General features: G+C 44.9%; 4 protein-coding genes and 1 long non-coding RNA gene across 6 annotated transcripts; 4 read left to right on the forward strand and 1 right to left on the reverse strand.

Moving 5' to 3' along the window:
• The first annotated feature begins 646 nt into the window (after positions 1-646).
• LOC136489621 (putative disease resistance protein RGA3) lies at positions 647-6,759 on the forward strand. Its single transcript, XM_066486200.1, has 4 exons — positions 647-1,702; positions 4,763-5,308; positions 5,507-6,643; positions 6,736-6,759. Exons 1-4 carry the CDS (start codon positions 647-649, stop codon positions 6,757-6,759), a joined length of 2,763 nt encoding a protein of 920 aa, XP_066342297.1.
• Positions 6,760-8,947: 2,188 nt separating this feature from the next.
• LOC136487226 (uncharacterized) lies at positions 8,948-14,002 on the reverse strand. 2 transcript variants are annotated; one of them, XR_010767177.1, is made up of 3 exons: positions 12,331-14,002; positions 11,225-11,625; positions 8,948-9,332 (listed from the first exon to the last, which is right to left on the reverse strand). It is a non-coding gene; the product is annotated as an uncharacterized lncRNA (long non-coding RNA). The 2 variants fall into 2 exon arrangements; XR_010767176.1 differs by having other exon boundaries at positions 11,080-11,625.
• Positions 14,003-22,361: 8,359 nt separating this feature from the next.
• On the forward strand, positions 22,362-25,130 carry LOC136485699 (disease resistance protein RGA2-like). The gene is made up of 2 exons (XM_066482537.1): positions 22,362-24,689; positions 24,831-25,130. The coding sequence occupies exon 1, from the start codon at positions 23,031-23,033 to the stop codon at positions 23,937-23,939; it is 909 nt and encodes a 302-aa protein (XP_066338634.1). The 5' UTR covers positions 22,362-23,030; the 3' UTR covers positions 23,940-24,689; positions 24,831-25,130.
• Positions 25,131-40,653: 15,523 nt separating this feature from the next.
• LOC136489622 (putative disease resistance protein RGA1) lies at positions 40,654-46,848 on the forward strand. The gene is made up of 4 exons (XM_066486201.1): positions 40,654-40,855; positions 41,771-42,867; positions 46,037-46,788; positions 46,845-46,848. The coding sequence occupies exons 2-4, from the start codon at positions 41,788-41,790 to the stop codon at positions 46,846-46,848; spliced, it is 1,836 nt and encodes a 611-aa protein (XP_066342298.1). The 5' UTR covers positions 40,654-40,855; positions 41,771-41,787.
• A 21,310-nt stretch (positions 46,849-68,158) lies between these two features.
• Positions 68,159-69,520, forward strand: LOC136485701 (S-type anion channel SLAH3-like). Its single transcript, XM_066482538.1, has one exon. It carries the CDS (start codon positions 68,159-68,161, stop codon positions 69,278-69,280), a length of 1,122 nt encoding a protein of 373 aa, XP_066338635.1. The 3' UTR covers positions 69,281-69,520.
• Positions 69,521-72,089: the final 2,569 nt, after the last annotated feature.

The following is a 72,089-nucleotide window of genomic DNA, read 5'->3' on the forward strand; positions in this document are numbered from 1 at the left end:
TCTATTGATGGAGAGTGAGAAGGGTGGTTTTAGATTGCAAAGGAGATGGAGAGTGCTTTAGAGAGTCTACAGGAGTCTGGCTTTTTGTTTTGTTTTCTAAATTTTATGATAAAGCGGTGTGTAGAGATCCTCTTGGAGAAGTTTGTTTCTCTAGCTAGCTATACATGCATGCATGTTCTATTCACTTTAATGCAGGATCATGCCTGTAAAATGTATCTGTAGCGAATCTACATGTTAACTGAAAGTTCTATCCTTCTAAGAAAAGGAAAAAAGAATGAGCGAAATAGGTAGCTTGAGCGAGGCTAGTTCTTTTCCAGCGTTAGTTTTAAACTCCCCGCTGCTCGCCTTTTGGTGTAAGTATAAGCATACTAACGTCTTGATCTTTGAACTCCCAGCTGCTCGCCCTTTTGGTGTAAGTAAGCATACTAAATGTCTAGTATCCCCTGGCAAATCCTAATTCACTTTAAAACAATAGATCTAGATTGAAAAAAAAGAATTATCATGATCCAAACTATATGAGGGTCTAGTATAAGGTGATTTAGTACAAGTGGCACAAAAGAATAAATGATCCAGTGGTTGTTCTGATGAAACAAGTGTAAGATTCTGATGTACTTGTATATGTATAGGACGGACGTCTGGGGGAGCCATGGCCGCAATCTTGGATGCTATGGGACCCTACGTGATGCAGCTGATAGCTGACATGGCAACAGAAGAGGTGAAGATGTTGCTGGGCATATCTGGCGATATTGAGAAGCTAGAGAACAACATGGAAAGTATCAAATGCTTCCTTGCTGACGCTGAGAGGAAGCGCATCACTGAATTGAGGGTGCAAAGATGGGTTCTGAAGCTCAAGAACGCCATGTATGACGCCACTGACATCCTAGACCTATGTCAAATCGAAGCTGACAAGCAGAGGGAGTCGAAAGGTAGCAGCACGATTGAAAAGGCTCCAGGTTGCTGCCGGGCATTGCTCTCCTGCCTACGGAATCCTGTGTTCGCACACAAGATTGGCAGCCGCATCAAGGAGCTCAACCAGAGGCTGGACAACATATATGAAGAGTCTCACAAGTTCAACTTCATCAATCTAGGATCCCACCCAGAACAGAGGATGTCCACTGGAGAGAAGGTGACATCTGAGTTTGTTGAGTCAGCTATTGTTGGTGAGAAAATTGAGAGGGAGACAAGGGAGCTTGCTCAAATGCTAACCATCAATGGACACCACGACATCAAAGTGGTGGCCATTGTGGGCACAGGTGGCATGGGCAAAACCACCTTGGCCCAGAAGATCTTCAATGAGACCACCGTCCAAGAGCACTTCAAAGTGAAGATATGGCTAAGCATCACCCAACACTTTGATGAGGTTGAGCATCTCAGGACAGCAATTGAGCATGCTGGGGGAGTCCATGGTGGGGTGCAAGACAAGACCCTCCTCTCACGGAGGCTCACCAACACCTTGTCCATGGGTAGGTTTCTCCTGGTCCTGGATGATGTGTGGAGTAATGTAGCATGGAGCAATGTGCTTAGTGTTCCAATCAGAAATGCAAGTAAAAATCAACAGGGCAATTGGGTGCTAATCACTACAAGATTAGAAGACCTAGCTCTACGGACCGGAGCCTCCTTCTACCAACATCATGTCAGCCCACTCAACGAAGATGATGCTTGGTCATTGCTCAACAAACAGTTGCCGCCAACACCTGGTCAAGTTAGTGAACACATATACCATTTATTTTGTAGTTTACTGCATATTATTCCCTTAACTCTATCTATTCAGGGCCTAATTTGACATAGTAGGTTTAGAAAATACGGTATTACAAACTAGTTACAATATACAACTCCTAGTAAAGCCATAAATACGCATCCAAATTATCGAGCTTTGTTGTTGAATCTAAAGTGACTCATGAATATGCATCTAAATTATCCACACTAATCCATTACGTGTCCACCTATACAGGTTTGAACCTTCGAGACATAAGTCTTAGAAGTATGTGGAAATGTTTATACCTATATCTAATCAAATTGCTTGTCTTTGTGCCCTTTGTCTCTCTTTTATTCTTTATACATAATAATCATATACATACTCTGTTACCTCTACCGAAGTGTGATAATTTGACCAAGTAATCTATATGTTTTTCATCAATATTCACTATTTCTTCCTTTTTGTATCACAAAACTGTGTGTCCGCAATGGTTATAGTCCATGATGAGCTACGATGTCATGGACTGCATCTTTTATCCTATTATTAGTCATTGTAATTTTCTATGGATATATCTTAAGTTGAAACTCTAGTTGTATATTCACCTATTAAGAAAAAAATAGCAGATATTAGGGAATGACCCCCATTACATGGAAGGAGCCACCTTGCAACAAGACATAAAAGCTTAAGAGATCCTAAAGACAACATCCACAGTGATAACCTAAACAACACATATTTGAGAATGATTTCCAAGTTAAATCCCACAAAAGTGTCAGAAAGTTTTGACAATGGCTCATTGGAAACATGGTGAACATTGTGTAACACACCAGCCCGTTAGAAGCATGTAGTTGTGTTGTTGGCCCATGCGTCCCATTTGCCAAATGAGGAGTTATAGTTGGTGCGTTTAGTACCACTTTGGAAGCTTAGGAGCGTGAGGGCCCGTGAGGGCTAGCTTATAATCCTTTTCATTCCAATTGTAGCACCTCTAGGTTAATCTTTTTATTATACAAAGTGAAAGTGCAAGAGATGTGTTATGCAGACCCGTTCCACGTAAGGATCTGGGCTGTAAGCAGATTTAGGACATATGGTGTTATAGGTAGTATTCAGAGCATCAACTCTTTTGGCATGTGACCAGGGAGGGGTGTACCAAGGGGTGGGTCTAGACATCTGCTGTGTGTGGTGAGCTGCCGAGGACATCAGCCCTTCATGGGATGAATGTAACACCTCAGCCTGTTAGATGCCTGTTGTTGGCCCATGTGGCACATGAGCAATTACAATTGGTGGGTTTATTACCACCTTATATATTTATTAGGGTGAGGGCTTGTCATTTGAAAAATAGCATCTTTGGATTAATCCTTTTACACAAATTGAGGACTGAAGTGCAAGAGAGGTGCTATGTGTATGCATGCCTGTTGCACTTAAGGAACTGGGTCGAATAGGCAAATTCTGGACGCAGAGTATTACACACTGTCATCGGATAATGGCACCAAAAACTTCCTAGTGATGCCCTTGAAACTGTATTAATTATTGCTTCCGTCATTCAAAAATAATTCTCATTTTTTGTTTTATTTAAAAACTTGTCCGGACAAATGACACATCTTTTTTCAAAACTCTTAGGCATTCTTTCATAGCAACGCATGGGCCTTCTTTCATATATTAAAGACCAAAAGGTTTCTTTATCTTTCATCAATCACAATTGCCCGATGGGATCCAACAGACTCAATCTATTCCATTTGTGTACAAGTTAGAGTAGGATGTCTAAGCATGATGCAGAGTCTATTTCCAAAACAAATTGGAATACAAGTGTTACCATGGTCCACCACATTTACCTATGTCCGTACAAGTTAAGTGTTTAGGCATGGTGCATAGCCCGATTCCAAAATGAAATGGAACAGATAACATGATTGTTGAGAGTTTCCTCCTTACACATATGAGTAAAAATATAGCATGTGTCAAGGCACAATATAGAGTTTGATTTTAGATGAATTGAAACACACGAAGTGATTACTAAATAGATATCCAGCACTACATGAGTAATCTAACTACATGACAAAGTTCCCATTGCAACGCACAAGTATGATTGCTAGTAATAACCTAAAGAAAACCCCTAATATGCATCAAAATTATCCATCTCTATCATCATGAAAATAACAAAAATAACACCTAAATATGCATCTAAATTACCCATATTTTTCATTAGTAAAAATAATCTAGGTAGCATAAACATCTGCATCTAAATTATCGACTTGTACGACTATAAAAAGGTAATAAATGTACCTCTAAATTTACATCAATATTATTTTTTTTAGTATTAAACATAATCTAAGGTCACTTATAAGTCTCCAATAAATTGCTCATCTCTCCCATCTACATGTAAGATTGGCCACTGAATCATAATTTTATTTTGGCAATTTATGCATATTTAAGGCATGCTTGATTGGCTCTCGAAATTTTCCATCCAAATATTCAGTTGTGAAAAGTTGCACAAAAATATTTGTCATCGATTTGTCAACCTAAATGTGCGATGTAGGCAAATTTAGGTAGCTAACTGAATGGAAACAAAAAATTTAGCGTCCATCAACAAATCGGCCAATGCATTGGGCAGAACTGCCATGGACAGCTCCCAATGTGAGGTGGGCCCACAAATTCCAAACTGAACCTTTCTACTCCCTCTGATCCATAAATAATGCAATTCTCACTTCCCAAGAAGCCAAGTAATTTAAATTTTGACCAAAATTATATAAGAAACTACTAACATTTATGATACAAAGTAAGTGCCATTAAATTATTACAGAATATATTTTCATAGTAAATTTGTAGGGAGACATAAATGCTAATATTATTTTTTAAAATTTTGTCACTGGAGCTATTTCGGCTAGCGCGAATCCCATAATTGCTCTTTTTGTGACAGGGAGTATTTATCATTTTAGCTTCTTCCGTCCGCGCAGGCGGGGCAGCATATACAAAAGATTATATAGTATAACAAATCGGCTAATTGCTTACCATTATTTTACAAATTAAATATTGTAAATATGTTTTATGAGTGGAAATGGTTGTTTGTGCTGGTAGGTACATGGAACAGATCACCTGAAAGTTGTTGGGATGAAAATTATCCGTAAGTGTGGAGGTTTACCACTTGCTATCAAAGTGATGGGAGGACTGCTAAGTACGAAGCCCCGAAGCGAGGGTGATTGGGAGGCTGTTTTGAAGCATCATGCATGGTCAGTAGCTGGATTGCCTAAGGAACTGGACAACGCGATCTACTTGAGCTATGAGGATTTGTCTCCCCAGCTGAAGCAGTGCTTCCTATACTGCTCACTTTTCCCTAAAGGTACAACTATTTGGCAACGTAATGTTGTTCCGATGTGGATTAGTGAGGGATTTATCCATCCACCAGACAGAAGCAGTAGTTCATATGATGATTGGCTAGAAGAAATAGCAGATGGGTATTACCAGGAGCTAATCACGAGGAATCTTATTGAACCAGAATCAGCTCTCACTGCATACTCATGCACCATGCATGACGTGGTGCGATCTTTTGCAGAGTTTATGTCTAAAGAAGAATCATTGGTGGTCCAGGACCAGCAAGATGATGGTGGTACCAAGATCAGCCATGTACGTCACTTGTCTATAGGATCAACCAAGTCAGCACTAGAATGGGATATTCTACAGAAGCACAAATCAGTAAGAACATTAATTATAAATAAAAGAATTAATGTTCAGCCTACTGACTCATTTGGGAGATTGTCTACCCTAAGAGTGCTTTTTATAAGGGGTACTGATTGTGATAGATTGGTTGACTCTATATGTCAGCTGAGGCACCTGAGATACCTCCACTTAGAGGATACAAATATATGTAGGCTACCTGGAGACATTCATAGGATGAAGTTCTTGCAGCACATTGTGGTTTATAGATGTCCACAGCTAGACCATCTTCCTAGCAGCATTACACAGCTTCTGCATCTAAGAACTCTTAGCATGTATGGTTCCCATGACAATGTTTTAATACCCAAGGGGTTTGGTCAGTTAAAAAATCTAAGAATACTTGTTGGGTTCCGAGTACATTCGGACAAGAATGGGGGCACGGGCTGGTGCAGCTTGGAAGAGATAGGGCCTCTGTCCCAGCTTAGGGATCTTACTTTACATGGTCTAGAAAATGTGTCTGCTAGCTCGTCCGCTGGAATGGCCATGATTAGTAGCAAGGAGCACCTTGATTACTTGGTACTACATTGGAGTAGCACCGGATTCATGGGATTGAGGGATGAAACCAACAAGCAGCAGCAGCAGCGAGTAGTGGAGGAGGTAATTGAGGTGCTCAGCCCTCCATCCAGCATACGGCATCTAAGCATTATGGGATACTTTGGTAGCCGGCTACCAAATTGGATGATGGTTCCAGCTACATGTGGCTTTAAGAGCCTGAGGATTTTAAGGATGGACAAACTTCATTATTGCACCCAACTCCCTGACGGTCTGTGCCAGCTCCCTAGTTTGGAGACTCTGCTCATTACTGACGCACCTGCCATCAAGAGTGTTGGGCCTGAGTTCCAGTCACCCTCCTCCCTGGCAGTGGGTGGAGGTATAGACGTCACTGCTAGTTCAGTTGTAGCTTTTCCAAACCTGGCAACTCTTATTCTGGCTTTCTTGTGTGAATGGGAGGAATGGGTCTGGGAGGAGCAGGGCGAGGATGTGACTGTAGATGCTGTGGCCATGCCTGCACTCAAGGGTCTCGAAATTGGTAACTGCAAGCTGAGCTGTCTTCCACCTGGGCTCGCCAGTAGCAGGAGGCATGCTCTAAGAGAACTGCACCTGATCAAGATGAGCAACCTGACATATATAGAGAACTTCCCTTCAGTTGTGGAACTTAGAGTATTCGACTGCCCCAAGCTGAGAAGGATCAGCAATCTCTCTAAGCTGCACAAAATCGAGATCTTATACTGCCCAAATGTGGAGGTGCTAGGAGGAGTCTCGTCACTTGACAGCATGGAGATGGAGGACGGCACCATGGAGACAGTTCCGGAATATCTGACAACAGTAACACCAAGATATCTCAAATTGACTTGCAATAAGGAGTTGTATGAGTCCTTGTTAACAGGAAGCTCATCTGAGTACGACAAGATCAGCCATATCAAGTCACGGACCATTCGTGCTGAAGATGAAGACTAATTGCTGCACGACCATACCAGAAATAAATCACGTACTAATATTTTCAGGTAACAAGTGTTCCACATTACTTTTGGTTCACAGTGCAGTGCACCGCACCTACATGTGCAGTCGTAGTACTTACTACGTAGTAGTACCGCTTAATACGCACTCAATTTTGAAGTATCATTATCCATTGATCCTGTATGTAACTAATATATATGCAGGGATCCTTATGGCGGAGCCGCATCCTGCTAGCTTGCAGCGGCCAGTACTCTGTTTTGCTCAATTGCTCTGCTTGATGCTGCCGGTGGGTCACACCCAGACTGTGTACAGAGGCCTACGAACGACATACTGAGGAATCATTGTAACCGGAGGCGCTCTTGTATTACTTGGGCCTCTATATTTCATCTACTATGTATGTTTTTTATTGAAGTAATGGACCTATGTATATTTGTACAAGTAATGGACCTGAGGTGCAGGATTTGTAATAAACAGGGAGCAGACATAGGAGCACCATAATGGTATGCTGATCCCTGCCAGATCATCATGGTGATTATGATGTGCTCTGCTTTCTGACGCAGACAGGGCAAATGTCCAGAACGAGCCTTCCTTGTGAGCTGTGGATAACAGATGAACCCAGCATGGTGGCTTTGGTGGTCAAATCGACACTATTTGTCCGTCATTCTTTTTGTCTTAAATCCGTCATTCTAACATTGTGAAGCAAAATCGTCTAAAAAAAACTTGTGAAGCAAAATGACCAAAAAAAATAAAAGCCACCCTGTATTGCCCGACAGACCAATTCACAATTCCACTTGTAGAACAAGATATCCGTAAGTAGCATGTACATAATCTTTCTGGAAAAGAAAATAGTAGCATGTACATAATTCCTACGTGTGTATGTACACAAGGAATGGAATGGAATCCAACAAAACATGCCAGCTTAGAGCATCGGCAGTGTCTATGTTCACTACGTAAAAATTGTTTTTTAGGGGCGGCTCATAACCCTTTGTAGAGGCGGTTTTGTCAACCGCTCCTACGAAGGGGTGGCTACAAATCGCTGATTTGTAGAGGCCGTTTTTGGCTGGTGGTATCAGTCACCCCTACAAATCGATTTGTAGGGGCGGCTGGATATTGAGCCGCCCTTACAAATCAATTTTCAGAAATCACAAAAAAGGGGCAAAAAAATAGCAATTTTCTTTTATCCGAGGAGGTCCCCACCGGCAGCCATACACACCCACTCTATCGTTGCAGCATTTTTTTCACAATTTTTGCACACTTTGCGTCGGCCGGGTTTCAAACCCGCAACCTCTCGCTCGCACATAAACTCGTCCACCACTGCACCTCACGATCACTTGTGTCTATATTCTAGTTTGGTTCCCCACATATTATACAAAACTGAGCATAAATTAATTATTTGAGGCCCTAAACTAATTCAAATGAAAAAGTTGTCAATTACAAAGTTTTAAAACTTTTCGGGATCTACAACTTTCATTTTGGTAGTTTCTCCATCCGAGGTCACTTATAAAATTTGAATTTCAAATTTGAGAAATTCGAATGTAGTTTTCCATGACAAGATGATTTCAAATGAGATAGTTATCAACTACAAAGTTTCATAACTTTTCAAGATCTACAACTTTCATTTTTAATGTTTGTCCATCCGAGGTCTTTTAAAAAATTCAAATTTCAAATTTTTGAAAATTCAAACATAGTTTTCCTTGACAAGATAATTTCAAATCAAAAAGTTGTCAACTATAAAGTTTCATAACTTTTTGAGATCTACAACTTTTATTTTGATTGTTTCTCCATCCGAGGTTGTTTACAAAATTTGAATTTTAGTACTTAATTTTTAATACTCGACGTTTATTTGTATGGGCACTTCAATATTGAGCTGCCCCTACAAATCCGATTTGTAGGGACGGCTGGATATAGAGCCGCCCCTACAAATCGGGTCATTTGTAGGGGCGACTGATAACACCGGCCGCCCCTATAAATCCATTTGTAAGGGCAGCTCATTTGACAACCATTTGTAGGGGCGGCTCAATATAGAGCCGCCCCTACAAAGAAAGCAAGGTGTTGCTACAAATCGTTTTTGTAGTAGTGGTTGAAGCCGGTTCTATGCATTTAATGCAAGTATAAGATCCGGTACGTCCCAATGTGGGGTGGTTTCGATGGAGGAGCTGGTCCAAGATATAGAACCCGCCCCCTTTGCAATAAAAAAATATATCACTCTGACACATGACACAGCTCCAACGGTTCCAACTGCCATGAGCTGATGAGCATTCAGATTTCAACGGTCAAGTGAAATGCAGCGTCACTTGACCATTGCCTTAAAAAAACAGTGTTCCTTGTTGCTTGCTACAGCACAGCGCTTCTTCAAAAGGAGCCCCAGCCCCAGCAGCCTGCTTCCTTCCTCCCAACAATCCCCCCTGCCTCCTGGTTCCAGCGGCCTCCTCCTTTGCTCCCATCAATCTTTCCCTGCCTCCTTGTTCCCAACAGCCTACACAAAAATAGAGAAGCAAAATCAAAACAACTCAATACTCATATTTCTTAGTTCATATGGAGCCCTCAGAGGGAAGTTTTGGTAGGTTGCTCGCCACTGATCCGAGAAATCCAACAGCAGATAACACATGCTTCCAGCACATGCCAAATTTCGCACCCAACACTTTCAACCAGACTCAGTTCCCCACCCCACCACCACCATTCAACCACTCGCATTATCCCCAACATAGTCAACCTACTCATGCCATGCACAACTTGAATCCCTTTGGTGGTGTAGGCAACCTCCAACAGTATGCCCAGTGTTCACCAAGTTATCAAGGTTTTCAACCACTACCCAACTTTAGCTTCTCAGGTGGAATGTTTGTAGGTGCTGGTGGTGGTGCATCCTCGCATGGCTTAGATTCAACAACCCCGCAATCGCAAATAAGAGAGCTGGAGCAAGATGAAGAAAAGGAAGATTCAAGCGCCAGCAGCCCTGATGAAGGAAGGAGGGCTGTGAGAATTAATTACATTGAGGACGAGAACTTACACCTTGTAAATCTTTGGATTAAGCATTCAGTAGATCCAATTTGTGGTACAGATCAGAGCAGAGAGGCCTACTAGAACAAGATAGCAGAAGCGTTCAATTCAGGCCTGGCTAAAGGTGCAAGAAGAAGGTCAAAGGGATAGCTCAAAAGCCATTGGGGAAGAATTAATGCAGTTGTTACCAAGTTCAATGGGGTCTATGGTCGAATGACCTTTTGTAGTGAGGAATCTGATGACATGCTGATGGACAAAGCATGTGCAACATTCAAAAGAGAAAACAAGAAAAAGCCATTTACGCTTGAATATATCTAGAAGATTCTAAGGAAGGAACCCAAATAGTATAGAAGTATACTGTATATCTGGTATGGATTGTTCAGAGAAGAACAAAAGGACAAAAGTAGATGAATCTGGAGCATACACTTCATCTTCCAACCAAGACACAAACAAGGGGGAGACATTCAAAGAAGTGTGCCTAGAGGGGCAGAAGAAAGCAAAAGCTAGGATGAGAGGAAAAGGAAAGGGAAAGGCCATACCACAATCTCCCCTAGGCTCGCAGCCAGATGAAGACATGGTTATGTTTCACGATGCTATGTTGAAGAGAGCAAGTGCACTAGAGAAAACAGTAGAAGCATCGAAGGAAAAAGGTTAGAATGGAAAAGATATAAAAGTACATGCAAATTTCGGATGAGAAAGCACATATTTTTGCAAATTGTGGAAGCCTTAGAAAATTGGTCCCCGTATTTTCAGTTAAGGAGAGATGCATTCGGTAAGGTTGGTCTTTCACCGCTGCAGAAATGGAGGGCTGCCCTCCGAATGTTAGCATATGGCCGGATCACCTTATGGATGAAGCATTTGGAATTGCTGAAACCATAGCTTTAGAGTGTGTAATCAAGTTTGTTCAAGGTATTAGACACATATATGGGGAGAAATATCTTAGAAGACCTAATGGTGAGGATATCCAACGGTTACTTCAAGTTGGAGAAGCACGAGGGTTTCTAGGGATGTTGGGAAGTCTTGATTCCATGCATTGGCGATGGGGAAATTGCCCAGTTGCATGGAAGGGACAATTTACCCGTGGTGACTATAAGGTACCCACTATCATGCTCCAAGCTGCTACCTCCTATGACCGCTGGATTTGGCATGCCTTTTTTGGCACACCTGGTTCGCACAAAAAAAGAAGAAAAAAACAGACGAAAGTGAAATGGAGGCGGATAGATTACTTGCAACAGCTAAAGCAGAAGCGGCTGGAGGTGGAATCTGACAAGCTCGACTCCAACGGGCCAGATTAAAGTAGATTCTCAAGACAAAATGACGCAGCTATCTACTGCACTTTTTGATATCTCAAGTAACATGCTCTAGTCTTACCAGCTCTTGACAGAGATCCACAGTGCCTGCTTCCTTGGCTTCACAGAGAATCAGAGTTGAGCTACAGATTCCAAAGGAGAGTCATCGTTCCATCATGGCAAGTTGGCAACATGCTCGTCACTAAAACTCAGTAACCTCTAAAACTCAGTAGTACTGGATTACTATGTTACTGTAACATGCTACTGTAATTGCTTGAGATTGCTGACTCCTTTGCCTGAATCATATTAGGCCTGTCTGTCTATCAGTAGTTCAGTAGCACCTGAACCTGAATCTTTGCACACTTGGCAGGCCATCAGATAAAAAAAAATCGACTGTCATCTGAGATACTTTTTTTTTTCTTGCCGACGTCAGATGCATAGTCATAGACAGCATGACGGCATGACACTTTCATTCGTCACCACCTAATCAAAATTAATGCAGGAAACAGTATGTGTTATGGATGTACCGATGTACTACCTCTGCCCTAGAAAGATGTAAATCTAGATTTGGTCAGAGTCAAACTAATCTTAATCTGACTGAGTTTATGTAAAATAGTATCAGTGTTTAACACTCCAAGCAGGTATATTATGAAGATATATTCAATGAAAAATCTCATGAATGCTTACTTAGTAGTATGATAAGCAGTAATATATTTTTATACAAATTTAGTTAAATTTTTTGTCTAATGCTATTTGAGAATTGAATCCATTTTGGAACGGAGGTAGCAGTATATTGTTGTCGAGCCTTGGCTTGAAGGACCGTTAGTAGGATACCATAGTATATATCAAGACGCACATGCTTAAATTAAAATGACCATATCACAACAGACACGTCATTATAATTAAAAGTGATGACTGATCAGATATGGCTTGGAGATATAATTCAGAGAGTGTGGCATATATAAGCCATGTTTCAGCCTTGCCAATAGTACCAGCACATGAAAGTAGTAGATCACGGTAAAATGTGTGCTTGCTCTGCATAGATTCTAAAGATAAAGGTATAATTGAATTTGCATCCAACGGGGGTATATGCTCTTAAGGGCAAATTTTCTGCATTCCCAAGACAAAATGCAGCTGCTATATGCCTATATCCTGCACTTTTTGGCACTGCAAGGAACATACTCATACCAGCTCTGATCTTAACTGATCCACAATTGGGTCAACATACAGTGCTTGCTTTCTTAGCTTCCTTCCATCGCTTCAAACTTCAGCGTTGGGCTTTCTTGCTTCCATGGCTTCAAAGCTCAGAGTTGAGCCACAGACCAGATCCATTCCAATTTCCAATGCAGGCAGAGAAAGGAGTCAACACATCTGCAACATTATCGTACCAACCTTCAAATAGTAACCTCTGCAATTAACAGTAATAGACCTCGACTACTGAATTGTGAATTCAGATATTATCAATAACTGGTGAGGTGAGTTAGTACATAGCTAGGCATGTCTGCATAAGTACCACCTAAATCCTGCACACATGGCATGAGTTCGGATTATGAAGGACAAGAAACGGCGAACAAAGGGGGTGAATGAGAGCCTCAAATTTCTTTCGAAATATTTGGCCGCTGTCCCAAAATCAAACCCCAAAAGCAAACGCAGGCAAGATCGACTTGTTCATGAGCCAGCAGGGGGCTGGGTACCTCCGGTGATGACCACAGAGGACTTCGAAACAATCGAGAACCAACGGAAACGAGCACACGATGGAACGCGAAAAATCAGCACACACTGGACAGGGGTGGACAGTCTGCGGTCTAGGCCCGGACTGTCTGCAGTTCCACTCCCGGACTGTCTGCAGTCCAACCCGGACTGTCTGGCGTTCAAACTCCGAAAAACGACTGAGAAAATAGTTCTGGTCTCGACGTGCGCTGCAGCGGCAGACTGTCCGCACCCTGATGGCAGACTGTCTGCGCCTGAGCTGAGCGACGCTTCCTGGACGAGAACGATGGGGACCGAGCAGTCGCGGGTCTGCTCGCAGCCGGCACTGGGAACGAGAGCCGCAGGCGCCAAGGAGACCGGAGCAGCCTGGGCTGAGCGGATGCTCACTGGAGCCCAACCCTGATACCTCGACGCATCCAACAGAGCACTCGTGCGCAAGGAACAGAAAGGGGCGAGCAAAAGAATGAACAGGAAACTAACAGAACGACCGGAGGAAAACAGGTGCTCGCCTGGAGGATTGATGCACACGACCAGGATGCTAGCACTGGCAGCTCACAGGTGCCCTCACGGAACCACAGCAAGAACCTGACGACGAACAGTAAAGAATGGACAGGAAAGGCGGCAACAAGATATTCAACCAAATCCTACCCAAACCTCAATGATTCGTCCCCAGAATTTGCACATGAGAAATTCGACTTGCTACAAATCTATCCCCAAGAAATCATCGTCTGTCATTAACCCAAACTCTGGGAAAAATTCAGATTGTAGACAAGAACGAGTTTTTCTCCTCAAAACCAAAAACCAGATCGATCTACGAGCTCGTGCCAAATTGATTTGAATCACTGGAGGGATTAGTTCAGCACATGTCCTAGCTCGTCATGGATCAACCAAAAACTCCCCAAAACATCTCAATCCAAAAAGATGAAGCAAGAAAGGGGAGGGAGAAGGACGACGAACATAGAACAGCAAACACAAAAATACACAGCTCAAAGAGATGAACCCCGAAGGGGAACGTGAGGTAAGGGCCTCACTTCCCAGCAAATCTCATGTTCCAAACTCGAATTACACATATGAGTGAATAATCTGTGGACCTCTCTCAAGAACACTAAAGGAGGGGAAATCTAGGGCAAGGAGAAAATGAAATGGGAGAGGTAACAGTGATTGGGGCAGCCTCATCCTATTTAACTGGGTTATTACACAATCCCAGTTTTGCTGTAGATAATTTTGAGTCAAACCACTCAACCCAGGGGCGTTATGGTCTAACCCGAGATAGTCTTCATCCGATGGCCACGGCGCCCTTCATGAGATAGTTTCGCCTCGACGCGAACTCCTCGATGCCACCACGTGTCATCCATTCCTCCTCGGAACCTCCGCCCGGGTATTGAGGTCAAACCCGTGAAACCGTCACCTAGTGGTTTTGAGGCTCAACCCACCAAACCGCTGTGAGTAGCGTACTCCATACGCGTCCCCAACCACTCGACGCGTGTCACCTTCGTCCTCGACCGCCCGGGCTCCAAGTCTTCCAGAGCCTCGCTCGACTTGCACGTCCGCCATCTTGACTCGGTCAACACGGTCACTCCTCCATATACACTTGCGCTTATCGATGTCCCCAGATGTCAGCCACCGCGGCTGGTCACCCGGCCTCCTGGTCCCTCGGTCCAAGCCTCACGTCCGTCCTTCACCGCTCCCGGTCCATCGGCACGGCACGTCCCTACTTGACCTTCACCTTGCCTTCGACCACCGCCTCCGAGCTCCACACCTTGTTGATTTTGCTAGGCTAGATCTGAATAGAGATGATTTTTAGTGAATTTCAAGACTTCAAACAACATATGAGTTCAAAGCATTGATGTATATCTGTTTGTTGTATACTTGATAGATGAGTATTTGTGTTTGTGGATACATGGAAATATAATTGTCTCTGATGTATATTTCTTGTGCCGTTATAATTGGTTGTGATGTCTCTTTGAATTTGAATATTATCAAGTTTAATCACTACTACAGGAAACTTATCCGAGGCGGGCAATCGCTTAACTGAGGCGGGCAAGCGGTCCGTCTCCGTCAAAAGGTCACGGTTAATCCAGCCTTAACGGAGGCGGTTGGATTGTCCGCCTCGGTTAATATGGATTAACCGAGGCGGGTACCATTAACGCCCGTCTCGGTTAATTATTTTCCAAAAATCCCGATTCCGGGCCAAAAAAATAGCAATTTTTTTTAATCCCAGGAGGCCCCCACCTGTCAGCTGCAAGTCGTGTATTTTTTCGCGCACTATGCGGCTATGGGGGTTCGAACCCCTGACCTCGCCCTTGCGCGTAACCTCATCTACCACTCCACCCCATTGACACTTGTGTGAACTATAGATTTTTTTTCTCCTCATATTATACTGAACTAAATTTGAAATAAGTGTTTGAGACCCTTAACGAATTCAAATGAAAAAGTTGTCAACTACAAAGTTTTTTAACTTTTCGAGATCTACAACTTTTATTTTGGTCATTTCTCCATCCGAGGTCATTTGCAAAATTTGAATTTCAAATGTACCAACTTTACACGTAATTATCCTTAGTTAGATGATTTCAAATGAAAATTTTGTCAACTACAGAGTTGTTTAACTTTTTGAGATCTATAACTTTGGTTTAGGCTGATTCTCCATTTAAGGCCATTTGAAAAATTCAAATTTTAAATGTGACAAATTCAAACAGAGTTTTCCTTGTCAAAATGATTTCGAATGAAAAAAAAGCTGTCAACTACAAAGTTCTATAACTTTTCGAGATCTACAACTTTTATTTTGATCATTTCTCCATCCAAGGTCTTTTAAAAATTTCAAATTTTAGTACTTAATTTATTTTCATCGAGATTTATAGCCCCAGGCTTGGCCCCCACTAGAGAGTTGGCCCTCATTTTGCTGGTCCTGAAAATTTATGTGCCAGCGTAGAACTTGGTCGCGTGTCGCTCGCCTCACGTACCTCTTGGCTCTTGCTCGGTTGCACCCCCATTTAATTTCCCCTGTTACTACTACTTTCCAACTGGATCGCTGACTGATGACCTGGCATACATCGGAACCAAGAAATGAGAAAAGACATACAAACAAATATATATGCATTGGAATCAAGAAAAGAGAGAAAAAAAAAACATATACAAACAAACAATTTGGCACCGTTGGTCAGCAAAATAAAGCTTGTCTAAGGCGTTTTATACTGATGAAGATCAGGCCCGGCCCCTCCCCAGGTATGCATACAGTACTGCCCAAATATGCCAGATGTATCGACGGCGACACCAGTGATCACGCAACGCGACTTCTCCGCTTCCTTTCTTTTGAAACCGGTGCTGGACTTCCTTTCCTTCTGCGCCGCTGTGCGAGCCACGAGGCAGCGAGTCGCCGGCCGGCCGGGCAAATCCGCGACCCTGCACACCACACGCGGCACTCCTGTCCGTGACGTGATCTGCACTGGGCGTCTGGGCGAGCCGGCTTCCAATTCCATCACCATCAGGCTTCAGGCAGGCGGCAGCAATCAGGTAGGCTCTGTCCTATTCGGCTATTCCTATAATCCTATGATCCCTAATTGTGTACGTACGGATTAATAATTGCAGTTACCCTATTTTACGAAACTGCAGTTCATAATTGTTTCTCTAAATTTTAACATAACCATGTCATCAAGAAAGTATGCTTCGGGCAATGATTAAAAAATGTTAGAAGAAAATTTTAAGGTAATTTAATATGTATACAAATTATTTCATATAAATATTGTTTTTGCATATAATTAACTGCTTATTAGTAACATTTCGTATATGTGTATAACTAGCAATCAGTGAGTAGTACTAATAGTAGTATTATCATATTCATATAAAAAGGCTTAAAATTTTAGTTTGGTTCTAGGTAAAAAAAAATACTCTGGACCGGCCCTGACGAAGACACGTACAGACTGGAGTAATGTGTAGCTGGTAGGTTACATGGACGGATAGGGATAAGCACCTCAAAAACTTGTCATGAAGTGATGACTGATGAAGACATATCGACCAACTGACCGGGCAGGCATGCACCGGAATTATTGAGCCAGCAGCCCCGATGGACAAAAGTCTCCGACGGCGTGCCTAGTACAATCAGGAACAATGGATCGGAGAGCTGCTGCCATTACTCATAATATAATGGAATAAATAGAAGGAAAATCTGGTGATTGAAGGAGGCTCCACGTTCATGGAACTATCCAACTAAATATCAAAATGTGTGCTTGAATGTATAGGAGTACTTTGTTAACTAGGACTGCAGAGCAAGGCTAATAATATAGCCGGCTTGCTGGGTTCTTTATAGTCTTCTCTTAGCCCACTCATATAATAGTTAGCTCTTCACTATTAATACATGGTCCACTTATCTCTCTCATAAAGTTTTTTTTGTTCTTGTGCGTAAGCCGGCTGTAAGCTTACAGCTCGCTTCTCCTCTCTCCTCTCTCCTCTCCCCTCTCCTCCACCCCAGCATCTAGCCAGCTTACAACATGCTATTATACTTGCTCTCAGCCGTGCTTTCCGCGGCCTCTAATCTTATATAAGACATAAGTATTAGAGTTCATATTATAACTATAACTAATAAAAATATGAATATTAATTAGCATGCTTTTTCGTTCTGATCATTTTCAAACTCAACATGTGTATAGATACTATGTGATATCTCTTCAATTGTGATAAACCTATCAATTATTGATCTATATGTTTTGTCTTCCATATACATAGTTCTTCCCCTCAACATGACACCTCAGTGTATCTTCAATATCTATTTAGTTAAAACTTTCATTTTAGTTATAGTGGAACTACTTGTTGCATCCTATGTCTAGATTTTAATTTTCAAATTTTAAATTTAATTATTACTAGAGTTTTTTATCATCAAGTTAAGTTCAAACCCAGTTCATCATAACAGCAGAGGTTAGTAATTATTTAGAAAACAATACTGATCCAACACTTATTATTATAAATGGTGATTAAGAGTGTACTTGCTAGATTTTATGTTTTTGGGTTACATATGTTATAAAAAACTATGCCTACATGAGGACCAATATGTTATAAAAAAACTGTCTACACGAGGACTAAGCGTGACAGGCTTATGATAGGATGGAGAAGATAGATGACAGGACACAAAACCTATTCTAAGAAACCTACTTGCTAGATTTTCTTCAATTATTGATTTCACATAGTCCTTTCATGTATATCTATGAAACCTACCAGCGGTGGTCGAGATCTATATCTATGCGAGCCCCTGGGTTCACAGTTCACACACACGATGGCTGCTAGGTAGCGCGCTAGGTACCACCATCACGAACTATACAGACAAGCCCTGTCCTCCTTATCAGACTCTCATCATTCACCACAAAGCTGCTTCGGCTTCACCAAGGGCAGCCCGGCGATCCAATAATCCTTTTATTTCCATGTACCAGAGGGAGAGGAGAGGAGACTACAACCTGGTGGTGGTATACAACTGAGATCCACGGAGAGTAGCAAGGTGCGTGTACATACATCTTCGTTGGATCTATGATGATGCTGAGCTCAATCAATGATGATGCTGAGCTCTATCCATCTCGCTGTATATATTCTCAAAGCCACAACTCGTCCTCTATACGCATGTATGCCTGCGTAGTGTATAGTGCCTACGTACGCAAGTCAGCATTTCTTCCTTTATTAATTTGCCTTCCTCTTTAATCTCTCCTTTTTTTTTCTCTAATATACAAAACGGTTGGTTATCTCTGCATTAGGAGAAAGTTTGTTGTGATACAACGATGCGCCCCATGAAAGGCGGACTGTGGGGGTGGGGGGGGGGGAGTAAAGGATTATAGTGAAGGCTCGTCCCACCGAGGCAAAACAAGAAATGACTACACTATTACTTGCTAATTAACGATCTAAATTGGTAGCCCCAGTTTCGATCCATTGACCCGCAGTGTGCCGAATGGTTGCGAGTAGATGCTGGACTGAGGTTGAAGATCCACGGAAGCACCATTCATTGCGCTCCTTCCAAAGTTCCTTGGCTACCAACGTGAGCAGGGAGGCGACCATGGTGCCGAGAAGGACAAAAACACTGTGACGAAGACCCTATTCCACACGCTGTCCAGTGGAAGGTTTCTGCTAGTGATGGATGACGTGTGGAGCCAGAAAGTGTGGAACGTCGTGCTTAGTGTCCCAGTCAGAAATGCTAGCAAGAAACAACCTGGAAGCAGGGTCCTTGTCACCACAAGATCTGCACACCTACCCCAACAGATGCAAGCCCCCCTGCATCAACACCGTGTCAACCCTCTAGAGAATGATGATGCTTGGTCTTTGCTCAAGAAGCAGCTGCAGCCTGATCAGGTTAGTTGTCTATCCATACTTTATACAACAAGGCTATATACTTGATTTTGATAGAAAGCATATGGATCGGAGTTCCGTTAAATCTAAGCATTCGTGCTAGGAACACCAGCTTATAAAAGGAGACCAGTAAAACTATGATCTAGAAGAAATAATCAAATGTAACAACAAAACACTAGGATCAAGTTAGCTATTATTCACTCCAATGAAAGATTTAGTGCATGGCTAGCTCCGTATGAAGTCTAGCTATTTGAAATTTGATGGTATTTGAAATGTAACATCAATTATAGTGGAAGTTAATAGTGACCAAAATACCCCTGACTATTATAGTGCAACAATTAATAGTTATCTAAAAAATTCATAACTTTTGCATATGAAATCGTATGAACATAAACTTTAAATATAATCAAAATTGTAGAGCTCAATAATATCAATAGCTTTGTAATTGACAAATTCTTTGTTTCAAACTATTTAGGTTGCCAAAACTTCCTTTGAAATAATCAAATTTTGACAAAATCTATAAATATAAATGATCTCAGATATTGACATGGTATATACGAAATTTGTAGTTATCAATAGGATCTAAACTTTGTAGATGATAATTTTTTATCTGAAGTAATATAGATTCACTTCTTAAATTTTGAAATCCAAAATTTAGGAATTTCAAATTACTTCGAACATTGGAACAGACGTTTTAAAATGTTAAATTTCAAATTTAAAAATATAAAATAATAAAATGAATATTCAACATTCTTAATAACTTAAGATATTCTAACTTTGAATTTAGTATTTGGGAATTTGATTTCATACTATAAATAATTTTCAATCCAAATCTTGTGAACAACAAAATTATAGATCTCACTAAGCACTACAATTTTGATATAATGTTCGCGTTCACCCAACTTTATATGCAATTATGAATTTTTGGATAACTATTAAAGGTTTGTATTATAATAGTCAGGTGCATTTGGGTCACTTTTAACTTCTCTCTCCAAAGTAGTCCTTAGAAATATTATTTTAATAGCTACATTATCTAAGAACCAATTACCATCATTGAAAAGTACTTTGTAGCCAAGACAACAGTGAGCAGTATCCCTTAGCAAAGACCACCATTGAAGAGTGCCCTACCGCAAATCTTTACAAAATGGCACACTTTTAATATGTTGGCGAATCTAAGTGTCCCGGTCATATAGAAGGACCATGGTCAAATTACACTTGAGCGGGCGGAGCCTCCTTGAGTGGGCGGAGCTCGCTATAGTGGTCGGCGACGTAGGCCAGGCTCCCAAAGTTGAGGACCTGGCCCGGAGCGAAGGTGCTGGCCGTGATGGAGAACTCGTCGGGGAAGCGGACGCCACCGTCTAGGGCGGCGCCACTTGCTCTGGCGACGAGGCGGGTGGCTCCGGCCACTATAGAGCAGGAATCACACTTGACGTCCTCCCCTACCTAGAGCGCCAGCTGTCACGGGATCAGAACCGCGGCAAGCATTGTTGTTTGTGTTAGTGTCAGAGTACATGTCTCCAGTGTCTTGGGTGGACTCAAGAACACAAGAATCAACAGAAGGGACACAACGGTTTATCCTGGTTCGGGCTCTCGGGTCCCTACATCCAGCAGCTGATGATCCTTATACTCAAGAGCACCCAAAATCTGGGGGTTACAACAGAGTGTAAGAGAGAGAGATTTGTAGGGGATCACTCGGTGCTGATCCTAGCGAAGCCTCACCGCCGGTGGAGCCTTTCCCCTCGCCGAAGAGGAGGAAGACGATCGGAGGAAGGGGAAGGAGATCTCGGTGCCCCTCTCAGGGTGGATTTGCTCTTGATGCATAGCACGAACTGGTTTGCTGAGGAGTCCAACGATCCGTCTCTGGATTGTCTAGAATTGTGTTCTGGAATCGTCCTCTCCCATCTTAGGATCCGACCTCCCCTTACATAACAAGGTAGGTAAGGTACATGATGGTTTGTGAGAGTTTAGCCGATGGTCTACATGCGCTGGAGTCCAGGATGGTCTTGCCGTGGCGTCATGTGGACCATGGCGATGTCGTGGAGCCGAAGAAGCCCTAGGCATCGTCCGGCTACTCTGTTTTGACACGCTGAATGTCAGGCTGTGTCGGCTTGGACCGTTCTTCACCAGGTGCACTGTCTGGAGGCTTCTTGGTGGCGAAGATAGCCGGCTTGGGGGGCTAACGCGCGAGCCCGGAAGCCCTGGAGACCCCGAGGCTAGCGGAGGAGTTTGGCTTCTTGCGTCACGCCCAGTGCGTGACCCTTTCGGAGGAGTGGTTGACAGTGCCGCGCCCGCGGGGCAGTGCCAGGAAGGAGCTAAGGATCAGGTCCATGCTCCCTTCGATCGGGAGCCTGGGGCTCGGGCGAGCCCCCGAGCCCCAAGCAGAGGCGCCGGGCATGCTCGGGTTCGGCCCAATGCCTTAGCCGGAGGGTGCGCGTGAGCGCACCCGATGGGTGTAGCCCCCGAGTGATCCGGGAAGGCTCGGTCGTGGGATCTCTCGGTCGGGAACCCTTGATCCTATGGCTTAACATATCTCTATGTTTGGATTTCGTCAATAAGTAACCTCTAAATATAATGTTTGTCTAAATTATCCACCTATGTCATTACAAACCATAATGTAAAGTAGTCCAAAATTTACAACTAAATTACTCAGTCTACCATTTCTTATAAACCAAACTGAAGACCCTAAGTGTGCATATAAATGAATATTTTAATGCATCAAGTGCGTCCTAGTAGATAATGCCCAGATTTCGACTTTCGACTATCCTAGTCGTCCTATAGCTAATAATACCACGTAGCTGCCACACAACAAATTTAAAACGCAAAGAGACCATTTCCTGTAGCTGCCACTACAAAACTTTCTGTAGTATAGTCCTATTTCCCGAATGAGAACATTTAAAGCCCAATTGCAATGCACGTATTCCATATATTAGTCTTATGGGATTTTGCGCCCATTCATGCGGATTCCATTTGAAATCGGCCCGTTCCAAGCATAGTCTTGTGCTTATTTTCGAATAAAGGACGGTGCACTTCCAATACGTTGGCCAACCTACGCTTCATTGTTTTACTGAAGAAGCTTATTTACTTAGAGAAGTACATAAGCAACCTGATAGTTGTTAGAAATAATTAAGAAGCTTTAAATTAAATGTTGGCAGGTAGATGGAATTGATCAACTGAAAACTATTGGGATAGAAATTCTTGAAAATTGTGATGGCTTACCATTTGCAATTAAAGTGATTGGGGGTCTATTGAGCACAAGATACCCAAGTGAGCATGAGTGGAAATCTGTATTGAACAAGCCAGCTTGGTCACTGACCGGACTGCCTCCAGAACTCGACAACCGGCTATACTTGAGCTATGAGGACTTGTCTCCTCAGATAAAGCAATGCTTTCTGTACTGCTCACTATTTCCTAAAGGTGAAGAAATTATTGGAGCTGTAGTAACTCGAATGTGGATTAGTGAAGGATTTATCCAACCTTTGGATGGTAGTAGTATCATTTCACATGAGTATGGGTTCGAAGAGATGGCAACTGAGTACTACCGAGAGTTAATAAAGAGGAACCTTTTACAACCTATAAAAGGATATTTGCTCACTGGATACCGGTGCACCATGCACGATGTGGTCCGCACCTTTGCTGAATACATGGCAAGAGAAGAATCACTAGTGGTGGTGGTTGGCAGAGAACAGGCTCCTACTGGTATGCATGTGTTATGAACGACGTATAAGAATATGAAGTAAAGAATCAAGCCACAGAGGAGACACACGATTTAACGTGGAAAACCCCTCCGATGTGAAGGGAAAAAACCACGGGCACCAACCAGCAACAATCTCACTATCTCAAGAGTTTTGGGTTACACGCCTATGGCGGCTTACAAGAGAATCAAGTCTCCACGCTCCGGCCCAAGCCTCCGGCGACGGGCCTCCGCTTCGCTCCGTCAGAAGCCCGGCCTATATCCTGGAGTGAATTTGGAACAACTCCAACAGCATGTCCGTCGCCTCTCCATAGAACAGACCGTATCAGTACTGGATTGGGGCATTTTGCAAAGGCGAGAGTCACTTAGGACATTAATTATAAATTCTAGAGTAAACTTTCATCTTCCTGGTGACTCGCTGAGTAGTTTCTCTAGCCTGCGGGTACTGTACATATGGTCTGCTGATTCTAATAGATTGGTTCCCTCTCTATCTATGTTGAAGCACTTAAGATACCTTCACTTGGAGGAAACTGATATATCTTGGCTACCAGATGATATCCAGAAGATGAAATTTCTACTGTACATTTCACTTGGTTACTGTAAGAAGCTATGCTATCTTCCTGGAAGCATCATAAAACTTGTGCATCTAAGATCTCTTGACATCCAAGGATCAAATGTTAATATCATTCCTAAGGGGTTCAGTGAGTTAACAAATCTGAGGTCACTTTATGGCTTCCCAGTACACGTGGACATGGATGCAAGCAAGAGCTGGTGCAGTTTGCAAGAGCTGGAGCCTCTCTCTCAGCTTAGGGATCTTACATTATATGGCCTAGAGAAGGTGCAGGACAGCCGGATGGCTGAAAAGGCCATGATTAGCAGCAAGTGCCACCTTGGGTGTCTAGAATTGAACTACAGTGTAAGTAGACATACTATAGGGACAGGTGGTGCTGAGGCAGAGCAGCAGCAACAACAGAGTGTGACCGAGGAAGTCTTGGAAAAGCTCTGCCCTCCAACCTGCATACAGAATCTTACTTTGAGAGGGGGATACGTTGGTCGCCGGCTACCAGACTGGATGTGACGCTGGAGAACCTGCCTTGCTGCACCCAGCTCCCTGATGGTCTGTGCTGCCTCCCAAGTTTGGAATTGATGACCAACAAAGATGCGCCAGCCATCAAGCACCGATGCTAGTACATCTGCACCGTTTCGTAAACTGAGACGGCTGTATTTGGATGGGCTACGTGAGTGGGAGGAGTGGGAATGGAACGACTGTGAGGAGCATATGGATGTGGAAACTGCCATAGCCATGCCTTGTCTGGAGAGACTCCAAATCAAAAACTGCAAGCTGAGCTGTCTTCCACCAGGCCTCGCCAGCACCAAGAGGCATACTCTTAGAGAACTATGGCTGTACGAGCTCACCAACCTGACACACGTGGAGAACATCCCTTCAGTTGTGAAACTTGACGTGTTTGACTGCCCTGAGCTGAAGAGGATCAGCGGCCTCTCCAGGTTGCAGAAGATGAGGATCACTTGCTGCCCAAAGCTGGAGGTTCTAGAAAGTGTCCCAGCAGTCGACAGCCTTCGACTGGAGGACGCCACCATGGACACGCTTCCGTAATACCTGCGAGCTGTACACCCAAGGTATCTCGAGATGGGTTGCAACAAGAAGTTATACGAATCCTCCTCATCTCCAGGTAGCTCTGAATGGAAAAAGATCAGCCTTATTCGAAAGTGCAGTATCAATTGATTGAAGATTCAGATACAGATTCGGATGAACATTCAGATCATGCTAAGGACTGACACCTGCATCGAAGACATCTAATGCGTCCAGGTAATTTAATTTGCACCCTTTCACTAGCCGAAAGTGGATTCAGATATTAATTGTTGCTTGTACCTCAATTCGTTGCATAACCACACTAATCTCCATGCATCGATCACTTATACGTACGTCAATTATATGGGTGATTAGCAGGGAGGAGAATCATTCATCCGACCATACACAGGCACAGGCACTGCGGGGCGTCAAATAACATGGTGTTTGAACGAAGTGTTGAAACAGCCTCCTCCTCTAACGAGAAGGCATCCACAGTTGTTAACAGTCAATTGTCTTAGAATATAGATCTGTGTCCTCTGTTCATCTTCTCCCTCTTCAAGTCACGTTTGTATATTTATTGTCTCCTAAATTTCTGTTGATGGACGAACATTACCTTTTTTCTTGTACACAATTATAAATCATCTTAGGCAACACATGATGCTTCCAGCTACATGGGTCACTAAGAGCAAGAGGCTTTTAAAGATGGACAAACTTTGGCCCCCGTTTGGCAGGGCTCGCTTAGTTCGTATTCTAAAGTAAACTTTATTTATCCCAGTAATCGATATGCCATCAGTTTGGTACTATCTGCTTGCTCTTGCTTTGGCCAAAAATCCAGTTGTATGGGTGAGTGGCGCACTCTACTCAGTTGTGCAGTTTTTGGGCCCGGTTTTCATTCAAAAAACTGAACAGGCACTTGTTTTTGTTTTTTTTTTTGTGTAATAAAAATTGTGGCTAAGCGTTTGCCATCCCTTAGGAAAAAAAGACACACAGGACTCTGTACAGATTGCCATGGGCTGGACGACGCTTGGAATTATAATATGGTGAAGCAGAGTGCTGAATAGAATCCTTGTGCCCAAACTTTGGCACTAGTGTTTTCATATTCTTTTGCTCGCATATTTGTAAATTAATTAAGGTTCCGCCTTGGATTGTTATAATGAACGGACATGTGGTGATGAACGAAACGTTCTGTAACCAAGGTTGTCCTCTGCTTCGTATTCTTTTCATATTCTTTTGCTAGACGTACATTTGGAGGTAGAATTCCTCTTAATGCAACTGGAAGCAATTGCGTCATGAGCACGTGGCAGTCATGGGACTTTAAGTTTAGGAATTTCTTCTCTGGCATATTTATTATACCCTTTATATTCGAGGAGAATCCAGATGGTACCTTGATGCTTACTAGGCATTCAAACATGCTTTCCTTCTCTTCTTTGCTAAGAGTGTAACTGGCAGGACTTAAGTAATGGCGTCCATCATCTGTCTTCTCTGGATGTAGGTTGTCTCGTTCTTTCAAACATCGCAGATCATGTCGTGCTTCAAGTGTGTCCTTAGGCTTCCCATACACACCCATGAAGCCTAGCAGGTTCACACAAAGATTCTTCGTCATGTGCATCACGTCGATCGCGCTACGGACCTCTAGGACTTGCCAATAGGGTAGCTCCCAAAATATGGACTTCTTCTTCCACATGGATGCGTGACCGTCGGCGTCGTTCGGAACAGGTTCGCTGCTATGTGCCTTTCCAAATACTACTTTCACGTCCTTGACCATATTGAGTACATCCTCATCAGTTAGGTTGCCCGGCTTGGACTGGTGGTCTGCCTTACCTTTAAAATTCTTGCCTTTCTTTCTTAGGGGGTGATTCGTAGGAAGAAATCGACGATGGCCAAGGTACATGACCTTTCAACATTTTTTTAAGAATATACCTTTAATGTCATCGAAACAGTGTGTGCATGCATTATATCCCTTGTTTGATTGTCCTGAAAGATTACTTATAGCATGCCAATCATTGATTGTTACAAACAACAATGCTCGCAGGTCAAAGTGCTCCTGTTTGTGCTCATCCCACACACGTACACCTGGTCTATTCCACAAAAGTAGAAGTTCTTCAACTAGTGGCCTCAGGTACACATCGATGTCGTTGCCAGGTTGCCTTGGACCTTGGATGAGCACTGGCATCATAATAAACTTATGCTTCATGCATAACCAGGGAGGTAGGTTGTAGATACATAGAGTAACAGGCCAAGTGCTATGACTACTGCTCTGCTCCCTGAAAGGATTCATACCATCCGTACTTAAAGCAAACCTTAAGTTTCTTGCGTCATTTGCAAACTCCGGGAATTCTCTATTGATTGCTCTCCACTGGGACCCATCAGCAGGGTGTCTCAATATATTGTCTACCTTACGGTCTTCTTTGTGCCATCGTAATAACTTTGCATGGTCTTTGTTTCTGAACAGACGTTTCAAGCGTGGTATTATAGGAGCATACCACATAATCTTGGCAGGGATTTTCTTCGTGGAACATTCGCCCTCAACATCACCAGGGTCATCTCGCTTGATCTTATACCGCGATGCATGACATACTGGGCATGCATCTAACTTCTCGTACTCCTCGCCACGGTAGAGGATGCAGTCATTAGGACATGCATGTATCTTCTGGATTTCTAATCCCAAAGGGCAGACTACTTGTTTTGCTTCGTACGTAGTGACGGGCAATTCATTATCCTTTGGAAGCATCTTCTTTTGGATTTTTAGTAACTCCCCAAATTCCTTGTCAGATACACCATTCTTTGCCTTCCATTGCAGCAATTCCAGTGTGGTACCCAACTTTTTCTGTTCCGCATCACAAGTTGGGTATAGCAATTTCTTATGATCCTCTAGCATGCGCTCGAACTTGATCTTCTCCTTTTCACTTTCGCATTCTCTTTGTGCGTCACAAATGGCTTGACCAAGATCATCAGCAGGCTCATCTTCTGCCACTACCTCTTCTTCAGTTTCCCCCATTGCAGTATCATTGAAGGCACCATATTCAGCAATAATGTCATCATCGTCCCATTGTTCTTCTTCACCTTCTTCCATTACAACCCCGGTTTCTCCGTGCTTCGTCCAACAAATATAGTTTGGCATGAAACCCGACTTCAACAAGTGTGAATGAAGACTCCTTGAGCTAGCATATTCCTTCAAATTCTTACATATGACACATGGGCAGCACATGAAACCATCGCGTTTGTTTGCCTCGGCCACATGTAAGAAAGAATGCACGCCCTCAATGAACTCTTGGGAGCGGCGATCAGCATTGTACATCCAATGCCGGCTCATCTGCATTACATGACATACATACCATATTAAAACCTAGAACATAATCAGTTAATTATACGACATGCATGCCACCACACAAGGTATTAATTTATGAAAGTCTCGCTACAATATAGAAAATCTCAACTACCACTAAAAAACTAAAGCTAAAATGCACTTCAGCAGCATAAGGATTTCACGACCAATCCCAACTAAAACAGACAGATCATGCGTTTGTTCAACATCTATGGGCTTCTTCTGCAGGATCACTGCCTCATCAGCCGCCGTAGCCGCCTGTGCAAGAGAGTTTTGCACGTGTTCAAGATACTCTTCCTCCCAGTACCAGCCTGAATATCCAGTGCCATCCCACTGAAATTAAAACAAAAAAATTGAACTTTAACCACAATCATCATGAAAATAAGTATAAATTAACCATAATCATCAAATGCGACAAAATAACTCGCATTGCGATCCGGACACTTGTAGAAGATACGGCCCTTGTTGGGACACTCCTTCCTCACCCGGTACTCCATCACAATCTTCTCCTCACTTGCCACATGCAATGAGAGGAAGGTCCGGCCTCAGTCGCTTTGGAACCCGATGAGAGGCCGAGGACCCGGAAGCAATTGCCATCTACTCTATATACTCATTTTTAATATAATATAAATTTCTCATTTTATATACAAATAAAATTAAAAAAACTCTAAAATTCTCTATATCTCCAAACCATGAAGTGTGCTATGCATGCTAGAATTCAAAACTCAATACTAGTTTTGAATAACTACTTTAACCTTCCTTCATCCAAATACGGAAACTTTAAAGTGATTTTGAGCTTAATTGGCTTACAAATAAAAAAAATCTAACATAAAAAACCACATATATCTAGTCCACAAAATGAAATAAGCTACTGATGAAACATAAGAGTATAAAGTTGGTAACCTTCAGAACCGAAGAATCGATGGAGGAATGGAAGAAATCTTGTGATACACCGGTGATGAGGAAGAAGAGAGACCAGCGATGAAGCAAGAACACTGAGCTCAAAGTGGCTCGGGCTCGAGGAGGAACAAGGGCTATATAGGAGGGGACCTTTAGTCCCGGTTGGAGACAGAAACCGGGACTAAAGGTCCCTTCCTAGTCCCGAACAGAGCCTCCAGCTGGGAGTAGACTTTTACTCCCGGTTGGAGGGACCAACCGAGAGTAAAAGTTAACCTTTAGTCCCGGTTGGTAGCTCCAACCGGGACTAAAGGTCCCCTGCAGCAAAAGCCTGCCGCAGTAGCCGTTGGGCAGGGTCCTTTAGTCCCGGTTGGAGCTACAAACCGGGACTAAAGGTATCTCTAGTTCCGGGCGCGAAAAATACCGGGACTAAAGCCAAATTTCGAGGTGGGATCAAAGGTCGTTTCTCTACTAGTGAAAACACTAGTTGTCACGTACTTACGTATATTATAAGCATGTAATTTTTTATGGGGGGTGAACATGTTTGTTGGGCATGTACGCCACATAAAATAATTGGGGGGGGGGGTTCGCGATGTATAAAGCTTGATGATATTTTTTGTCTTAAAAGTGGTCAACATTTTTTATAATACTTAGTTATGTTAAAACTGTACATCGGTCATGTTACATACTCAATTAAAGAATATATGTTACATACATGAAGAATATCAACAGCTAAGCATCAATTTAGCAACGAACTTTAGCGGTCTAAAACATGTTACACGGTAGCGCACATAACGTTTCATATATGTGCATGTAATTTGTTTTCAAATACGTGCATCTAAGTTTTGTAATACGTGCATGCAATTAGTTTGTTCTAGTTAAGTTATGTTATATCCAAAGTTGCAAAAATAAAAAGATTCGCTGTATCTAATAGATCATGTATGTATCAATTAGATCTAAAAAAAGATCTTTATATCTAAACCTTTCCTTCCTTCACATATTACCTGGTAGAAAGTAATAGATGATTCTAACCATCCGATCTAATTAGATGACCGGCTCACAGATACTTGAGGGTACCACAGCAAAGCCCTTTGTTGAAGCCCATGTGCCACGCAACCTGTTTATTAGGCAACAATCTCAGTCCCTAGCGAGATCAAAAATCCAAAATACAAAATCTGGCTACCTGTTTAGGCATGCTACTTATTGTCTTTGAGAATCCTAGTTTTGCCTCATTTTTCATGTCAAAATTAATCTTGACATGCTTAGTGCTATACTTACATCCATCCTGTAACACCGTACATTCTAAAAAGGACAACTTAAGAGAATACACAAATGATGCATGTACTCATAAATTAAACCCAATTAAGGAGTTTGTCCTCATCAAATTATGGCTTCCCAACTTTATCAAATCTGAGCATGGATAACATACAGAATGCCTTATATTTCAGTATAAGTTTACAACAAATCCGCACAATAACCATATATTTAACTCAATTTTGCAGAATAATTTATCCTTTATTGCACGAACATTTATTATGGTCTTGGAATTTATTTGATTTAAGGTTAGGTCAATCTCAGTTAAATCCAAAAAAAAATCTAGCTCATTATCACCGTATTGAGTTGTGTTAGGACGTACCAGCTTGCTTGCAAGTTTGGTCAAACATGAGATACTTCTTGCAAAGTGAGAAAGACATTTTTGTTTAATGGACGGAGTATCTAGAATGCAAGGAAGAAGTGGAACAGCGTAGGAACAGTCTGCAATGCTAAGTCACCCTCTGGTCGCTTTGATGTGTGAGCCTTTGCGCATGGACACCCCTGCACCACTCTTCAGTATGCAAGCCTGATTTTCCCATATTTTGACCGCATGAAAAATCAATGGATGAGATATAATGGAGGCATGCTGGGTCAAGGCTCGCGCCATGGTTGGTGCCCAATCCACATCGATCCAAAATGCTGGTGGAGATGATCGATGAAGACATGGTACTGGTATACATCACTACTAGCGAAAACATTTTTAGGGGAATATATATTGGATTTACAACTCAACACTTCCACATCCTTACCACTGCACCACCAAATCACTTCTGAGTATTGAATATTCTGTAAGCTTGTATTGAATATTTTGACTACTAAATGAACTCAAATAAAAAAAAAATCAATTACAAAGTTTTAAATCTTGTCAGGTGCTACAACTTTAGTGGTTATGTCTCCTTCCGAGATTGTTTGGAAAATTTAAATTTTAAAATATGTAAATTTAAAATAAATATTTGAGATATTAAATAACTTCAAATAAAAAACTTATTAACAAAAAATATATATGAGGTCGATTACTACAATATTAGTATTAACTATGTAAACATTTAAGGTCATTTAGGAATTCTAAATTTTGAATGTCAAAATTTATGAACCTACAACACATATTTGGGACTATAAAGGATTTTAAATCAAAATCTTTTCAACTACAGAGTTATAGACTGAATTGAGAACTACGACTTTGGTATAGACCATGTCAACATCTGAGGTTGTTTGTTTTAATTTTAATTTGCAAAATCTATGAAGTTAACACAACATTTTGGCACTCTAAACATTTTTAAATAAAAAACTTTTTAACTACAAAGTTGTCAATCGTGCCGAGAGCTACAATTGTGATATAAAGTTTGTCTACATCCTAAAATTATAGATTTAAATTTTGATGCAACTACGGACAAATTAAAACTTTTTTTGCAACTTTGTTATATCAACGAAGAACTAATTTTATTAATTCAAGATTACTGAATCGAGTTAAGAAAAAAAGTTGAATTATCTTGAGAAGTGTGGGAGACCACCAGTGGCTATATTATCCATGTCCTTTAAGTCTACTTTCGAGCAGCGAACTGATCATAGATCAGTTGGTTGGATAACTTGTGGTGGAACCTGCCCATCCGGGTTTAAGTCATCGACTTAGCACGGGTGCTCGTATTTTCTTGGATTTATTGCAGGATTTAACGGCGCTATGCTTTTATTAGTAGGCGATATCCGCGTCGACGGCGAGGTGCCTGTGATGACTTTGTGAATTTGAAGATCTGCCGGCTCAAACCTTCGAAGTTGCTCATAGGGGTAGGGTTTGCGCCGTGATGTGAGCGTCTATGTTGTACTATGTATTTTTTTTAAAAAAAGACTACTTTCGAGCCTCTATGGCGGGTGGAACAAACAAACAAACAAACATTGGATGTTATCGTGGACGGTAGTGGTTACGACTGGCACAAGACACCGACTGATGGCAAAGTCTCCATTGGCGTGCCACCAATCAACCTGCCTGTACTTGCTAGCTGATGCCAATCATTAGACAAGAGAAGAGGCTAGGCAAGCAAGACCTCTTGTTAATTCGTCAATCACCCCCATCGGCTCAAGCAAAGTGAATCCAAGCAGCTAGCCGCCCGGTCCTCCACGAGCCGGCTGTTCCATAGTGTATTTTTGGTTGTTCAAGTATAGCGTCAATGTGATGTTCCATGCCCATGATGTATGCTATCCATCACTGAAGTATTGGATGACATGTTGTCAAGATGTGATGAGAGTCAAATAGTGGAATCACTATTTGTGCTCGGAGTACACTCTCCACATTATTCATGGGGAGTTGTATTCACTACTATAGAAAATTTGTTTCACCCCCGGTTCAAAGGCCACTAGAGTCCTGTGGGGTGAAAAAACAGCGGTGACAAATATTGTGGTTATCATCACCAAATCATACACCGAACTGGAGGTGAAAGCATTTTTCACCGCTAGTTTTTCACCCACTACGCATGCACTTACGAATTAGCGGTGATAAAAAGTCACTACGTCAGATATCGTTTTTAGGGGCGGCTAATAAGCATTTGTAGGGGCGGTTCGGCCAGCCGCCCCTACCATACCATCTCTACAAATCATGTATTTGTAGGGGCGGTTCCCAGACCGCCCCTACAAATCGATTTGTAGGGGCGGCTGGTGTTATCAGCCGCCCCTACAAATCAATTTGTAGAGGCGGTTGGTACTGTAGCCGCCCCTACAAATCGATTTGTAGGGGTGGCTACAGTACCAACCGCCCCTACAAATTATTTTTCTGTAAAAAAAAATTTAAATTTACAATTCAAATTCGACCAGAACATATATTTTTCATGCACAATAACAGATGTATCTGTTTTGAATCTGAGCATGTAAATTTACAATAACAGAACATATATTTCCAGTCTAACTAGAATCTGAGCATGTAAATTTGAAGTCTGGTATCTGTTTTGAAGCTAACTGACCTGAGCTTCTGGTAGTTACAGTTCATACTTTGATTCATATATGCCTACCAACTTCTAAACAATAACAGATGTAACGAAATTTATAGCTAGAAATGGAGGACTTGGGTGTTCACCTCCATCACCAAATGGCATGAGGACTCCTTGCCTGTGGCAAGGCAAGCAAGGGCTACCACTGCAGCTGCCACAGTCGAGGGTCAGAATGAGAGCTGCTTATGGTTCTGAAGTGAGAGGAAGGCCAGGTAGTTTGCCAGGTCCGCTACCCTGTCATCAGCATTTGCGCATTGAGCTTAACAGAAACAAGGAAAAGGAATAGGAAAAGAAAAAATGATCTGGAGAACAAAGGACATGCTCAAGTGCAATTTCAGCTAAATATACTTCTCTGACATGTCTTCCAAATGTGAATTGTAGTAATACATATCAAATCAAATATAAAAAAAATATCCCCAATCAAGAAAAGACAATCTCGGGCCACTACTATCAAGAAAAGAATATAACTTACCTCTAATCCAGATTCTTTCACCTTTCTTTTGGTGTAGTTCAGTTGCTCCTCGGATAATGTAATTCCTGTGCACTTGCAACCTGTTTTCTTCACCAACCATATTGCTAAAGTGCCCCAACCACAACCAATGTCAAGAACATGATGCCCTGACTCCACCTTAGCCTTCAGTTAAATGGATTCATTGCAACAACAAAGACATCATATATATAAGGTCATGTTGATTTTTATATGCAAGCTATTAAGTAATTAATAAGGTAATGCATATATTGTGGTTGTCTCACGATCAGGTGAGATTTATGATCTAAGAGAGTTCAAACAAAGCACAATTAATGCATATTATGATTTTCTTACCTTATTAATGAGACTGTCAAGCTTACGTAGCTGGGCTGCATCTAAGCTCTTGTCCTCAGCCTACCATTAGAACCAATATATCCAGGTCATTAAGCAATCTCAAGAGGAGTATTACTCACAAGAGTATATATACTACATCATGAGATTTTGCAAACCTTGAAAATACCGCAAGAATACGTCATTGTTGGATCCAGATAAAGAGCAAAGAAATCATTACTCTGCACAAAAATATTTCACATTGAAATAAATCTGTCACTACTTAGTCAGTTCAACAATGGAAGTGAATGATTTCCAGCATATGGATGGAGGGAGAATAGTTGTAAACTTCGAGCAGTTAGTTATCATATTTATTCTTAAAAATACAAAGAAAGCTCACTAACCAGATCGTAGTGTTCAGATATATTTTTACGAGCTTTGGATACACTATTCTTCCGCCAGGCATGACGCAGAAAATATTTTGCAAATGCAACTCCACTAATTCCAAGCAATTTGTATAACCACTGCAGGGCACATTTGAACAAGTTCAGCAATAGCATATTCATATACGATCCTTCATATTGATGAAACAGTTCAGATGTTTTCTTAGAATTAAGATGAGATACCTTGTCCTTTTAGTGCTGTATAACCTCTTGCGTTCACATCTATTAGCCATTATAATCTGTACCAATATGGCTCATAGATTTAGTCAGAAAACAGAAACAGAGTAGCCAATCAAGTATTTGGGCATCCCGATACATTACAGAACTTTAAGAAATGCCGACTGGAGAATGGTAGAGGAACGTTTTGAGAAAAGACTCAGCAGTTGGAAGAGCAAACATCTATGTGGTCTATTCTATGTTAGCCAAAGGATCATGGTGGTTTAGGAATAGCTGATTTAAATCTTAAGAACATCGCTTTGCTGAGTAAATGGCTCTTCAAGCTCCTAACAACAGATGGTACTTGGCAACAATTGCTATGAAACAAATATCTAGGTTCTAAACCTGTAGTGCAAGTGGAACGTAAACAAGGTGATTCTCATTTTTGGGCTAGCTTGCTGAAGGTGAAATATGATTTCCTCCGCTTTGGATCTATATCACAACTTCCTCTGTCATTACATGATAACAGACACTACTCCATCCATTTCCCTACAGCTTGAGTATGCCCATCTTCTAGCTAATTAAAGTTTAGCAAGCCCATCTTCTACAGTTTAGCATGCCCATCTTCTCCCATCTACAGCTTCTTACCTAGGAATTTTTAATCGTGGTTAGGATTCGAGATACTACAAGATGAGTTTCTGTGTTCCCTGAACAATCTTTTTTTTAGGGAATATAGGACTGTTAGAAACTTGAGAGCAATCTATAATGGGTGCATCTATTCCAACTATCACACTATATAAAATAAGTTTCAAATAATTGTACAACTCAGGTATAATACCAAGAACATAAGGACGCCCTAGCCTCACTCAGGTATAAGACCAAGAACATAAGGACAACTCCAAGCGCAGCGATGATGAACAAGGGCACCAGGATCAACCACACTGGCCCTGCCCAGATTTGCTACAATCTGTAAAACAACTCAAGAGACACAAGCACAATCCAAATGGAAACACAAGGTACACAGTACTGTAACTGCAATCCCAAACGAAAAATGTATACCTTGTGCCATTTCATCGAACATGTTGAGGGCATCATCCATAGAAGCGTCTACACTACCATAATATCTCACTGGCTATATCATCCACCCAAAGTTCTTCAAATTAACCGGGAAAAGGAAGGGCAAGTAAGAAAAGGAGAGGCACATACATCTGATCAGTACCATAATTAGCTGCTTGTTGACGGACCTCCTCCAGATCCGTGAGCAGCTGCCGCACGATGGCGCTATACGTGAGGGCGAACAACTCCAGATCGCCGCGTTTCCCCTCCCCTACTTCCGCAGCTGTGAAACCCGAGCAAGCAGATCAGAAAGCGAATGGAACGCAATCGAATCGAAGGATAAGGATAAGGAGAGGGATTGTGTGAGCTCACAACGGACTCCTGGATGATCCTCCTGGCCACGTGGAGGACGGATGGGGAGATGAAGACCTCCAGAACCCTAACTTCGGCCCCGCCGCAGCCTTGGGCGCTGCCTCAGCCTCCACCTCCTCCATGGCGTCCTCTGGCCTCAGCTGCATCGTCGGCGGCACCTAGACAAGAAGCGGTCGCAGCCTCTCCACCGCGTGGGAGAGGAGCCGCAGACCGAGAGCGCTGGCGCCCACACCACACGGTGTCGGACGGGGACTCAATGGGGGTGACGGTGGCGGAGACGTGGAGGCGCGGCTTCCCAGCGGCGTCGGGGAGGCATCAGGAGGTGGCCCGGGGGCAGGGGCGGCGGGGAGGGGCAGCGTGGGGGAGAGACGGATCGAGGGGCTCGGAGGAGAGGGAGAGAGAGGGAGTCGAGACGGAGAGAGGGAGTCTAAGACGGAGGCAGTAGATATTTTGGATGGGCAGGGCATTTGTAGGGACGGCTCAATCACCAGCCGCCCCTACAAATAGAAACTCCGGGGGCGGTAGGTGAGTGAGCCGCCCCTACAAATCAGACTCATTTGTAGGGACGGGTTGTATCACCAGCCGCCCCTACTGTTCTATTTGTAGGGGCGGCTGGTGTGTGGGCTCCCGAGCACGCCACTGTAGGGGCGGCTCCATCACCAGCCGCCCCTACAAAAAATTCATCCCGTTGCTAAAAATCGTTTTTTACGTAGTGAGTTTCACCGCCGGTTTGAAGGTAGATGGTCTCTCCAAGAGAAAGAGATTAGAAACATATGGGTTGATATGTGCCGGGTCGTCACACGCAAGATTATTCGCTTTGAAGGGAATTGTTTTGATGATACCTTTGAGTTAGCACAGCCATAGTACAGAGACCTTGTTGATTTTGCTAGGCTAGATCCGAATAAAGATGATTTTTAGTGAATTTCAAGACTTCATACAACATATGAGTTCAAAGCATTGATGTATATCTGTTTGTTGTATACTTGATAGATGAGTATGTGTGTTTGTGGATACATGGAAATATAATTGTCTGTGATGTATATTTCTTGTGCCATTATAATTGGTTGTGATGTCTCTTTGAATTTGAATATGATCAAGTTTAATCACTACTATAGGAAACTTAACCGAGGCGGGCAATCGCTTAACCGAGGCGGGCAAGCCGTCCGCCACCGTCAAAAGGTCACGGTTAATCCGGCCTTAACGGAGGCGGTTGGATTGCCCGACTCGGTTAAACCATATTAACCAAGGCGGGCACCATTAACGCCCGCCTCGGTTAATCATTCTCCAAATATCCCGATCCCGGGCCAAAAAAATAGCAATTTTTTTTAATCCCAGGAGGACCCCACCAGACAGCCACATGCCGCAAGTCCTGCATTTTTTCACGTGAAAATCACGTGCTACGTGGCTGTGGGGGTTCCAACCCCTGACATCGCCCTCGCATGTAACCTCATTTAACACTCCACCCCATTGTCACTTAATAAAATGATTTCGAATGAAAAAAGTCGTCAAGTACAAAGTTCTATAACTTTTCGAGATCTACAACTTTTATTTTGATCATTTAGCCATCCAAAGTCGTTTGAAAATTTCAAATATGAGTACTTAATTTATTTTCATCCGAGATTTATAGCCCCAGGCTTAACCGAGGCGGGCACTATAAGGCAACCGCCTCGGTTAATCGTATGTTAACCGAAGCGGTTGCATTGCACCAAACACCTCGGTTAATCGATTAACCGAGGCGGGCCACCTAAGGCAACCGCCTCGGTTAATAGGCGGTTACTTTGAACCAACCAACTCGGTTAATATAGGGCAACTGCCTCGGTTAATTGGCATTAACCGAGACGGTTCGGTTATGTTGCCCGCCTCGGTTAAGCATTAATCGAGGCGGTTGCTGGGCGGGCTGCCCGGCCACGATTAACCGAGGTGGGCAACCGGCCCAACCGCCTCGGAGCCTATTTTGGAAACGCCTTGTAAAAGTTTTTTAGTAGTGAATAGTAATATGGCGCGGAGCATTTGAATTCTTCAAAAAAATTTATATTGGCAGTATATGTTAATAACCTGCCTCTGAAAATTAGTTAATATAAGCGGTTCTGTTACATAAACCGCCTGTGTAAAAATGTTTACACAGGCGGTTAGCTTAAGCGACATAGGCTTGACGCCAATGTACATCCATTTACACAAACGGTTGTCTTAAGACTACCGTCAATGTAAATGGATTTACACATGTGGTTCTCAAACTGATGCTAGTGGACCGTCTCCATTTTCACTGACCTTTCACATAGGCGGTTCCAGGAAATGCCAGTGAAAATCGAAATAGTGCAGCAAAAAATACAACATGTCACCATAACAAAACAACGACGGCTACAATATTGAACACTCATCTGAAAAAAATTATTTTTGTTCAGCCATTGAAATATAGGATCAGGATGTGTGTAAAAGTAAAATTGGAGTACACCTGCTTGGCCCCCACTAGAGAGTTGGCCCTCATTTTGCTGGTCCTGGAAATTTATGTGCCAGCGTAGAACTTGGTCGCGTGTCGCTCGCCTCACGTACCTCTTGGCTCTTGCTCGGTTGCACCCCCATTTAATTTCCCCTGTTACTACTACTTTCCAACTGGATCGCTGACTGATGACCTGGCATACATCGGAACCAAGAAATGAGAAAAGACATACAAACAAATATATATGCATTGGAATCAAGAAAAGAGAGAAAAAAAACATATACAAACAAACAATTTGGCACCGTTGGTCAGCAAAATAAAGCTTGTCTAAGACGTTTTATACTGATGAAGATCAGGCCCGGCCCCTCCCCAGGTATGCATACAGTACTGCCCAAATACGCCAGATGTATCGACGGCGACACCGGTGATCACGCAACGCGACTTCTCCCGCTTCCTTTCTTTTGAAACCGGTGCTGGACTTCCTTTCCTTCTGCGCCGCTGCGCGAGCCACGAGGCAGCGAGTCGCTGGCCGGCCGGGCACATCCGCGACCCTGCGCACCACACGCGGCACTCCTGTCCGTGACGTGATCTGCACTGGGCGTCTGGGCGAGCCGGCTTCCAATTCCATCACCATCAGGCTTCAGGCAGGCGGCAGCAATCAGGTAGGCTCTGTCCTATTCGGCTATTCCTATAATCCTATGATCCCTAATTGTGTACGTACGGATTAATAATTGCAGTTACCCTATTTTACGAAACTGCAGTTCATAATTGTTTCTCTAAATTTTAATATAACCATGTCATCCAGAAAGTATGCTTCCGGCAATGATTAAAAAATGTTAGAAGAAAATTTTAAGGTAATTTAATATATATACAAATTATTTCATATAAATATTGTATTTGCATACAATTAACTGCTTATTAGTAACATTTCGTATATGTGTATAACTAGCAAGCAGTGAGTAGTACTAATAGTAGTATTATCATATTTATATAAAAAGGCTTAAAATTTTAGTTTCGTTCTAGGTAAAAAAAAAAAGACTCAGGACCGGCCCTGACGAAGACACGTACAGACTGGAGTAATGTGTAGCTGGTAGGTTACATGGACGGATAGGGATAAGCACCTCAAAAACCGGTCATGAAGTGATGACTGATGAAGACATATCGACCAACTGACCAGGCAGGCATGCACCGGAATTATTGAGCCAGCAGCCCCGATGGACAAAAGTCTCCAACGGCGTGCCTAGTACAATCAGAAACAGTGGACCGGAGAGCTGCTCCCATTACTCATAATATAATGGAATAAATAGAAGGAAAATCTGGTGATTGAAGGAGGCTCCACGTTCATGGAACTATCCAACTAAATATCAAAATGTGTGCTTGAATGTATAGGAGTACTTTGTTAACTAGGACTGCAGAGCAAGGCTAATAATACAGCCGGCTTGCTGGGTTCTTTATAGCCTTCTCTTAGCCTACCCATATAATAGTTAGCTCTTCACTATTAATACATGGTCCACTTATCTCTCTCATAAAGTTTTTTTTGTTCTTGTGCCTAAGCCGGCTGTAAACTTACAGCTCGCTTCTCCTCTCTCCTCTCCCCTCTCCTCCACCTCAGCATCTAGCCAACTTACAACATGCTATTATACTTGCTCTCAGCCGTGCTTTCCGTGGCCTCTAATCTTATATAAGACATAAGTATTAGAGTTCATATTATAACTATAACTAATAAAAATATGAATATTAATTAGCATGCTTTTTCGTTCGGATCATTTTCTAACTCAACATGTGTATAGATACTATGTGATATCTCTTCAATTGTGATAAACCTATCAATTATTGATCCATATGTTTTGTCTTCCATATACATAGTTCTTCCCCTCAACATGACACCACAGTGTATCTTCAATATCTATTTAGTTAAAACTTTCATTTTAGTTATAGTGGAACTACTTGTTGCATCCTATGTCTAGATTTTAATTTTCAAATTTTAAATTTAATTATTACTAGAGTTTTTATCATCAAGTTAAGTTCAAACCCAGTTCATCATAACAGCAGAGGTTAGTAATTATTTAGAAAACAATACTGATCCAACACTTATTATTATAAATGGTGATTAAGAGTGTACTTGCAAGATTTTATGTTTTTGGGGTTACATATGTTATAAAAAACTATGCCTACATGAGGATCAATATGTTATAAAAAACCTGTCTACACGAGGACAAAGTGTGACAGGCGTATGATAGGATGGAGAAGATAGATGACCGGACACAAAATCTATTCTAAGAAACCTACTTGCTAGATTTTCTTCAATTACTGATTTCACATAGTCCTTTCATGTATATCTATGAAACCTACCAGCGGTGGTCGAGATCTATATCTATGCGAGCCCCTGGGTTCACAGTTCACACACACGATGGCTGCTAGGTAGCGCGCTAGGTACCACCATCACGAACTATACAGACAACCCCTGTCCTCCTTATCAGACTCTCATCATTCACCACAAAGCTGCTTCGGCTTCACCAAGGGCAGCCCGGCGATCCAATAATCCTTTTATTTCCATGTACCAGAGGGAGAGGAGAGGAGACTACAACCTGGTGCTGGTATACATCTGAGATCCACGGAGAGTAGCAAGGTGCGTGTACATACATCTTCGTTGGATCAGCTCCGATCTAAATTGGTAACCCCAGTTTCGATCCATTGACCCGCAGTGTGCCGAATGGTTGCGAGTAGATGCTGGACCGAGGTTGAAGATCCACGGAAGCACCATTCATTGCGCTCCTTCCAAAGTTCCTAGGCTACCAACGTGAGCAGGGAGTCGGCCCCACGTCTGCCCTCCAGGAACGCAGAGAAAGCAGTTCTCGGCTGCCGAAAGAATTTGGTGTGAATTTCTATAAATTTGGTTAAACATAAGAAAAATCCTACTTCTCAAACTAGTGAAAACAAAGCAGAGCAGAGTAGGGTACGTAAATCGAGAGATGCCACTAGTGAAAAACAATAGCAGCGGATCACCGTGCACACGACACGTGAAATGCTGGATCACCATGTGCGTGCATGTGACCCCAGCAGGCCAGCTTCATTACTTTGTGGTAGTTCCGGCGCTCGGCCTGTGTGTAGATTACTGAATTTTTTTTTCTTTTGTGAATAGATTAGTGAAGACTTAATTAAGCGGGCATGCATGTGATTCCAAATCTTTTAACGGCGTTGTTATATTACATCGATGAACGAGAAATATACAAAGGACCTGTCTCAGTCAGCTTGGTACTCCTCTACTCCATTCTCCCAGCTCTACTCCTATACATGGAGAATCGCTTCCTGCTGGACTTGGATCACCCATTCACGCATTCTCTTTTCCACACTTTCATTCCGCAAAGAGCCCTGCAATAAGAAGTTGAGGTCAGCACTTTCCTTCGCCGAAGTTTTGTCCACCTCCATTCCATGCACCTTCGACGATTTTGCTTATAGTTAATTTTTATACCATGTTATGTGCTCTTTAGGGATAATATTGATGCAAATCTGTGCTTATATATGTATGATCTACTACTAGCAGGTAGATAGGCTTGAGCCATGGCGGCCGCCCTGGATGCTTTAGCACCCTACGTGAAGAAGCTTATCGCGGACATGGCACAAGAAGAGGTGTCCGTGCTGCTTGGCGTCTCCAGCGAGATCACCAAGCTGGAGGACAACATGGAAGGCCTCAAAGCCTTCCTCAATGATGCCGAGAGGAGGCGCATCACCGACACGAGCGTGCAAAGATGGTCGACAAAGCTCAAGAACGCCATGTATGATGCGACTGACATCCTTGACCTGTGCCAGCTCAAGGCTGACAAGCGGAGGGAGTCTAGAGGCGGTGGCAATGTGGAGCATAAGTCGCCCGGCTGTTTCCAGTCATTGCTCTTCTGCCTGTGGAATCCCATGTTCGCACACAAGATAGGCAGCCGCATCAAGGAGCTCAACAAGAGGCTGGAAAGCATCCACAAGGAGGCGGACAAGTACAAGTTCAATATTGGCCTCGGTTCCAACCTGGAGCCAAGGAAGCTAACTGCTGCTGAGTTATCCAGCTATAGGACAAGTTCACAGGTCGACGAGTCAGCCATAGTTGGGGAACAGATAGAGAAGGATACAAGGGAGCTCGTCCAGGTGCTAACCACAGATGATGATAATAATCACAACATCAAAGTCGTGTCTATCATCGGTGCAGGTGGCATGGGAAAGACTACTCTTGCTCAGAAGATCTTCAATGATACAAGCATCCAAGAGCACTTCAAGACGAAGACGATATGGCTAAGCATCACTCAACAGTTTGACGAGGTTGAGCTACTGAGGACAGCAATCAAGCATGCTGGAGGCGACCATGGTGCCGAGAAGGACAAAAACACTGTGACGGAGACCCTATTCCACACGCTGTCCAGTGGAAGGTTTCTGCTGGTGATGGATGACGTGTGGAGCCAGAAAGTGTGGAACGACGTGCTTAGTGTCCCAGTCAGAAATGCTAGCAAGAAACAACCTGGAAGCAGGGTCCTTGTCACCACAAGATCTGCACACCTACCCCAACAGATGCAAGCCCCCCTGCACCAACACCGTGTCAACCCTCTAGAGAATGATGATGCTTGGTCTTTGCTCAAGAAGCAGCTGCAGCCTGATCAGGTTAGTTGTCTATCCATACTTTATACAACAAGGCTATATACTTGATTTTGATAGAAAGCATATGGATCGGAGTTCCGTTAAATCTAAGCATTCGTGCTAGGAACACCAGCTTATGAGAGTAGCAAAAGGAGACCAGTAAAACTATGATCTAGAAGAAATAATCAAATGTAACAAGAAAACACTAGGATCAAGTTAGCTATTATTCACTCCAATGAAATATTTAGTGCATGGCTAGCTCCGTATGAAGTCTAGCTATTTGAAATTTGATGGTATTTGAAATGTAACATCAATTATAGTGGAAGTTAATAGTGACCAAAATACCCCTGACTATTATAGTGCAACAATTAATAGTTATCTAAAAAATTCATAACTTTTGCATATGAAGTCGTATGAACATAAACTTTAAATATAATCAAAATTGTAGAGCTCAATAATATCAATAGCTTTGTAATTGACAAATTCTTTGTTTCAAACTATTTAGGTTGCCAAAACTTCCTTTGAAATAATCAAATTTTGACAAAATCTATAAATATAAATGATATCAGATATTGACATGGTATATACGAAATTTGTAGTTATCAGTAGGATCTAAACTTTGTAGATGATAATTTTTTATCTGAAGTAATATAGAGTCTCTTCTTAAATTTTGAAATCCAAAATTTAGGAATTTCAAATTACTTCAAACATTGGAACAGACGTTTTAAAATGTTAAATTTCAAATTTAAAAATATAAAATAATAAAATGAATATTCAGCATTCTAAATAACTTAAGATATTCTAACTTTGAATTTAGTATTTGGGTATTTGATTTCATACTATAAATAATTTTCAATCCAAAACTTGTGAACAACAAAATTATAGATCTCACTAAGCACTACAATTTTGATATAATGTTCGCCTTCACCCAACTTTATATGCAATTATGAATTTTTGGATAACTATTAAAGGTTTGTATTATAATAGTCAGGTGCATTTGGGTCACTTTTAACTTCTCTCTCCAAAGTAGTCCTTAGAAATATTATTTTAATAGCTACATTATCTAAGAACCAATTACCAGCATTGAAAAGTACTTTGTAGCCAAGACAACAGTGAGCAGTGTCCCTTAGCAAAGACCACCATTGAAGAGTGCCCTACCTCAAATCTTTACAAAATGGCACACTTTTAATATGTTGGCGAATCTAAGTGTCCTGGTCATATAGAAGGACCATGGTCAAATTACACTTGAGCGGGCGGAGCCTCCTTGAGTGGGCGGAGCTCGCTATAGTGGTCGGCGACGTAGGCCAGGCTCCCGAAGTTGAGGACCTGGCCCGGAGCGAAGGTGCTAGCCGTGATGGAGAACTCGCCGGGGAAGTGGACGCCACCGTCTAGGGCTGCACCACTTGCTCTGGCGACGAGGCAGGTGGCTCCGACCACTATAGAGCAGGAATCACACTTGACGTCCTCCCCTACCTAGAGCGCCAGCTGTCACGGAATCAGAACCGCGGCAAGCATTGTTGTTTGTATTAGTGTCAGAGTACATGTCTCCAGTGTCTTGGGTGGACTCAAGAACACAAGAATCAACAGAAGGGACACAACGGTATATCCTGGTTCGGGCTCTCGGGTCCCTACGTCCAGCAGCTGATGATCCTTATACTCAAGAGCACCCAAAATCTGGGGGTTACAACAGAGTGTAAGAGAGAGAGATTTGTAGGGGATCACTCGGTGCTGATCCTAGGGAAGCCTCACCGCCGGTGGAGCCTTTCCCCTCACCGAAGAGGAGGAAGACGATTGGAGGAAGGGGAAGGAGATCTCGGTGCCCCTCTCAGGGTGGATTTGCTCTTGATGCATAGCACGAACTGGTTTGCTGAGGAGTCCAACGATCCGTCTAAGGATTGTCTAGAATTGTGTTCTGGAATCGTCCTCTCCCATCTTAGGATCCGACCTCCCCTTACATAACAAGGTAGGTAGGGTACATGACGGTTTGTGAGAGTTTAGCCTATGGTCTACATGCGCCGGAGTCCAGGATGGTCTTACCGTGGCGTCTTGTGGACCGTGGCGATGTCGTGCAGCCGAAGAAGCCCTAGGCATCGTCCGGCTACTCTGTTCTGACACGCTGAATGTCAGGCTATGTCGGCTTGGACCGGTCTTCACCAGGTGCGCCGTCTGAAGGCTTCTTGGTGGCGAAGATAGCCGGCTTGGGGGGCTGACGCGCGAGCCCGGAAGCCCTGGAGACCCCGAGGCTAGCGGAGGAGTTTGGCTTCTTGCGTCACACCCAGTGCGTGACCCTTTCGGAGGAGCGGTTGACAGTGCTGCGCCCGCGGGGCAGTGCCGGGAAGGAGCTAAGGATCAGGTCCATGCTCCCTTCGATCGGGAGCCTAGGGCTCGGGCGAGCCCCCGAGCCCCAAGCAGAGGCGCCGGGCGGGCTCGGGCTCGGCCCAATGCCTTAGCTGGAGGGTGCGCGTGAGCGCACCCGATGGGTGAAGCCCCCGAGCGATCCGGGAGGGGTCGGTCGTGGGATCTCTCGGTCGGGAACCCTTGATCCTATGGCTTAACATATCTCTATGTTTGGATTTCGTCAATAAGTAACCTCTAAATATAATGTTTGTCTAAATTATCCACCTATGTCATTACAAACCATAATGTAAAGTAGTCCAAAATTTACAACTAAATTACTCAGTCTACCATTTCTTATAAACCAAAACGAAGACCCTAAGTGTGCATATAAACGAATATTTTAATGCATCAAGTGCGTCCTAGTATATAATGCCCTGATTTCGACTTTCGACTATCCTAGTCGTCCTATAGCTAATAATACCACGTAGCTGCCACACAACAAATTTAAAACGCAAAGAGACCATTTAAAGTCTGATTCCTGTAGCTGCCACTACAAAACTTTCTGTAGTATAGTCCTATTTCCCGAATGAGAACATTTAAAGCCCAATTGCAATGCACGGATTCCATATATTAGTCTTATGGGATTTTGCGCCCATTCATGCGGATTCCATTTGAAATCGGCCCTTTCCAAGCATAGTCTTGTGCTTATTTTCGAATAAAGGACGGTACACTTCCAATACGTTGGCCAACCTACGCTTCATTGTTTTACTGAAGAAGCTTATTTACTTAGAGAAGTACATAAGCAACCTGATAGTTGTTAGAAATAATTAAGAAGCTTTAAATTAATTGTTGGCAGGTAGATGGAATTGATCAACTGAAAACTATTGGGATGGAAATTCTTGAAAATTGTGATGGCTTACCACTTGCAATTAAAGTGATTGGAGGTCTCTTGAGCACAAGATACCCAAGTGAGCATGAGTGGAAATCTGTATTGAACAAGCCAGCTTGGTCACTGACCGGACTGCCTCCAGAACTCGACAACCGGCTATACTTGAGCTATGAGGACTTGTCTCCCCAGATAAAGCAATGCTTTCTGTACTGCTCACTATTTCCTAAAGGTGAAGAAATCATTGGAGATGTAGTAACTCAAATGTGGATTAGTGAAGGATTTATCCAACCTTTGGATGGTAGTAGTATCATTTCACATGAGTATGGGTTCGAAGAGATGGCAACTGAGTACTACCGAGAGTTAATAAAGAGGAACCTTTTACAACCTATAAAAGGATATTTGCTCACTGGATACCGGTGCACCATGCACGATGTGGTCCGCACCTTTGCTGAATACATGGCAAGAGAAGAATCACTAGTGGTGGTGGTTGGCAGAGAACAGGCTCCTACTGGTATGCATGTCCGTCGCCTCTCCATAGAACAGACCGTATCAGTACTGGATTGGGGCATTTTGCAAAGGCGAGAGTCACTTAGGACATTAATTATAAATTCTAGAGTAAACTTTCATCTTCCTAGTGATTTGCTAGGTAGTTTCTCTTGTCTGCGGGTACTGTACATATGCTCTGTTGACTCAGATACCTTGGTTCCCTCTATATCTATGTTGAAGCACTTAAGATACCTTCACTTGGAGGAAACTGATATATCTTGGCTACCAGATGATATCCAGAAGATGAAATTTCTACTGTACATTTCACTTGGTTACTGTAAGAAGCTATGCTATCTTCCTGGCAGCATCATAAAACTTGTGCATCTAAGATCTCTTGACATCCAAGGATCAAATGTTAATATCATTCCTAAGGGGTTCAGTGAGTTAACAAATCTGAGGTCACTTTATGGCTTCCCAGTACACGTGGACATGGATGCAAGCAATAGCTGGTGTAGTTTGCAAGAGCTGGAGCCTCTCTCTCAGCTTAGGGATCTTACATTATATGGCCTAGAGAAGGTGCAGGACAGCCGGATGGCTGAAAAGGCCATGATTAGCAGCAAGTGCCACCTTGGGTGTCTAGAATTGAACTACAGTGCAAGTAGACATACTATAGGGACAGGTGGTGCTGAGGCAGAGCAGCAGCAACAACAGAGTGTATTGGCCCCCAATTCCAAGCGTCATCCTCGGTGGCAGCTAGAGGTTCCGATGCTAGTACATCTGCACCGTTTCGTAAACTGAGACGGCTGTATTTGGATGGGCTACGTGAGTGGGAGGAGTGGGAATGGAACGACTGTGAGGAGCATATGGATGTGGAAACTGCCATAGCCATGCCTTGTCTGGAGAGACTCCAAATCAAAAACTGCAAGCTGAGCTGTCTTCCACCAGGCCTCGCCAGCACCAAGAGGCATACTCTTAGAGAACTATGGCTGTACGAGCTCACCAACCTGACACATGTGGAGAACATCCCTTCAGTTGTGAAACTTGACGTGTTTGACTGCCCTGAGCTGAAGAGGATCAGCGGCCTCTCCAGGTTGCAGAAGATGAGGATCACTTGCTGCCCAAAGCTGGAGGTTCTAGAAAGTGTCCCAGCACTCGACAGTCTTCGACTGGAGGACGCCACCATGGACACGCTTCCGGAATACCTGCGAGCTGTACACCCAAGGTATCTCGAGATGGGTTGCAACAAGAAGTTATACGAATCCTCCTCATCTCCAGGTAGCTCTGAATGGAAGAAGATCAGCCTTATTCGAAAGCGCAGTATCAATTGATTGAAGATTCAGATACAGATTCGGATGAACATTCAGATCATGCTAAGGTAATTTAATTTGCACCTGCATCGAAGACATCTAATGCGTCCAGGTAATTTAATTTGCACCCTTTCACTAGCCGAAAGTGGATTCAGATATTAATTGTTGCTTGTACCTCAATTCGTTGCATAACCACACTAATCTCCATGCATCGATCACTTATACGTACGTCAATTATATGGGTGATTAGCAGGGAGGAGAATCATTCATCCGACCATACACAGGCACAGGCACTGCGGGGCGTCAAATATGGTGTTTGAACGAAGTGTTGAAACAGCCTCCTCCTCTAACGAGAAGGCATCCACAGTTGTTAACAGTCAATTGTCTTAGAATATCGATCTGTGTCCTCTGTTCATCTTCTCCCTCTTCAAGTCACGTTTGTATATTTATTGTCTCCTAAATTTCTGTTGATGGACGAACTTTACCTTTTTTCTTGTACACAATTATAAATCATCTTAGGCAACACATGATGCTTCCAGCTACATGGGTCACTAAGAGCATGAGGCTTTTAAAGATGGACAAACTTTGGCCCCCGTTTGGCAGGGCTCGCTTAGTTCGTATTCTAAAGTAAACTTTATTTATCCCGGTAATCGATATGCCATCAGTTTGGTACTATCTGCTTGCTCTTGCTTTGGCCAAAAATCCAGTTGTATGGGTGAGTGGCGCACTCTACTCAGTTGTGCAGTTTTTGGGCCCGGTTTTCATTCAAAAAACTAAACAAGCACTTGTTTTTGTTTTTTTGTGTAATAAAAAATGTGGCTAAGCGTTTGCCATCCCTTAGGAAGAAAAGACACACAGGACTCTGTACAGATTGCCATGGGCTGGACGACGCTTGGAATTATAATATGGTGAAGCAGAGTGCTGAATAGAATCCTTGTGCACAAACTTTGGCACTAGTGTTTTCATATTCTTTTGCTCGCATATTTGTAAATTAATTAAGGTTCCGCCTTGGATTGTTATAATGAACGGTCATGTGGTGATGAACGAAACGTTCTGTAACCTGCACCAACAAGCCCATGGGTGATGAGAGCATGTACAGACCTGGCATGCATGGGAACCATGAAATGAGAAAAGACATACAAACAAATATATATGCATCGGAATCAAGAAAAGAGAAACAAACGTATACAAACAAAGCTTGTCTTAGAAGTTAAATGAACAGTATCCCAAGTTATATAGTACTGATGAGGACATGTATAGACGGTCATTTATTACTGATTGCATTGTCTAATGGGGACGAAAAAGACTGATAGACTACTCTGTACCGGATCATTTGTGGCAGTATATCCGATGAGCAAGGACTGCTGCACCTGATAATGACAACTGTAGCATCTGCTAGTGTACGCACGCCTGCTGCCAATGCGCCTCCATCTAAAGTACACTGCTCTAGCAAATTATTGTGATGAGAAAGAGTATGTTTAGCAGGAAGGGCAATGGTGTCCAGGAGGTTTCACAAGAAGTCAGAAAAGAAGGGTACAGCGCCTATGGAATAGAGAGCTAGAACAGGCCCATAAACCTGGTAAACCTCAAGTATGGTGTGCTAAACAAATAACTAATAAGGGTCAACCATTGGCTAATATTTAAATGGCTTTTCTTTTGCTGTCAGAATTTAGAGCTCCAGCAGATCAAGAAGTCTATTCAAATTTTGATGAATCAGAATATGAGGAGATGGTTGCCAAATTGATAGTGATATAGCAAGCTATATTTGATAAGCCAATTAAGCATCGGCACTTGAAGGCTTTATATGTAAAAGGTTTTATTGATGGGAAGCCGATGAGCAAAATTTTGGTGGATGGAGGTGCTTCTGTTAATCTTATGCCTTATACTACTTTTCGCAAGCTTGGTAAGGGACTAGGAGATTTAATTGGGACTGACATAATTCTTAAGGATTTTGAGGATAATGCATCCAAGACCAGGGGGCAATAAATGTTGAATTGACAATTGGAAGTAAGACTTTGCTCACTACATTCTTTGTCATTGATGGAAAGGGTTTGTACAGTTTACTCCTTGGTCATGATTGGATTCATGCAAATTATTGTGTACCATCGACTATGCATCAACGCTTGATTTAGTGGTATGGAGATGATATTGAGCTAGTTCATGCTGATAATTCTGTGAGTATAGTAATAGCTGATCCAATATACTGGGAACTAAAAGATTTTGAGTATTTTTCTGGCAAGCGATAGGAAGGAGGCTTCATCAAAATCAATGATGAAAATCAACAGCCAATTCAAGCAGTCGGCTCTGAGAGTTTGTTTTAATGGATAATCCAATAGATGGTACAGATGGTAAATTAGGACATGGCTTTACGTATGTAAGTACTAAGTTGGATCCTGAGTATAAGCGAGAGTAGATAGATTTATTAAAGGAATTTAAAGATTATTTTGCTTGGGAATATTGTAAAATGCCTAGTCTAGATCGATCAATTATTGAACATCGGTTGCTAATCAAACCTGGATATCAGCCATTTAAACAAACTCCAAGGAGATTTAACCCAAATGTTCTTGATGATATCAAAAAGGAGACCGAAAGATTACTAGAAGCAAAATTTATCCGACCGTGCCGTTATACAGAGTGGATATCAAGTGTTGTTCCTGTGTATAAGAAAAATGGGAAGCTAAGAGTTTGCATTGATTTAAGAGATCTGAACAAGGCTACACCTATGGATGGTTATCCGATGCCAATAGCCGATATGTTGGTAGATGCAGCAGCCGGGCACAAGGTTATTAGTTTTATGGATGGCAATGTAGGATATAATCAAATTTGTATGGCTGAGGAATACATAGCAAAAATAGCTTTTAGGTGCCCTGGTATAATCGGTTTCTTTGAATGGGTTGTGATGACCTTTGGTTTAAAGAATACTCGTGCAACTTATCAGAGGGCAATGAATTATATTTTTAATAAGTTGATCGGCAGGATTGTTGAAATCTACATTGATGATGTGGTGGTAAAATTCAAAGGGTACAAAGAACATCTAGCTGATTTACGGGAGACTTTAGAGTGTACAAGAAAACATGGTTTAAAGATGAATCCTAATAAGTGTGCCTTTAGAGTATCAGCTGGATAATTTTTGGGTTATATAGTCCACAAGAGAGGAATTGAAATTTGTCAAAAAAGTATGAAAGCAATTGATGAGGCAGTATCCCTCACTACTAAAACAGAGTTATAATCTTTGTTTAGTAAAATTAATTTTATTAGAAGGTTTATTTCAAATTTGTCAGAAAGGGTTCTGCCATTTTCTCCTTTGTTGAAGCTGAAAAATGATCAAGAATTTAAATATGGTGACATACAATAAAAGACGTTTGAGGAAATAAAAGAATATATGAAATATCCACCTATGCTGGTCCCTCCTCAGTAAGGTAAACCTTTTAAGTTGTATCTGTCGGCCGATAACCAAATAATTAGATTGGCCTTAATGCAAGAGTTTGAATAAAAAGAACGAGTTGTTTTCTATTTAAGTAGAAGGCTTTTGGACTAAGTTATGCTTATGCTTATATATCTCTTGCCCTAAGTTGCGACATTACTTGTTATCGGCTGAGTGTATAGTTGTGTCTAAGGCTGATGTGATCAAGCACATGTTATCAATGCCAATATTAAATAGGAGAATGGGAAAGTGGACTCTTGCATTATCAGAATTTGACTTGAGGTACAAATTGGCTAAAGCAGTCAAGGGGCAAGTAATAGCTGATTTTAATACTCAGCATCATAAGCCAAGTATTGGCTATGTAGAACTGATACCTTCGACATTGTTCTTTGATGGATCATCGTGCAAGCAAGGTGGTGGCACTGGTGTTGTTATTGTTTCAACTCGGAGGGCAAGTTTTGAGTTTGCTTTTCCAATTAAACCAATGACTACCAACAATCAAGCAGAATATGAAGCTATTCTTAAGGGACTTCAACTTCTTCATGAAGTAAAGGCTGAGTCAATTGAAATATTTGGAGATTCATAGTTAGTTATTAATCAGTTGATCAGCCTACATGAATGTAAAGATGATATTCTGAGGGATACTATGATGAATGCCAGAGGTTACTCAAGGAGTTTCCCCATATTTCTCTTTAGGATATTCCAAGAGCACAAAATCAAGAGGGTAATCGGTTAGCTCAGAGTGCGTCAGGTTATCGAGTATTTTAAGAGATCTTAAGCAGTGAAACCTGACTAAGGATTGGAGAGTTGAAATAGCCGATTATCTTAAGAATCCATCACAAAAGGTTACCAGGAAACTAAAGCATAATTTGACTAAGTATATTTTGTTAGATGATCAGTTATATTACAAGACAGTGATGCAGTGTTGCCTAAATGCTTAAATCAAGAAAAAACTAAAGTGTTGATGGGTGTAGTACATGAAGGGATATGTAGAGCTCATCAATCGGCTTATAAGATGAAATGTATTATTCGCAGACCTGAATATTTCTAGCCAACAATACTAGAAGATTGTTTTAAATATTGCAAGGGGTGTCAGGATTATCAATGTTTTGGTAATATTCAGAAATCGCCTGCATCGGCTATGAATCCAATAATTAAACCATGGCTATTTTGAGGTTGGTGAATGGATTAATTGGCCAGATTTTTCAACCTTTAAGTAAAGGACAAAAGTTTATATTGGTAGCAATAGATTACTTTACCAAGTGGGTTGAGGCAATTCCTTTGAAGACGGTAACCTTAAAAATATGGTTGATTTTTTTAAGGAACATATTATGTATCGTTTTGAAATTTCTCACACTATTACTACTGATCAGGGGACAATGTTCACATCAGAAGAGTTCAGAGATTTTGCTGCCAGTATGGGAATTAAGTTATTAAATTCTTCTTCTTACGATGCTCAGGCTAATGGCCAGACAGAGACGTCCAATCAAATTATAATTAAATTGATTAAGAAGAAAATTGAGGAGCAACTAAGAAAGTGGTACTTAACACTCAATAAGGCATTATGGGCATACAGGATGGCTTGCCATGGATGGATTAAATCATCTCCTTATGAGTTAGGATATGGACATAATGCAGTTCTTCCTTGAAAAATCCAGATTGGATCAAAACGTGTTACCTTATAGAATGATTTGACAGCCGAAGTCTACAAGAATCCAATGATACATGATTTAGAGGACTTAAGTTGTCATTGGTTACGTGCTCTTGAAAATATTGAAACCAAAAAGTTAAGGGTTGCAAGGCATTATAACAAAAAGGTCAAAAACAAGCAGTTTGGTGAACGAGAATTAGTCTAGAAAGTAAAATTGCCAATTGGGTCCAAGGACAGCAAGTTTGGCAAATGGTCACCTAATTGGGAAGGTCCTTATCGGATTAAATGTTGTGCGCCTAGCAATGCTTATATTTTAGAAATGCTAGAAGAAGAAGAGGAGTTTGACAGAACGATCAATGGAAAGTATCTAAAGAAATATTATCCTAGCATTTGGATTAATACTTGACAGCCGATTTGTTCAGTCATCGGCTCTAATAGCCGTACCAGAAGGGTATCGCCTTTAGTTCAAAAAATTAACCCAAAGGGGTGAAAGCCGATACAATATGTATCGCCTATAGAGCAAAAACAAGCACAAAGACAATGCTCATAACATTATGGCAGTCTCAAAGACGAGTTCATGAAGAAGGCATAACTAATTCATTGTCTTCATCTTTGTCATAAGGCAGCTAAATCAAGATGTTTACATCAAATCCTCTGTAGAATTTCTTAAAGAGATGGCCTACATCAACAATAATTATTATGGCTGATGTAACTTCACCATAATTCATGCACTATCGAGTTCTTCCTTTTTTTCTTTGTAATCTTCAGCAAAGTTGGAAGAAGGAAAGCTCAATTTTCTGAGATCGGGTCTTACAATCTTGTGCATATACAGGTTCAGTCATAGTTGTATCAACCACCAAGGACCTCTAATGCTATGCACTAGTTCATTCTTCAGCAATTGGACAGCTACCTGGTGCATCAGATGATAAGCAGATCATAGCAGGTATTTTCCAAGAGGGATTTCATTGCCAGCTGCTAGATGCTCTGTCAGGTATTTATGATTAAAAGTTGGACCACAAGATGATCCACAAAGGATGAATCTTTCTAGCCACATGTTCAAGAAAGCTACATGTTCTCTTTCGGCAACAGTTGATATGTCTCTAATGTGGTTCAGAATGTAGCTTGCCCATCCTGTGCAGTATGATATTTTGGCTAATTTCTTGGATCCAGCACTTAAGAAATCATAAGGTCGCATTAATCCTATTATTCTAATGTCGGTTAACATATAAACATCGGCCAAAGTGATGGTTATTGGGCCGTGACAAAAAAACGAAAGCATTTAAGGTGTTGGACTAGAAGTAAGATGTAGAAATCAGAAGTGAATCATTACTCTCCATTCTATACAGTGAGTGTCAAGTATTGATTAAAGTCATAAATCTCCCAATCTTTAGCCTTTTCCTCTGATGCCCTACGAAACCAATCATCGCTTCATCTGCTTGGTTGTGGAGGCCATCCATCCCTGCAGACGATTGGGATGGATGGCTTCCACAACCAAGCAGATGAAGCGATGAACAGAATCAAGAACACGTGCATGCAGTTTTGCTCAGCTGTCTCCTTAGCTAGCTGGCTCAATCGGACATTCGGACGGGATCAGCCGGCCTAGATGGGGATATGGTCACCCGGCCCGATCGCACAAGCGTCGGCAGCCGCGGCGCTACCTGGACATCGCTATTGGAGGACTGGGGCATCACCATGGACGGGAAATCACAGCGCAATATGCAGCGACGGAGAAGATCGAGGAGCAACGACATCACCGCCGAGATGAGTGGAGGCGCCGCCGACGAGATGGTGGAGGCACCGCCGCCGCCTCTGGAGGTAGGAAGGCCCGCCGCTGGATGCAGGGGGTGTCCGATGCCAAATTGCCGATTCACCGTTGAGGAAGGGGCGCCGTGGATCCCATGAGAATGACGCGCACCGCCTACCGGGGAAGGATCAGATCGACATGCCGTCGCAGTGTCCGGTGTGGTGGAACGCCTCCAACAGCGAATAAGCAAAGCGTGTTTTTCTGGCCAGATTGGGCGGCGAACCAAGCAGGTGTTCTCATGGCCGGTGGAAGGAAACAAAAAAACCTAGGGGATTAAATCAACGCATGCATGCATTAGTTCGATGGGGACCACCTGAGTCAAAGCCAATTCCTATTTTGTAGCCAACGCACGTGACCTGGCCTCGGACTCGCTCGCGTGTTGCGGTCCGTCTGGCGGGCTCGCGAGTTTTGGTCTGGCTACAGAATAGACTATTTTGCAGCCAGCTACAGTCTAATACTTCTCTCTCTCTCTCTCTATATATATATACCACCTTGTCATGGCCTCCGATCTCCATGGACGGTCTGCATCGTCGTGCTGCATTGTAGGGAGTGAGGAGCTCTTCTCATCCGAGGCTTCGTTCACGGCAAGCAGTGCAAACCTCCAGCTTCTCTCTAGCGTCAGCTTCATTCACCCAAATGGCAGCACCGGAGAGTGATCGCCTTCGCTCGCCGCCGTACTCCATCTTGACAAGCGTGGCGCCATCAAACGAGGCGAAGCTCGATGCGCACGGCCCCGATGCCGGCGAGCCCAGGACCACCCACCCGCAGCCGACGCTGACGGTGAGGAGCGAGGAGCCGCCGTGGCAGCAGCAGCAGCAGGGCACGCTGGCGCGCAGTGACAGCACCGGGGAGGGGGACCGGTGGTTCGACCAGTTCAAGACCTTAGGCGGACGCCTGGAGCGGCAGCTGTCCAGCATCCGCGGGGGTCGCAGCACCCGCACCCGGACCCGGCAGCCTTCGGCGACGACGAGGCCAGCAGGGACTCCGAGGCGGAGACTGTGGGGGTATTAACCCCTATACCCTTACGGCTAAGCTTGGGCTGGCCCGGATCGATGGGTTCAGTCCACCCGAAAGGCGACGTGCGGCCCAGTTAACCTGATCGGAGTCCCGCACAAGGAATCAAGACGGATTTGGCGACCAAGCAGGATCCTGGTCGGTTAGAATAGGAATCCTTATCTGGCCACATATGGCAATTGTAACTGACTAGGATTAGTTTCCAGATCTATAACCCTACCCCCCGGACTATATAAGGCGGGCAGGGGACCCCTCTAAAAAACATCTCTCATTGACATACAGCAATACAAATCAGACGCAGGACGTAGGTATTACGCCTTCTTGGCGGCCGAACCTGGATAAAACCTCGTGTCTGTCTTGTGTCACCGTCTTGTTTGGGGCTTGCGCATCTGTCTGCCGATAATCTACTACCTTGGGCATACCCCTAGGTAGACTGCCGACCATATTTCGTCGACAGTGGCGCGCCAGGTAGGGGGTGTGCGTACTGCTCTCCAAGCAAACAAGATGGTCATCATCTCCGGCTCCATGGCTACGCCCAACGGCCTCACGTTCACCGTCGGCCAGATCACTTGGACCACCGGCCCTGGCGTCTCCATCGCCATGACCACGGAGGAGGCGTGGATTCAACCCGCGCCGACGACTACTTCACCTGCATCGGCTACGGCTCCGACCACGGTGAACACGGCTCCGACCACGGTGAACACGGCTCCGACCACGGTGAACACGGCTCCGACGACGACGAACACGGCTCCGACCACGATGGATCTGGCTCCGACCATGGTACATCTGGCTCCGACCACGCCCACAGCCACGCTGACAACCCGTCATCCGCTTCCCCGCTACAGAGGAAAGCAGATCGACGACACCAACCTGCATGACTCCATCGATCGGGTCGGCATCAAACTCGCTGAAACCCTAGTTCTGGTAAGTATGATTCAAAGCCAACCTAATGAGCAGGTAACAGCTCCCCACAATAGATCTATCCGACCAGCTCGGGCCAGTCGTCCTACACGGTTTGGAACAGATCTTGTGGTCGTATCTACTCCTGAGGGGCGCTCCGCTCGTCGCCAGCCAGCCTTCGCGACGGGTCTCCGACTCTACGAGTACGAAGTCCCGACGGAGAACCACCAGGTCCAGCCCTACGGCCTGCGAAACGCTGCCTCCAGCTACGCGTACAACCTACGACGCTGCTCGGACCTATGTCCTATCCACCGATCTCGGCCAAAGCCGTGCAACATCGTCAACATGGTCCGGATTGAAGATTATCAAGAAGGATCCATCCACACAGTCCGAGAGGGTGACTCCAGCTCCTCATCCGGCGTCGCATCCAACGCATCTGTCCACACCGAGCTTCAGCGTCACGAAGATGAAGGCGTCAAATACAATCTTGATCTACCAGACCATGCCCCGGGTTTCCCCCAATTTCCGTCTTTCCCACCAAGATGAGGGGATTTGATCCATGTTGTCAGCAACGACGAGCCGCCAGCAGTTGGCGAAACAGAACAAGAAAAGACTGCACGCGAAGCACGCAATATTGACCGGTTTAATCGCCGGCAAATCGAAGCTGAAGCAGACCAGGAGGCACGACGCATAAGGCTCCGACCTCGTGACCTCAACAATGCTTTCGACAGGGTGGGGGACAAACAAGTCTTCAAGACCCCAAGCGCCAACGTAGCCGTCGCCATGGCGACAATGCAGCGGTTGCCCAACACTCCCGAGACCCAAGCAGTCCGTGATGACATACAAGCTTATCTGACAGCTGCTATGGCTCAGACCGCAGAGATGAATCAAGCCCGGGCTCCATCCGTTTCTGTCGAATCAAGCCACAGCCGCCAATACTCGAGTCGCTCACAGCCACTCAACCAACGTGGCTCGCGCAATAATGACCCATCAGACAACCGTCAAGGCGGAAACGGTGGTCATGATGGTGGTCGGGACGACAACCGCCGCCGGGAGGATAACCGCCACGACGTTCGAGGCGACAACCGCCGAGATAACCGCGACAATCGCCGTGATAACCACGGTCGCAGGGCTAATCCAGATGGCAATCGAGATCGCCGCGATGGCAATAACGATCTCCGCCATTACCTCGGCGGACGTGATCTGCGTGCTCGCATCAACCAGAGAGCCGACGATCGTGCATCCCATGAAAGCTATCGCCGTATGGAGTATGACACCGCCCACGGTCCCCCGGGTCTGAAGCAGTTCACTCCACACCTGCGCCAAGTCATATGGCCCAAGAATTTCAAGCTCGAGAAGCTTCAGAAGTACGACGGCAAGGAAAACCCCGAATTATGGGTCATGCTCTACGAAACTGCGTGCCGCTCAGCCATGGCTGACGAGCACGTCATGTCTAACTACTTCCCAGTCGCTGTTGGTCATGCAGGTCACCAATGGCTGGTTAGCTTGCCAGCGAACTATTTTGACTCTTGGCAGGAGCTCAGGCAGGCCTTCATCGACAATTTCATCGCTACTTGTGAACAACCCGGCAACAAGTACGATCTGCAGCGGATCCGAGATCGGAAGGATGAACCACTGCGCGAGTACGTTCGGCGTTTCTCGGAGATGCGCATCAAGGTCCCATCAATCTCCGACAATGAAGCAATCGAGGCTTTCGTCACCGGCCTCCGCTTCCATGATGCCCTAAGAGACAAGCTCCTCCGGAAGAGACCCGAATCAGTCACAGCGCTTTTGGCCACCGCTAAGAAATACGCGGACGCTGACGACGCTAAAAAGATAATCGTTGAAGAAGCAGCAAGGGTTCCACGCTCCGACCACCCTCCACACCACGACGATTACCGCAGCAATCGTGGTCGGAACGACAATTTTGACCGCCGCAACCAGCGCAACGACTCCCGCGACCACCGTGATCAACGTAATCAGCAGCGCAACCGCCGTGACGATTACAGAAGCAAGCGCGCTCGGGAAGACGACGGCGAGGTCAATACCGTGAAAAAGGGCAGCGGACGTCGAAACTACGAGGACGACTACACCAAAGCATTGAAGGGACCTTGCCAGCTCCATCCCAAGTCGAACCACACCATGGAGAATTGCCGCGTCCTCAAGACTATCTACACGCGTCAACAGGCTCCGGATACGTCCGACAAGCCTAACGACGCGGGGGAACAGCGCAACAAGGACAACGACGACGACAATGCAGATCCTCGTCATAAATACGTCAAGCCGACTGATCGCGTGCACACCATCATCGGCGGCAAGGTGTCCAGTGAGACCAAACGAGAACGCAAGCTGCTCGCCCGCGCTTGCTTGAACGTGGCAAAGACCGACAACCTTCTCACCGATCCGCGGCTTCCTCCGTGGTCTCACCGTGAAATCTGCTTCAGCAGGAAGGACCAATGGGCCGCCATACCCGAGCCAGGGCGTTTTCCCCTGGTCCTCGATCCTTGTATCAACAAGGTTCAATTCGACAGGGTACTGATCGACGGCGGCAGCTCCATTGATATACTGTTCAAGAACAGCCTGCCCACTCTGAAAATAGCCCAGGCGGACCTGAAGCCGTACGAGGCACAGTTCTGGGGTGTTCTCCCCGGACAGAGCTCCACACCTCTCGGGCAGATCACGCTACCTGTGCAGTTTGGGACTCCGGACCACTTCCGCACCGACTACGTCAACTTCATGGTCATTGATTTCGATGGCACCTACCATGCTATTCTTGGTCGACCGTCGCTCACCAAGTTCATGGCCATACCTCATTACAGGTATCTGGTGCTCAAGATGCCAACTGAGAAAGGAGTTTTAACCCTCAGGGGCAACGTATACGCAGCTTATACCTGCGAAGACGACAGCTTCAAAATAGCAGAGGCCCACGACCTCTCTATTCGCATGGCCGAGACCATGCTCGACGCTAAGAAGACCCCGGCCGACCACTTGGAGATCCCAGAGCTTGAGGCTCCACGCAAGAACATCAGATCCAAGGAGCATAAGACGATCCAGCTGGTCGAGGGCGATCCCAGCAAAACGGCCCTCATCGGGGCTGACCTGGATCCCAAAGAGGAAGACGCGCTCGTCAGGTTCTTGTGGGGCAACGTGGATGTGTTTGCATGGAAACCTTCCGACATGCCCGGTGTACCTCGGGACTTGATTGAGCACTCCTTAAATGTCAACAGCAAAGCCAAACCAATCAAGCAGAAGCTACGACGGTTCGCTCGCGACAAAAAGGAGGCGATTAGGGTAGAAGTTACACGGCTTTTGGCAGCCGGATTTATCAAAGAAGTGTATCATCCGGAATGGTTAGCCAACCCGGTTCTTGTACGCAAAAAGAATAATGAATGGAGAATGTGCATTGATTACACTGATCTCAACAAACACTGCCCTAAGGACCCCTTTGGCTTACCTCGCATAGACGAGGTCGTAGATTCAACCGCCGGTTGCGAGCTGCTTTCCTTTCTCGATTGCTACTCTGGTTATCACCAGATCGCTCTCAAAAAGGACGACCAGATCAAGACATCTTTCATCACGCCTTTTGGCGCCTACTACTACATGACTATGTCGTTCGGGCTCAAAAACGCCGGTGCTACCTACCAACGCGCTATACAGGCCTGCCTCAACGACGAGATAAAAGACGGCCTCATCGAGGCTTACGTCGACGATGTAGTTGTCAAAACCAAGGAAGCACATACCCTTGTTGACAATCTGGAACGCACCTTCGTAGCCCTTAATACGTTCCAATGGAAATTAAACCCAAAGAAGTGCATCTTTGGTGTCCCTTCTGGCATATTGCTCGGCAACGTCATCAGTTACGACGGCATACGCCCTAACCCGGAGAAAGTCAAAGCTGTCTTAGACATGAAGCCCCCAAAAAAGGTGAAGGATGTCCAGAAGCTCACCGACTGCATGGCTGCTCTAAGCCGTTTCATATCAAGATTAGGAGAAAAAGGACTACCGTTCTTCAAACTGCTCAAATCGTCCGAGAAGTTTGAGTGGTCGGAGGAAGCAGACGCTGCCTTCACGCAGCTGAAACAATACCTCACGTCACCTCTGGTACTTACTGCTCCCAGAGAAGACGAAACTCTCCTACTTTACATTGCGGCAACCGATCGGGTGGTTTCCACTACAATGGTGGTCGAGCGTGACGAGCCGGGCCACGCCTACAAGGTACAGCGGCCAATTTATTTCATTAGTGAGGTACACAACGAATCCAAGACCAGGTACCCACAGATTCAGAAACTGCTCTATGCCATACTAATAACATCCCAAACCAGGCAGCGGATGCGTTGTCAAAGTTAGGATCATCCCGAGCCAAAATCCCTCATGGCGTATTCGTCCAAGACCTGCTCACGCCTTCCATTGAAGACGAAGATTCAATGACCGACAAAGTTTCAGACCAGCAATTAGTGGCTACGGTTCCGGCGCCGACCACAACCGAGCCGCTTCCGACCACTCATGAGCCGGACTGCAGAACGCCTTTCATCAAGTACTTGACAGATGGTAGCGGTTATGTCGATCAAACAGAAAATGAGCGCCTGATGCGTCGTAGTAAGCAGTATCTGCTCGTCGATGGCAAGTTATGGCGCAAAAACGCTAAGGAGGAAATCTTGATGAAGTGTATAACCCAGGAGGAGGGCGAGCATCTCCTAGACCAAATCCACTCTGGCTCCTGCGGCAACCACGCGGCCTCAAGAACACTGGTCGGTAAGGCTTTCCGAGCAGGTTTCTATTGGCCGTCAGCAGTGGCCGACGCAGAGAAGCTAGTCCGCCGCTGTGACGGTTGTCAGTTCTTCTCCAAGAGAATCCATGTACCAGCACATGAGATCCAGACGATTCCAGCCTCTTGGCCCTTCGCATGCTGGGGACTGGACATGATCGGGCCTTTCAAACCAGCTCCTGGGAAATTTACATGCGTCTTCGTGTTAATTGATAAGTTTTCTAAGTGGATAGAATACATGCCTCTGGTACAGGCATCTTCAGAGAAAGCTGTCACATTCCTCGACCAGGTCATCCACCGTTTCGGCGTGCCCAACAGCATCATTACTGATCTGGGAACTTAGTTCACCGGGAACGCTTTTTGGGACTTCTGCGATGAAAGGAGCATAGTTGTAAAATACGTCTCGGTGGCGCATCCTAGAGCTAACGGACAAGTCGAGCGGGCAAATGGCATGATCTTGGACGCATTGAAGAAGAGGATGTACAGAGAAAACGATAAAGCTCCTGGAAGATGGCTCAAGGAGTTACCGGCCGTTGTCTGGGGCCTCCGAACTCAGCCCAGTCGTAACACCGGCGTCTCACCATACTTTATGGTTTACGGCGCTAAGGCAGTCCTCCCACCAAATATAGCTTTCAGATCAGCACGGGTAGAGAACTTCGACGAAGGCAAGGTCAACGAAGTACGGGAGCTAGAAGTTAACAGCGCAGAAGAGAAAAGGCTTGATTCTTGCGTACGCACGGCCAAATACCTTGCTGTTTTGCGTAGGTACTACAACAAGAACGTTAAAGAGCGTTTCTTCGTGGTCGGGGACTTAGTCCTGAAGTGGAAGACGAACCAGGCTGGTGTCCACAAACTCGCAACCCCATGGGAGGGACCCTTCATGATCAAGGAAGTCACACGTCCAACGTCTTACAGGTTAGCTCATCTAGATGGCACGGACGTACCGAACTCATGGCACATCGACAAGCTTAGACACTTCTATGCTTAACTACTGAGATATGTACTCTACTTGTATTTTCGATTTACTTTACTAAAGCAACTATGATTTCTCCGACCACTCTAATGTGTCACTCCGAATTTTATGGTTATTCTAACTTAAGCCAGTACAAGCCGACCACCACTCCTTCTACGGTTTTCGGAGCGGGCCCTGTCTCCGGTTCCTCCCAACACGTGCACGGGATCCGCTCTCTATGTTGCGGGTGATCGGCAGGTCCCCCCTGGTTTGACTTGTCTGCGTCCACGTGTGCACAGGTCATAGTACCTCATACTCCGACCACATGCCAGACTAGGGCCGCACAAACTTTTCAGGATGACGTGTCGAGCAAAACGGTACAACTAAACAGAACGTTAACACGTTCCCACTTAGTTACACCAACAAAAAATTTCAAGCTTAAAGTGCGTTTTGTATAAAACAAACAAGCTTATAATGATATACAGTTACGTTATTACAAGCTTGCCTGAAAAGGCTCAAGTTTACAATAACACAACTATGTCCTCCTTCTACAGCTCTAAGCCTATTACATTGGCTGGTCGGGGCGCATGGCATTTACTGCTCGCCGCCTCTGATACCCTACTCGAGTCTCGGGGACTCTAGAGCTAGTCAAGCTAAAGGGGATGGCCCCGCCGGTGCCTGGCTGGTCGAGACCGCAGGCTTCGTTGGTTGGCTTGCAGCTGGTGGCATTTCCAGCTGGCTTATCGATGGCATACCCTGCACAGGTGCTGTCCCACCTCCGCACATGTTAATATCGCTAATTATCTTTGACGACAATTCCAGCTGGGCCGTCCGAAGCTCTTCGACCTTGTCTGGGTCTATCTCCTTCGGGTACCCAGCCTCCAAGCGTTTGAGATCGATCAGGGGGTAGTGAGCACACACCATGCTTAGCACATGGGCACCCATGTACTCACCCGCCTCCTTCACGAAGTCTTGGAACCATCCCCATGCTTGCTTGCATCTCTCGACCAGTCCGAGCTGAGGCGTCCTTAGCTCTTCCTCTGTGAGCGCCGGGTCGATAAGGTCGAGGACGGGCACAATGCCAGTTGCCATATCTTGGCACCGCTTGCTCCACGTGTCCCGCTCCTCGGTGGCCTTAAGGCATTGTGCTTTCCAGTCGTCACGCTCCTTGATCACGGCCTCAAGATGCCTCTTGGCATTGACTTTCAAAACTGAAAACAGTACAAGACATCAAACGTGATGACACGACAAGGCAATGTGGGCAATTGAATGAGAAAGGTGGTCTAGAGTGCTTACTTTTCAGGTCGTCCTTCATTCTGTTAGTGTGGTCTTGGAGTTCCGACTGGCGGCGTGCCAGTTTCTCGTTGTCCTCCTTCAGGCGACCACATTATAGCTATTACTGTCAAGAACAAAATAACACAAGTCCCGCACTTGTTATGATACGGTGAACACTTACCTGTTTTCTCCTGCTCTTTGTTTTTGAGCTGGCCGACCAGGTTTTGGTTCTGTGCTTCTCGGACTGTCCTCTCCTGGTCGGCGGCTTCAAGTTGGTGCCGTAGGCGTTCCACTTTAGCCGTCAGCTCCTTATTGGTCGTCGTGATTCCTTCTATCTGGTCGAAGCACCTTTTTCGGTATCTGGCAGTTTTCATCAAGTCCTGCATTTAGACAAGCTACGTCAGACAGTTCGACTACACAACAGGGTCAAAGGACTCAAGCCAAATATACCTGGACTTCTGTCACCAGACGCTTGGCCGCCCGTTCGACTCTTAAGGTCTCTTCGACCTCTGGGATTTCCTCGTGCATGACCCATTCGTCGTTCCGATAGCGCGACACATATATATGCTGTCGCCTATCTTGGGGACGGCCCAGGACTTCTTCCACTTCTTCCTCTTCAGCCTCTTGTTCGGGAGGCGGCACTGGTCTGGAGTTCTCAGACTCCACGACCACCAGGGCTTTTCCACGGGCCGTCGCATCGGCAACCATGTTCTGGGCAACTTCTGGCTACTGCCCCTCGGCTAGATCCAGCTTCCTTGGCGCCGTGGTATCCGCCTCAGCAGGTTTCGCTTGGAGCACTTGTATTCTGCTCGGTTGTCTTCCCGACCAGCTGCTCGGGGACTGGCGTCTGGTCGTCCGCCTGCTGAGGCTCAGGCGGAGTCCCTGCCATGGGCTCCTCCACGGCTGGTTGCTGAGCAGTTTGTCCCGCTATTGTTGGTGAGGACGTTCCGCACCCAGTTAGCTGGTCGGGGCTTTCGGTGGAAGCCGATCTGATGAATTCAGAGACAAATTCAGAAGATAATAGCATCCAATGCAAAATGCAAAGCTTACATAAAAAATATAGATACTTACAGTTTCGACTTGCGGAAGGATGTGGCGAAGGAACGTCTCCTCGACCGCCCCTGCTCCGCTTGCTCGGCAGTTTCCACCGGGACTTGTTCAACCTCCGGTACGGGCGTCGGAGTATGATGTGGCATGTTTCCTTCATCTGTCCTCTGTGTCGCAGTGGTCGGTGCTGTGACCACTGCTGGCCCAGAGGAGCCACCCTGCTCCGACGGTCCCACCTGCCTTCTCCTCTTTCGGGGGACGAGCCGGAAGATGTCCGCATCCTCTGCTTCGTCATCCGATAGGGGGAAGATGGCTTGACGTCGTTTGCTGGCAGCCGGACGCTTGCCAGCGGCTCTGGTCGAGGCGTCCTCTACGGTCTCGAGAACCGCCCAGTGAACGTCGTCGGTCCGGGCGCTGGTCTGGGCGGCTGGGCCGGTAGCTTGCGGCCATTCTACACCAGGGGGAGGCGACACGAACACTTCTGCTCGGTCACGGCCATTACACTGAGACACAAAATGAAGGAAAAGACAGTTATTTTCTTGATACAACATGACTCTACAGTTAAAAGGAGGCGTCATTTACCTTTGGGGGAGGATGAGCTAGCTTGAAGGCGTGCTCGATGGCGTTCAGTGCAACATAATTGGGATCGGCCAGGTTGAACAGCTCTCCAATCCTGGCCTTGATCTCCATCTTGTCGAGCGGCTCCTTCCTGGTCCTCGTTGGATCAGCGCCTCCTTGGTACTCGAAGCCAGGATGAATCCTTTTCTGGCGGGGTTGAATTCTTCGGCTGATGAAGTTGCCGACCACGCTCGGACCATCAAGCCTTCCCCACGGGATCATCCCGAGCAGTTCGGCGATCTGCTCCAAGTTTTCGGGCTTCTCCGACCAGCTACTTTTCTTCTCTGGAATCAGCCCCACATCGCACAGAGTGATGGTGTTCGGCTCTTCACGGATGTAGAACCACTTCTTGTACCACTCGTCCAATGAGGTGTTCCAGGGGCAGTGCAGGTATTGAGCCTTCATGCTGTCGCGTAGGTTCAGGTAGACGCCTCCGGCGATCTTCGAGCCACCGCTTCCTTTCTTCCGAAGACAGAACAGGTGGCGAAAGAGGTCGAAATGGGGCTGGAAGCCACCATAAGCCTCGCAGAGATGGATGAAGGTAGAGACAAGAAGAATCGAGTTGGGATGCAAATTGCAAATCCCAATCTCGTAGTACAAGCAGAGACCCTGAAGGAAAGGGTGCACTGGAATCCCAAAACCCCGTTTGAAGAAGTCTTCAAAGACCACAATCTCACCTGGTTGTGGATCGGGGAAGCTTTCTCCTTCCGGCGCACGCCATCCTGCAAGTGCCTTGTTGTGGAGCACTCCCATGGCGACGAGGTCCTCGATGGTCTGCTCGTTGCTCCGCGACTTCCACCATTCCTTCGCCATGACCCCGCCTTTCTTCTGGGCGTCTCTCTTCGCCATTAGTTCGTCCTTACTAGGTGGGTGGATGCGGGAGACCGAGGGGATTGGCGATGATTTTTAGGGGAATAGGGTTTCGGCAGGAGGAAGAAGAAGGTTGTGGTGGCGGATGGCAATGGGGAACGGTGTGAGTAACTTACCAGATCTACGTTATATAAAACAAAGAGCACCGTCGTTTCGTCCGCCCGAGAATATTGGGAGTCGTGCGCACGCGCCGTAGACGGTTGTTCACACAACCTCGAAATCTGCGCCAATAAACGCGCTCCTTCGTTAACAGTGTACGCGCCTCTTCGTTGATGGTGTAAGAGGGCCCACACTGACACACCTCAATACAGGTGTCAACCGACTGTTTGCGAAAAAAAAAGACAGAATGACATACTATACCTATTTACTTTTTTGACCGTGTCAGACTGGACTTGGCAAAAAATAAAAAAATAAGTACACCAAATAATAGTACAAGCAGCGCAAGTGATCGTGGATTTGCCCAGACCACTATTGTGCTTGGATACTTCCCAGACCAATTTTGTGCTCGGGGACTGCTCCGACCACGGCCATGCCCGGGAACCACTATGACCACCGTCGTGCTTGGGGACTCTCCCGACCACTTCTTATAGTTTTGCTCTCCTCAGCTACATGTGATTTGTACTCACATACAGTTGAGAGACATTTATTTAGACCTTGCTACAAGGCTTATACTTCGCCTTCCAGCAAGCTCGGGGACTAAGTGGGCACACTTCACCTTGCGGTGAATGTGTTTGTTTAAATCGACCCCTGTGCTCTGAATTATTATAAGGATTATTAATATGCTCGGGGACTGCCCCGACCACTGCTTGAATAATGGTTCTCCTTGGCTACATGTGATTTATACTCACATACAGTTAAGAGACATTTCTTTAGACCTTGCTACAAGGCTCATACCTCGCCTTCCAGCAAGCTCGGGGACTACGTCGGTACGATGCACCTGTCGGTGCATCTCGTATCGCCTGTACGACGATTGGGTTCTCAATTTAACTGAGAATTCTTTTTAGACCCTGGTACCACGTGCCTAAGTCACCTACTACCAGGCTCGGGGACTAAGTGGGCACACTTCACCTTGCGGTGAATGTGTTTGTTTTTCGACCCCTACGCTTCTGATGTTCAAGGACGTTATGCTTCAAGACCACTTACATTTCTTATCAGAAATACAAGTGGGCACACTTCTCAGGACAGAAATCTTTTTCTTTTTTCTTAAAGAGCACCATACATTCTTCGGATAACCTACTTCTCCGATGATGACGGTGGTCGGAGGCATCAATGATTCAAGCCTCGTTTATCGGAGAAGGTTAAAATGGCGTGTCGCAGCATAATACATGATGCTCGGGGACTAGCTGTGGGGGTATTAACCCCTATACCCTTACGGCTAAGCTTGGGCTGGCCCGGATCGATGGGTTCAGTCCACCCGAAAGGCGACGTGCGGCCCAGTTAACCTGATCGGAGTCCCGCACAAGGAATCAAGACGGATTTGACGACCAAGCAGGATCCTGGTCGGTTAGAATAGGAATCCTTATCCGGCCACATATGGTAATTGTAACTGACTAGGATTAGTTTCCAGATCTGTAACCCTGCCCCCCGGACTATATAAGGCGGGCAGGGGACCCCTCTAAAAAACATCTCTCATTGACATACAGCAATACAAATCAGACGCAGGACGTAGGTATTACGCCTTCTTGGCGGCCGAACCTGGATAAAACCTCGTGTCTGTCTTGCGTCACCGTCTTGTTTGGGGCTTGCGCATCTGTCTGCCAATAATCTACTACCTTGGGCATACCCCTAGGTAGACTGCCGACCATATTTCGTCGACAGAGACCGACGACGACGGCTGCAAGGTCCCCACCGCCGACCGGTACTTCGCGGCCCTGGAAGGGCCCGAGCTCGAGACGCTCCGGGCGACGGAGGTCCCCGTGCTGCCCGAGGACGAGACGTGGCCGTTCCTGCTGCGGTTCCCGATCAGCACGTTCGGGATGTGCATGGGCGTGAGCAGCCAGGCGATGCTGTATAAGACGCTGGAGATGGAACCTTCCACGGCGTTCCTCCGCATGAGCCCCGGCGTGAACTACGTGCTCTGGTGGGTCTCCGCCGCGCTCATGGCGCTCGTCTCCTTCATCTACTTCCTCAAGGTTGTCTTCTACTTCGAGGCGGTCCGGCGCGAGTTCCACCACCCGATCCGCGTCAACTTCTTCTTCGCCCCGTGGATCGCCTGCCTCTTCCTCGCGAAAGGCCTGCCGGAGCCCGTGATGTCGTTGCACCACGCGGTGTGGTACCAGCTGATGGCGCCCATCCTGTTCCTCGACCTCAAGATGTACGGGCAGTGGATGTCCGGCGGCGAGTGGCGGCTGTCCCGCGTGGCGAGCCCGACCACCCACCTGGCCGTCGTGGGCAACTTCGTCGGCGCGCTGCTCAGCGCACGGATGGGCCTCCGGGAGCCGACGCTCTTCTTCTTCGCCGTCGGGACGGTGCACTACGTGGTCCTGTTCGTGACGCTGTACCAGCGGCTCCCCACCAACGTGCCGCTGCCGAGGGACCTCCACCCGGTGTTCTTCCTCTTCGTGGCCACGCCCAGCGTGGCGTCGGTGGCGTGGGCCAGGATCAGCGGCGAGTTCGGCCTCGGCGCCAGGGTCGCCTACTACGTCGCGCTCTTCCTCTACGCGTCGCTGGTGGCGCGCGTCAGCTTCTTCTTCCGGGGCGTCCGCTTCTCGCTGGCGTGGTGGGCGTACACGTTCCCGGTGACCAGCGCCGCCATCGCCACCGCGGTCTACGCGTCCGCGATGACCAGCGCGCTCACCCAGGCGCTTGCGGTCGGGCTGTCGGCGGTCGCGTCCGTCACCGTCGCCGGCGTGCTGGCCACTACCGTGTACCGCGCGTTCGTGCGCCGGGACCTGTTCCCCAACGACGTGTCCATCGCCATCCGGCGGCGGCCCAAGGCCAAGTTCGGCAAGATCCTCAAGCGCATCCGCACGTCCAGCGCCGACCTCAAGGAGCTCGTCGTCTCCAGGCACAGCGGCGGAGGGTCGGCGTCGGAGACGAGCAGCGTCAGCGAGCGGGCCACCCGAATGGTGTACGGCCGCGCCAGAGCAGAGCCGTAGCCTGCCCTGCTGGCTGCCCGTAGGGTGGATGTGGATCATATTCGTATCGGTTGCCTGTACAGTTATTTGGGCCTTTTTGCTGGTGGACCACGAACTAGCCCAGCTGTAATAATCCAGCCAAATTAGGTTAGGCCCAACTAAAGTTGTTCTCATTCCCTAACTAGTACTCCTGTATTGGAGAACTGAATTTCTCCCATATAAATATGATCTTATAAGATATATTAAAGATCACTACTTGTCTCTTCTTGTCATATTAGGGCAGTTGTTTGGAATATTATTGGCTTTAGTAAAGTCTAGGAGCTCGCGATAGACCAAACACTATTCATCAATTCTTGGATAAAACAGTGACTTAAGGTCACTCCCAGTGAGGTTTCATGTCACTGTTTCGAAGGCTCTCCTTTGCTGAAAACAGTACAGACAAATTTCATCACATGATACTTTTATCTTATCTCCCTTCATTAATACTGTGTCATGTTAGCTTATCTAATGATCATGAAACTCTCATGAAATCCCTGAAACTGGTCTAACTAATATAAATTTGTCCATGTCTTTGGTCTATCGATTATTTGTTGGACAATCTAGAAATAAACGCTACTATAGATATCATTTGTAGGGGCGGCTAAAGACCATTTGTAGGGGCGGTTTAACCAGCCGCCCCTACCAAACCGTCTCTACAAATTATGCATTTGTAGGGGCGGTTCCCAGAACGCCCCTACAAATCGATTTGTAGGGGCGGCTGTAGTACCAGCCACCCCTATAATATCTATTTGTAGGGGTAGTTCAGTTTAGAACCGCCCCTACAGTACATTTTTCCGGCAAAAAAAATTCAAATTTTCAATTCAATTTTGACCAGAACACTGTTTGTTTCCGCGTATTCCATCCAGCGTTTGCATTGCCGAACGCCCTGCGACCAACGTTCCGTAGAATGCCCCGTGACCAGCGTTCGCGTTGCCGAACGTCCCGCCAAACGCTCCGCGACCAATGTGAGCGAGGAAAGCGAGATAATCCCGCTGAACGCCCCGCGACCAACATTCCGAACCTTGTTCGCTCAAGAGTATTATATAAACTACAAGCACAAAAGTATTATATAAACTACAATTACAAGTCCAATTCACAAGAATATATACAATCCATCATTAAATGGACATAATTCACAAGGTAAAACCAATGTCAAATTCCATACACATTGTTATCAACGTCCTAAAGCTAGCCTTTCAGTCTCACGAAGGTGTTGGTACTGAGGATTTCTACCTAAGTCAAACTCTCGGTCATGGTAAATGCCTTTGAGGTGTACAATTTGATCCAATATGAAGTTGCAAAGGCCGCCGATAATCTCTAAGAGTTGGTCATCCTTGTATGGGTCTCATTTCATTTCTTTCTCTTCTTTCCACTACAAGAGAACAAGTTTTGGTTTAGTATTTCATACCATGTACGGAGTTTTTATACTACGGGTGAAGAGGTTCAAACTTACCCTTAAGGGGTGTCTCCTGTAGGCACCGGTGTTACTCATCATAGAACATATATAGTATCCACAATGTACACTCCCAGGCTTCTGCTTGGGGCACTGTGTTTTGCATATAAAAATATTAAGTAATGCTTTTGACAGCCATGTAATGGAGTACTGAAGAAGTAAGTTACATTTACCGCACATAGTGTTTTTATAGCCAGCTTCCTAAACTGCTGTTCCTTGGCATAGTAGCCACTAGGGCCTAGATGATGGTGGTGTTTGTTCCTCTTCGCCAGCTCGGTGTTACGGGCACTGAGCTCCAATGCCTCCGGTGAAGTCTTCTAAGCCACGAGCTCCTCCCATTGACTAGAAGTTATTTTGCCGAACTCGTTGAAGGGAGTTAACCCCTTTTGGATATACTTCTTCTTGAGCTCCGACCTCCAACGTCGGAATGACTCTCCCATCATCCTGAAAGCATTTTTTTACCAGTTCGTGCTTACCCTCCGAAAATCAAAAATTGAGCTTCAGCTGCCTATCCCATAGTTCATCTTTTTTCTTCTCTGGTACATCTTTCCAGTTAGGGATTGCTGGGTTCAATTTATCTCTTACTAGGGCCCCGATCGCATTACGGAATCGTCCTCTTAATTCCTACGGCTCAAGAATCTCCCATGCTGGCTCGACCTCCGTTATCACATAGCATGCTTTATCTGGATATAGATTTGCTTTTCTATCCCCTCGTTTACTCTTAGGCTTGGTAGTCATGGTTGTGTCTTGAGGATGTGGAGCAGAGGCCTCAATGTCCGTCTCTATGGCTGTTGCCTCTGCTCTCGTTTCCTCTATTCCGTCTTGTCCAGCGAGATGTCACGGACGTCGACGTCGTCTTTTCTGAGTTTCAGGAGGGACCTTTAAATACGATAGGTCAAAGTGTTAGTAGAGATAACATAGCCAAAGCTTTAGTAAAATTTATAAGCTAAGCCTTTTTCCATACCTCCTCGTTCGGGTCAAAATCCTTGTCCAAATCTTCCCCCATTGGCCTCCTTCTGGCTTCACGTGGGAAATGATCCTTAGGACTTACATATCCCTCTTCTGAGTCATCATCATCATCATCCTCTTCTTCACCTTCAGCAGCCTCTCCTGCTCTTCCTTCTGCTCCCCCTTCCTCCTTGTCACACTGCTCCTGAGTAAGCATCACTTCTAGATCCTTTTCTAACTCGTTATCGAACTGCTCCTGAGTAAGCTGGTCCTCTGGTGCTTGCTCCTCATAGGTTGGCTGCTCATCATGCTCAGGGCATTGGGCTGCACCGTCTGGTGTCCACGACATTATTTCGCGCTTTGTTCTAATAGATGCAAGAAAGTGTGTTT

The sequence above is a fragment of the Miscanthus floridulus genome, chromosome 10 (assembly GCF_019320115.1).
Source record: "Miscanthus floridulus cultivar M001 chromosome 10, ASM1932011v1, whole genome shotgun sequence".
NCBI classification, from domain to species: Eukaryota; Viridiplantae; Streptophyta; class Magnoliopsida; order Poales; family Poaceae; genus Miscanthus; species Miscanthus floridulus.

Bases quoted from the DNA above. Each gene is read 5' to 3' on its own strand.
- LOC136485699 (XM_066482537.1), top strand. From the start codon at position 23,031: ATGGCGGCTTACAAGAGAATCAAGTCTCCACGCTCCGGCCCAAGCCTC.
- LOC136489621 (XM_066486200.1), top strand. From the start codon at position 647: ATGGCCGCAATCTTGGATGCTATGGGACCCTACGTGATGCAGCTGATA. The intron at 1,703-4,762 runs GTTAGTGAACAC...TTGTGCTGGTAG, and splicing joins TGCCGCCAACACCTGGTCAA to GTACATGGAACAGATCACCT. The intron at 6,644-6,735 runs GTGCTAGGAGGA...AGTAACACCAAG, and splicing joins TATACTGCCCAAATGTGGAG to ATATCTCAAATTGACTTGCA.
- LOC136489622 (XM_066486201.1), top strand. From the start codon at position 41,788: ATGGCGGCCGCCCTGGATGCTTTAGCACCCTACGTGAAGAAGCTTATC. The intron at 42,868-46,036 runs GTTAGTTGTCTA...AATTGTTGGCAG, and splicing joins AGCAGCTGCAGCCTGATCAG to GTAGATGGAATTGATCAACT.
- LOC136485701 (XM_066482538.1), top strand. From the start codon at position 68,159: ATGTGCATGGGCGTGAGCAGCCAGGCGATGCTGTATAAGACGCTGGAG.